The sequence below is a fragment of the Camellia sinensis genome, chromosome 1 (genome assembly GCF_055761805.1).
Source record: "Camellia sinensis isolate YWXY chromosome 1, ASM5576180v1, whole genome shotgun sequence".
Lineage (NCBI taxonomy): Eukaryota > Viridiplantae > Streptophyta > Magnoliopsida > Ericales > Theaceae > Camellia > Camellia sinensis.
This window is the reverse complement of record NC_138961.1, coordinates 199650587-199722675: the sequence shown is the minus strand read 5'-3', so window position 1 is coordinate 199722675 and position 72089 is coordinate 199650587. Positions and strand designations below refer to the sequence as shown.

General features: G+C 33.9%; 4 protein-coding genes and 1 long non-coding RNA gene across 6 annotated transcripts in view; 2 read left to right on the top strand and 3 right to left on the bottom strand.

Moving 5' to 3' along the window:
- The window catches only part of LOC114322970 (uncharacterized), an 11418-nt gene extending 8381 nt beyond the window's left edge, over nucleotides 1-3037 (top strand). Inside the window, exons 4-11 of the mRNA XM_082918806.1 lie at nucleotides 920-1300; nucleotides 1491-1500; nucleotides 1589-1839; nucleotides 1920-2126; nucleotides 2206-2295; nucleotides 2391-2477; nucleotides 2579-2912; nucleotides 3030-3037. Of these exons, the coding sequence (XP_082774932.1) occupies nucleotides 920-1300; nucleotides 1491-1500; nucleotides 1589-1839; nucleotides 1920-2126; nucleotides 2206-2295; nucleotides 2391-2477; nucleotides 2579-2912; nucleotides 3030-3037 (1368 nt within the window). The remainder of the gene's footprint in view (nucleotides 1-919; nucleotides 1301-1490; nucleotides 1501-1588; nucleotides 1840-1919; nucleotides 2127-2205; nucleotides 2296-2390; nucleotides 2478-2578; nucleotides 2913-3029) is intronic.
- A 12700-nt stretch (nucleotides 3038-15737) lies between these two features.
- On the top strand, nucleotides 15738-32865 carry LOC114305438 (uncharacterized). Of its 2 annotated transcripts, none has more exons than XM_028250515.2 (4): nucleotides 15738-16113; nucleotides 30530-30611; nucleotides 30785-30909; nucleotides 31011-32865. In XM_028250515.2, the coding sequence occupies exons 2-4, from the start codon at nucleotides 30549-30551 to the stop codon at nucleotides 32626-32628; spliced, it is 1806 nt and encodes a 601-aa protein (XP_028106316.2). In that variant the 5' UTR covers nucleotides 15738-16113; nucleotides 30530-30548; the 3' UTR covers nucleotides 32629-32865. The 2 variants fall into 2 exon arrangements, with proteins under 2 accessions (XP_028106316.2, XP_028106314.2); XM_028250513.2 differs by having other exon boundaries at nucleotides 30429-30611.
- A 13656-nt stretch (nucleotides 32866-46521) lies between these two features.
- Nucleotides 46522-48204, bottom strand: LOC145790501 (uncharacterized). The gene is made up of 2 exons (XR_014329259.1): nucleotides 48025-48204; nucleotides 46522-46885 (listed from the first exon to the last, which is right to left on the bottom strand). It is a non-coding gene; the product is annotated as an uncharacterized LOC145790501 (long non-coding RNA).
- A 3328-nt stretch (nucleotides 48205-51532) lies between these two features.
- LOC145822198 (uncharacterized) lies at nucleotides 51533-56447 on the bottom strand. The gene is made up of 2 exons (XM_082918800.1): nucleotides 55618-56447; nucleotides 51533-51563 (listed from the first exon to the last, which is right to left on the bottom strand). The coding sequence occupies exons 1-2, from the start codon at nucleotides 56445-56447 to the stop codon at nucleotides 51533-51535; spliced, it is 861 nt and encodes a 286-aa protein (XP_082774926.1).
- Nucleotides 56448-67155: 10708 nt separating this feature from the next.
- Nucleotides 67156-71391, bottom strand: LOC114305439 (peptidyl-prolyl cis-trans isomerase Pin1). Its single transcript, XM_028250516.2, has 2 exons — nucleotides 70880-71391; nucleotides 67156-67585 (listed from the first exon to the last, which is right to left on the bottom strand). Exons 1-2 carry the CDS (start codon nucleotides 71109-71111, stop codon nucleotides 67461-67463), a joined length of 357 nt encoding a protein of 118 aa, XP_028106317.1. The 5' UTR covers nucleotides 71112-71391; the 3' UTR covers nucleotides 67156-67460.
- Between the last annotated feature and the right edge of the window lie 698 nt (nucleotides 71392-72089).

Sequence of the window (72089 nt, the reverse complement as noted above, 5' to 3'; positions counted from 1 at the left end):
CTTTTCACATTTGGTTCAAGGAACATGTATGTATTTAAATTTACAGATTCTATTTACCTAAGTCGAACTATATTTTAAACTTTACAATTTTTATTATTTAAAATAGGTTCAAACTTTGCGAAGGACTAGTGATGTCACATTTTCTGAAGAGATTATTGTATTGGCAAATGGTCCTCATAACCTGGCAAGGAGGTTCAACGGGTATATAATGGATGGGTTTCGGTATCGAGTAAAGGCCATGGATGACCGTCGAGCCACACAAAATTGTGGTGTAGCTTTGAAGGCAGATACCATAAGTTATGCTAGTCGGAAAGACAAGAATCCTCGTGTGGGGTCTGTGTACTATTATGGACAATTGACAGATATTGTTGAGATTCGATATTCCAATGAGAATAAGCATGTGTTGTTTAAGTGTGATTGGATTGACAACATTCACGGGAATATACAAGATGTCTTCAATTTCACGTTAGTCAACTTCAATCATTTGTTGTATCGAGATGATCGAATTACTAATGAACCTTTCATCTTGGCATCCCAAGCAGAGCAAGTTTGGTATGTTGCAGACCCGTTACAACCAGACTGGCAAGTGGCGGTGAAGATGTCTCAAAGAGGTTTATTTGATATGAGTTCGACTGATCCACAAATTGAGCCATATATGAGCCAACAATTGGAAGAAAATATAATGCTTCGTGATGAAGAAGTTGGTTGGGTGAGGGAAGCCGCAGAAGGGGAAACAGTTGATGTTCAAATAGGTTGATATTTAATCAACATCAGTAATTCACTTAAGGCCAAGGTTGTAGTTAATCATCAGTTTCTTAATTTACTTTGTCTTTGTAATTGTATTAGTTCAATTAATGTCATATTATAGTTGATGACAAACCATTATCTATGTTTCTAATTAATGTTATATTGCTTGCAGATTATTATGGGAAGGAAGAGGAAACCTGATCATCCCCGGCGCATGATGTCCGATGTGGTACGTAAGAGGACATCAGCGGCACCACCATCAGAGGAGGCATCACATCGACCACCATCAGAAGGGCCATTAGTGCTACCATTAGAGGAGGCATCACAGCGAGCACCATTAGTGCCACCGCATCGACCACCATTAGTGGCACCACAGCAGCTATCATCTACTCAGCCACCACGCCTACCATTGGTGCGTCCACCATCAGTGGCACCACCATTAGAGGAGGCATCACAGCGAGCACCATCAGAGGGGCCATTAGTGCCATCGCATCGACCCCCATCAGTGGCACCACACCAGCTATCATCTACTCAACCTCTAGGCCTACCATCGGTGCGTCCACCATCAGTGGCACCGCAATAGCTATCATCCCGACTAGAGTCATCGACTTATGAGCCATCCGCAGGTATATAAATTTGCTTTGATTTGTATGAAAATTATTTAAATATATATTTATTTGTTCTCATTACATATAACTTGTTTATTTTCATTGTATTTTTCAAATCCTTCGACTTCTTCACAGCCTCACTCAGGTATAAGAAATTGATTTGTATTGACATTATTTAAATTTGCATTTGTTTATTATCATTGCATATTGTTTATTCTTATTGTATCTCACAGGTCATGTTAGTTTTTCATCAACCTCGAGTAGGCGTGGTAGTGGATGTGCCAAGGGCATTAGGGAGTGGGGTACCGGTACCAAATTGGACATACAATTTGATGAAAATTACTGTCCAATAGGGGATAACGTGTCTAAGTTAACTACTCAACTTGGCATTATTGTGCGAAATGGTAACATTGTTCCTCTTACTTTTCTTGACTGGAACACTGTGCCTGATGATATTCTTGATGCTATCTGGAAGGATGTGAAGGTAAAAGTATATTTTTGTCCAAAAATTTAAATTCCAAAATTGTGTTATTATTATTTAAACCTTGAAATTGTGTTTTATAGGACAATTTGAATATATGTCCAGAGAAGTACAAGCCAATCTGCATGAAAAACTGTAACAGCATATGGAAGGATCACAAGAATAAGATTAAGTGTAAGTATTTCAAGCCTAGAAGTGAAGATCCTAATCTGAAGGATGATGTTCCTTTGCACATTGTGCCAAGCCAGTGGGAAGAACTTGTGGAGTATTGGCGTACTTCCGATGCTGAGGTATACAAATAAGTTATATGTATGATATGTAAACATACAAATCATATTTATATACTTACATTTGTTGAACCTATTATAGAAAATTGCAACTAGGAACGCTAAAAATCGGCGAGCTCACGGCATAGCTCATACCACAGGGCGTACTACTTTCGCTCAGATACGGCATGAGGTTTATATTTTACTGTTTTATTTTTGTATATAAATAAACATTGTATATTTACAAATTATTTGGATTCTAATTTTCATATTTCTAAAAAAATATAGATGACCAATAAGGGGGAGTCTACTGATAAGATGAATGTTTGGCTTATGACACGTAGAGCAGATGACCCAGAGGTTATCCAGACCTTGGTAGTTTCCAAACACCTTTGATTGTATTTAAAGTTTATTTTTTATATTTTTGTGTTAACTATCTTAATTTGGCATATACTTGTATTTCTTATTCAATACAGGATGAGTTTAATGGCCAACTCTCTATGCTACCTGAGGATTGTCGGACTTTGGAGGCTAGGAATGCCATTTTCCATGAGTTGATAGGTCATGACAATCATGGATATTGTTGCACATACGGGAGAACTGTGCCTCGGAGAGCAGTGCATAAAGATGGTGCAGGGCCATCACAGTCAGCACCCCAGCCATCGACTATTGTTCAGATCACCCAGCAGGTTCATGCGGAGCTAAGGGATGAGTTAAGGGAGGAGCTGAGGGAGGAGATGAGAGCAGAGTTCTCTACACATTTACAGCAGCTGAGAGCTGAGATGATGGCCTTTGTGTCACAGGGGGCAAGTGTGGATCCTAACAGACAGGTTCGATATAAATTAAATTTTTTGATAGTTAAATTGTCACACAACATTATGTATAAAATTCAAATATGATTAACACATTATGCATTGACTATCATAGGTTCCTGATGCATCGAGTGACCACCAAGCATTTAGGGAATCTGCAGAAGACGAGAATCCATATACACCACCACCAGAAGATCAGGTATAAAATGTAACTTTACATTCTAAGCTAAAATGCATATTTGCATTCTTTGCATTCTAAGCTAATAGAGTTGTGGGAGAAGACGGGACTCAAATTGGGTTCCCGGATTAGGAGTTAGAGATGGATTTCACTCTAGGCAAACTATTTCTTTAAAAAATTTGAATTCGAGGTGTTAACGCCCCAAAATCACCAAAAGGGGTCGGATTGGCACGAAACTTGGCACACACGACTACCTAGGCACGAAAGACTTGTGGGAGAAGACAGGACTCCAATCGGGTTCTCGGATTAGGAGTTAGAGACGGATTTCACTCTAGGCAAACTAGTTCTTTAAGAAACTTGAATTCGAAGTGTTAACGTCCCAAAATCACCAAAAGGGGTCGGTTTAGCACAGAACTTGGCACACACGACCGCCTAGGCACGAGAGACTTGTGGGAGAAGACGGAACTCCAATCGGGTTCCCGGTTTGGGAGTTAGAGCCGTATTTCGGTTTAGGCAAACTAGTTCCTTAAGAAACTTAAATTCGAGGTGTTGACGCCCCAAAATCACCAAACGGGGTCGGATTGGCACGAAACTTGGCACACACGACCGCCTAGGCACGAGAGACTTGTGGGAGAAGACGGGACTCCAATCGAGTTCCCGGATTAGGAGTTAGAGACGAATTTCACTCTAGGCAAACTAGTTCTTTAAGAAATTTGAATTCGAGGTGCTAACGCCTCAAAATCACCAAAAGGGATCGGTTTAGCACGAAACTTGGCACACACGAACGCCTAGGCACGAGAGACTTGTGGGAGAAGACGAAACTCCAATCGGGTTCTCGGTTTGGGAGTTAGAGCCGTATTTCGGTTTAGGCAAACTAGTTCTTTAAGAAACTTAAATTCGAGGTGTTGATGCCCCAAAATCACCCAACGGGGTCGGATTGGCACAAAACTTGGCACACACGACCGCCTAGGCACAAGAGACTTGTGGGAGAAGACGGGACTCCAATCGGGTTCCCGGATTAGGAGTTAGAGATGGATTTCACTTTAGGCAAACTAGTTCTTTAAGAAACTTGAATTCGAAGTGTTAACATCCCAAAATCACCAAAAGGGGTCGGTTTAGCACGGAACTTGGCACACACGACTGCCTAGGCACGAGAGACTTGTGGGAGAAGACGAAACTCCAATCGGGTTCCCGGTTTGGGAGTTAGAGCCGTATTTCGGTTTAGGCAAACTAGTTCCTTAAGAAACTTAAATTCGAGGTGTTGACGCCCCAAAATCACCAAACGGGGTCGGATTGGCACGAAACTTGGCACACACGACCGCCTAGGCACGAGAGACTTGCGGGAGAAGACGGGACTCTAATCGGGTTCCTGGTTTGGGAGTTAGAGCCATATTTCGATTTAGACAAACTAGTTCCTTAAGAAACTTGAATTCGAGGTGTTGACGGCCCAAAATCACCAAACGGGGTTGGATTGATACGAAACTTGGCACACACGACCGCCTAGGCACGAGAGACTTGTGGGAGAAGACGGGACTCGAATCGGGTTCCCGGTTTGGGAGTTAGAGCCATATTTCGGTTTAGGCAAACTAATTCCTTAAGAAACTTAAATTCGAGGTGTTGACGCCCCAAAATCACCAAACGAGGTCGGATTGGCACGAAATTTGGCACACACGACCGCCTAGGCACGAGAGACTTGTGGGAGAAGACGGGACTCCAATCGGTTTCCCGATTTGGGAGTTAGAGCCGTATTTCGATCTAGGCAAACTAGTTCCTTAAGAAACTTGAATTCGAGGTGTTGACGCTCCAAAATCACCAAAAGGGATCGGTTTAGCACGAAACTTGGCACACATGATCGCCTAGGCACGAGAGATTTGTGGGAGAAGACGAGACTCGAATCGGGTTTCCGGTTTGGGAGTTAGGGTCGGATTTCTATCTTGCCAAAGTTATTTACTTAACTATCTTTGTGATTATATAGTAATTAATTTTTTATGTTTTTTTGTAATTAAAATATTAACACATAATTATATTGTCATTAATTATTTTTATTTTTTATTTTCAGATATTTCCTGAGTAGCAGTTTGCTTCTTGTGGAATGCAGCCGTGTGAAGATTGCGACGAACTTTTGTTTTTTTAACCCACGGAAGAATTATGAAGAAAACTTTTATTTTTGATTTACGTTATTTAGATTTGTGAACAATATTATGTATGTATTATGCAAAATTATGTGGTTGGATAATTTTGATGATGTGTTGTTATGAATGGAAGAGTACTTTAATTATGGATGGAATTTTATTTATATACAGGAATTTTTATATTATTATATAATTATCGATTTTTTTTAGCTATTTTTATTTAATATAGGTAATTTGCATATTTTTAATAATTTTATTGCAGCATTTTTGTTAGAACCAGGTTTTTGTGACGGTAGCGTAGCTGTCGCCAATGATATTGGCAATATTAACAAAAGGCCTTTACCAACGGTATTTTTACCGTCGCAAATAATATTTTTAGAGAAGGCACATTTTTCTGTTGCAAATAACAGTATTAACGACGGTATTAAACCCGTCACAAATAACCATTTTAGCGACGGTATTTTTACCGTCTCAAATAAACCCTTTTGCGACGGTATTTTACCGTCGCAAATAACCATATTAGCGACGGTATTTTAGTGCCGTCTCAAAAACTTCAGATTTTTACACATTAATTGCGACAGTATTTTGCCGTCGCTAAAATGCATTTTTGCCGTCACCAATATTTTGCGACGGCGTCTTACCGTCGCTAAAGACCTTTAGCTACCCCTTTTTTTGCGACCCGCCTATTACCGTCGCTAAAAGCTATTTACCGTCGCAAAATAGCTTTTGAGATGGCTTTTTGGGTATTGGCGACGGTATTTTACCGTCGCAAAAAAGCGAATTTTTTGTAGTGTTATTCCTATTTTTTTTTAATTTAATAGGAAATAGATGTTTATTTAGCCCCATTTTTAATTGAATATATTTTAAAAGTACATAAATAGACTTGTATGTCTCCACTTTTAATTTTAAAATGAACAAATCATACATACTCTAATCCACTAAACAAAAAATAATCTAAAATTAATTGTAAAAAGATGAAAGAGTCATTTTTTGATAAATCCTCTTTGTAAGTGTTTTATTCTATCAAACTTATATTTTTTTTTAGTATTTCATTAAGTACTATTTAATGTAATATGACCAAATCATCATTTCTAATTTTTTACACATGTTTTTATTTTGAAACTAATACATAACAATAGTCTCTCATTTTATGAAGAAAATCTCTCCCTCATTCTAAAAAAAAATCTTTTCCTTATTCCATGGAGAAAATCTCTCTCCTATTTTAATGAGAAAATCTCTCCCGCATCTATGGAGAAAATATCAAATTATAAATTTTAAAAATTTTTATAATTTTAAAATTTTAAAAATAACGCAACAAAAAATCTAAATGAAAATCAAAATACAATGTGAATATTCATAGTAAACAACAAACATACAACTAACTTTTGAAAAAACAAAACACATATTAATGTACAATGTGAATGTTCACAATAAACAACAAACATACAACTATAACCTTCGAAAAAATAAAATTTATACAAAAATGCAATGTGAATGTTTACAATTTATAATTAACGTACACCTAGCCTTAAAAAAATAACCCATACCAATGTAAATATTTACATTGTAACGTGAAAACATAAAAAAAAAAAATTGAAAAAAGTAAAAATTGACTATTTGAATTGTTCAATGGTAAAAAAAATGATTGTTCAACTAACAAGTATAATAACAAAAACAACAAATATACAAATAAATTTTAAAAAAATAAAACTTATACCAAAATATAATGTGAATGTTTACAGTTTACAGTTTACAATTAATATACAACTAGTTCAAAAATAAATAAATAAATTCATACCAATGTGAACATTCACACTACAATATGAAAACATAAAATAAAATTGAAAAAGGTGAAAATCAATTATTTCGATTGTTCAATGGTAACAAAAATGATTGTTCAACTAACAAGTATGGTAAAAAAAAAATACAACTAACTTTCGAAAAAACTTTAAAAAAAACTTATACCAAAATACAATGTGAATGTTCATAATTTACAATTAACATACAACTGACATTAAAAAAATCAAAATCATACCAATGTGAATAATCACAGTGCAACATGAAACAAAATTGAAAGAAAAAAAATTACTATTTCAATTGTTTAATGGTAACAAAAAATGATTGTTCAAACAAAAAGTATAGTAACAAATAATTAATAATATGTGAACATTCACATCTTGCAAAAAAAATATATATATATATATATATATATATTATAAGGAAAATGAGGTTTTTAATCCATAAGCCTTGTGGAAGTTCCAATATCCCAATCTTAATTTTTTAATTTTTTAACTTAAAAAAAAAATTCAGCATTTATTGACTTCTCTCAACTCATAAGCCTTTCTGACTTCTCTCATGCCTACTGTCACACCATTTTCAACTTCTTCCATACACTATAGTTAGTGATGGGATTGTTAAATTATTTTTATAAAATTTTTTTTAAAAAAATTATGTTAAAAAAAATCTAAAACAAATATAAATTCTTACTAAAAAATATCATGTTGCAATTGTGAAAAAAAAGAGAAAAAAAAATTACACTATAAAAAAATAATTTGTATATTAAAAAATATCTAAAACAAATATACATTTTAAAAAAATAATAGGTTGCAATTGCGCGCGCGCGCACACACAGAGAATACATTGTGCATTTCAATAAAATCTAAAAAAAATAATTTATATATTAAAAAAATATCTAAAATAAATATAAATTCTTATTAAAAAATAACAACTTGCAATTGTGAAAAAAAATTACACTGTAAAAAATAATTTGTATATTAAAAAATAGGAAATGTTTGGGACCCCCTTTGGGGATAACCCCACACCTCCAAAGTGATCCTGGCCCTCCATGTATGTGTGGGGTCCACATCATGAGTGGTCTAGATTTGTGGAGGTCTTGTGAGCGTGGGGGTCTCAATCATCACTCTAAAAAAATATTTAAAACAAATATAAATTCTAATTAAAAAATAACAGATTGCAATTGCACAAAAAAATAAATAAAATTACATTGTGCATTTCATTAATAATGCTAAAAAAATATGCCAAGTATTTGTGTAAAGGCTTGACACGTGTCCACTCTCAAATTATCAAGTGAATATTGATGAATCCAAAGAACTCAACTTTAATGGTTAATAAATATTAGAAACCCAACCATTGAAGCCTAATAACTATTAATTAATAGAATCCATCAATTGAAAGGTCTTAAACCATATCTCTTTATTTTTTGAATGTTCTTTTTTTTTGGTTCATGCATTTATTCTAATATTGATAAAGAATTGGACGTGTGGAAGAATGAGAGACATTAAAATTATATATTAAGTTATGTAATTATTGTGATAAAAAATAAATGTTATCTTTCTCTTCTATGACGATTTATCTAGTTATACCTCCAATTAAAACGTCAAGTGTGTTTCTCCATCATCATTGAATATTGCTTTCATTTTTTTAGGAGTAATGTTAGAGACTCCAATTTTTTTACCAAATGTCTCACATAAGGGTGTGACCCACATGGTGTGAGTCCCACACCCATGTGAGACATTTGGTAAAATATTTGGGGTCTCTAACATTTTTCTTTTTTTAAATACTTTATCTCATAATTGTTTGTGTTTTGTATTATAAAATTTATTACATCCATGCTTACTAAAACTATTAGATGGACCTAATGCAAAAAGTGCAAATTATTTAAATGTCATTCTCAGGATTAAAAGTACAAAAAATATACACAAAAAGTTTATGAATAGACAAGATTTTATAAAATTTGTTTGTGAGTCTCCCTTCTTGAAAATTCTATAATTAATTTATTTTTGCATTATATTTTATGTTTAGTTTCTATACTTTTTTATATAGTTTTCTTTATTTTCTTTAAAAGTTTTATTTTTAAAAATTAATTAATAAATAAATAAATCATTTTATATTTCAAACGATTTCATTTTTGTTTTTATTTTTTATTTTTCTTAAAGTAGTTTTAGTTTTGAGCAATTACTTACTTTTTTTTTTCTATATATTGCAATTCTGTATATTTTAAGTGTATGATATTTTCACTAACATACTTGAAGATGCACTATGAAAGAAGTATCATGCGAAAATCAAGTAAGAAGAAGAAAAATAAATAAAATAATACAATAAATGTGGAGCAAAGATTAAAGGTCAAAACTCTCAAAGAAGCAAGCAAGCAAGCAAACAAACAAGCAAGTAGAATAGAGTGCTTAATAATAGACATTTGAAAATTTGTAACAAAATTTGGTAACTTTTCTTTTTGCTAAGAAAATTGTATTTGGTACTAGCTAAATAAAATGCTTTTAAAATAGTTTATTTTTAAAAAAATTGAAATTAAAATTATAGTAAATTTATGTAAGCATAATTACTAACCACATTTTTTTACCTAATGTATAATATTTACATTGATTATCTTTTTCAGATTTATTTTTTTAAAGTATTATATAGAAGTAAAAAAATGTAGTTAGGAATAAATTTTTTCTTAATTTAGTTATAAATTTTCCCCGTACATTATATTTAAAATTTGAATAAAAGAAAATATAAAATAATTGATTGAAAATATGCTACATTTGTTATATTCATTTTTCTATGTGCAAAAAATAAAAAAATAAAAATCGTTATTCACATATATACAAATAATTGGAAATACAACTCGTGCATAGCATAGGTGGAACCCTAGTATATAATTATGTTCATATGTATATTTCAACACTTATTTCTTAGACTTTCAAATAATGTGAAATGTGAACATTCACACTAATCGCCAAAAAAAATAAAAATAATGGCAACAATAGAATTAGAAATCTAAAAAAAACTTAATCACTCTAAAAATAAAAAAAATGTCACCCACATACACATCCTCATCTTCATTATCATTATCATCTTTATTATTATCACTATCATTAACAATCTATGCAATTTTACCGTTCCACCAATCCAAATCAAACTAAACCCATCTTTGAAGAAAATGTTTGTAAAAAAATTGACTGGACATAAACAGAGCTTCGACTAACAACAATGGTGAAACATAGACTTTCGAACACAGAGCAACAATGAATGAACACGGAATTTTGAACACAAAGTGACAATGGAAGAGCACAAAGTTTCACCTCAACAATGGAGGAACATAATATTATTTCACCACTATGTGTAAACTAGAGTTTATAAATCCTACCAAATAGAGAGTTTTGAAACCCTAGCACAATGAAACAATACTACAAATGTGAATAAAACTGATTAAAAAGAAAAACGTGAATAATAGTAACTACCAAAATAGAGATCGCAACAAAAAGGAAATGTGTATATCTTTTTTCTACGTAATACATATCAACAATAGACATAATGATATAATAGTCTAACAAACAATATAAATCAGGAAAAAAAGAATCTCATGGAATAAAAGTATAACTGCATAGGACTAACTACGTTATAATTTTTCCTAGTGGACATATTAGGTTAAAACACCTTTAAATGAAATTTATCAATAAACAATCCAAAGATGAAACTTCAAAAAGACACAATTTTTAGCTAAAAAGATAAAAATACTCATTCTTTCTATCTCTCTCCTTCTTTTTCTCTATTTTTTTAATTTAAAAGTGCTCAATAGACCTATCAGTTCTTTTTCTTTTTGCTTTTTATAAAAAAAGTGATTGTATTATAGTTGGGGGTATTTTATTTTATTTTTAATTTTAAAATTCATTAAGTTTAAAATCAAACCTAGATAATCCATTACTCGATTTGATAAGTTTATATATTATAAAAAATCGGGCTAGTAGAGTTTAACTTATATTTAACTCATTAAAAACTTGTATTAAATTAACAAATTAAACTTAAACAACTCAATACTCGCTTGATTTACTACTATAGCCACAATTGTAAAAAAAATTTATCATTCGATCCCTTTCTCCTCTCATTTGCACTCAACTAAAAACATCTCCAACGTTGTATCTTTTTTTTTTATATATCAAATTTGAGTAAAAACTCTATCTGATATCACACGTTCCAATGGAGGATTTTGAACTTTCATCAAAACACTGGTCGACTGGACGAATGTCCGACCGTTCGACCAGCCTGTGTAATTTTTTCAAAAATTTTTGCAAGGAGGTGGTCATCAAGGGGACAACCAGCCAGACATCCGATGGTAGAAATGACTTGCATCTTCAACGGCTATGAATAATGATTTGATGAAAAGCACATCCATCCTTAATTTGATAAAAGATTTGAGAAATTATAGATTTGATACTTATTTGGTGATAGGATTTGAGCAGAAATTTAAATTTGATGAAACAAAAGGTGCTGGGTTGGAGATGGTTTAAACAATTTGGAAGAAAAACATAACAGTCTAATATTTTTGAGAAAGATTGAAATGTTGTGTATCATATATACCTTATAACTAAAGAAGAAAATGAAATAATTTTATAATATTTGAGTAATAATTAAAAAATAAAAGAAGTCATAACCAACACAAATGAAACATAACTAAAGATCTCAAAATAATTTCATAATTAAAACAGAAAATTAATCATAACTAAAAAAAAAAATAACATAACTAAAAGTGTATATGACTTGAAGTTGTACATAATAAAATTCTCTAATATTTTTTTCTCTCTCTGTTAAACAAAGCAAAGCATTAAGGGAAGGTAGAGTAGGCAAGTTACCTCTTCTTCACTTTAGAATATTTTAATATATATTTAATATTTACAGTTATCCATACATTTCTTTTGACATTTAAAATTAAAAAATTCAAACTTTAGTGAATTAAAATAGTAAAGAAAATTCAATATGGGAATTACTTGCCGACAAGTTAAAGGAAAGGGGCATCAGAAGAAGAGGTGGCCAATCGCAACAGTACGCGCCAGAATCCAAAGGAATCAAAGCAAAGCCCGTTCCATGCACCGATCGGAAACTTGCAGCCTTCTCCTTCCTACATATATGTTGAGAACACGTTTAAAAGTTAATTTTTAATTTTTAATTTATTTTAGATAATATTTCTTTATTTTTTAAATTTTTTTTAAAAAATTAAAAAATCAAAATTTTACCAACTTCTCAAAATAATTAATTTTGTTTGAATTAAAAAAGTATATAAAATATTTAATATATAATTTAAATTTATTTAAAATATATATTTCATCACATATGGGTTATTGAAATTTATGAGACTGTTCACAACTTTTATTATTTTGAAATTATATATCAGAGTATGTAGCGTGCATTTTTTTAGGATAAATTACAAATACATTCCTGAGATTTGCTTAAAATAAATATTATTCCCTGTGATTTAAACAAATACCCCTTTGTCAAAAATTTATATTTAATAGAATCAACTAAAAAAAATAAAATTCAAAATTATTCTCTTATACAATAATCAAATTACCTAAATTGTTAATTGAAATATATTTCTAACAGTATTAAAAACTATTAATTGACTAGATAATTTATTAATAAAATAAGCAATTTGTTAAGAAATTATAAACCTCAGCGGGTGAAATGTAATTTTCAAAATCATATGAGATAATTTATATTTTAATTAAACATCAGGGAGTATATTTGCAATTTACCTTTATTTAATAATTTAAATGAAGAAATAACTTAAATAAATTTTAAAAATTGATTATTGAACCAAAAAATTGATGCTTTTAGCTCATACTATTTGATTATCAACTTTTAATTTACAAAAAAAATAAAATAAAAATAACTGCACCGAACAACACATTTTGGATTAGTTACTAACTCTGAGTCATTTTTAAAATATTATGTTTGAATTGAAAGTTGTTTTGAAATTATATTTTAAAAATTAAATTATTTTATAAAATTATATTTTTACAACACAAATTCAAAGAGCTTTATAATAAATCAGTTAAAACGCATTTAGGAAATAGTCAATAATAAATTTATTAGACCGTCTACAATGCTTACTCAAACCTTTCATCATGGCTTATTTTTCTACTCCAATAGTTTCATTAAATAGGTATCAAATCGAGAATTTTACTTCTTTTTTTTTTTTTTTTTTTCCATCAAACTGAGGATTAATATGCATTTCATCAAATTACTGTTCATTACCATTGTCGGATATTCTCCCAATCGTCCCTCCGGATGACCACCTGAAGGCAAAAATTTGTGAAAAAATTATACTAGCCAATCGTCCGCCCAATTGACCGGTAGTTTGACGAAACTCCAAAACCCTCTGTTGAATCACTTGATATCAAAGGAAGCTTTTATTCAAATTTTTATTTAAATTTAGTGAAAAAATTGATGCACCGTTAGAGATACTCTTAGCATTGCCCGCCTTTAATATCTTTTTTACAGGAACTTTTTTAAACTCGTTAAAAATAAGCTAAATTTTATTTTTTATTTTTTATAACCTCAACTTTTCTTTGAAAAATATATTGACAGATTTTACATAAGTGTGTCAAATAATGATATATTTAATTTTAATTTTTTTAATTCTTATTTTTAGTTTTAAGTTACAATGTTACAACAAATTGGCAGACAAGACATTCACTTCTCATTCGTTCGGGGCAACCTTTCCTATAGCCGGTCATTTTGAGACAAACAAAAATTGCTAGCAATAAATTCCCAGGGCTTAAAAACTCTTTACATGATCAAATCACAAAGAATAGGAAGCCTTCTCGCACTAATTCTCCATGTAAGTGTGTTTTTGAGTACGTAAATGAGAGAGTTACTACATTTTTCTTTTAACTAAGGTAATAAATTACTTCAATACCAACTCTCAAAGGAAGTACAAAAAGGAGAGGATTCGATGTGTATTTACATCATTTACATTACAAGGTTATAATGAATATTTTCATTTGAATGGATAGGATTGCAACATATAATTTAGGCCTATTTTGGAAAGTAAGAAAAAAAAAAATGAAAAAATGTATAAAAAAATATAGAGATGATATGATTCGAATAAGTCAATAAATCAATAAATTAACTTTTTTCTTAGTTGTCAAAATATCTTAAAATCAATGGTCTACAATCTTAAATTTAATTTTAAAAAAACAATGATATCTTTCCTAATTTTGGAGCTTTAATTGAACTATAATGATATGACAGGAAAAAAAATTAAAACTAAAACATTGCATCATAATAAAATCCATTTAATTAGAACTCCCTAAAACTCTTTTATTAGAGTTCTCGGTCTTTTTTTATTTTAAAATCCACCTGAACTTGTTTTGATTGGGGAATAAAGATATGACAATTTGAGTCTCACTATTATTAATTATAAAATGTACGGTTCTACTTTATCCATATAACAAAGACTATCCAAGTCATAAGAAATTAAATTAACTTCTTAATTCAATAAAATAAAACATCACATTCAAATAATAATTATTTTATTTTTTATTCCACAAAAGTTAAAAAAGTTAAAAAAATCTATTCCAAACGAGACTTTTTAACCTCAGATTAAATAACCAAAAAGTCAACCAACATCCCAAACAAAGGCTTATGATAAGCTAATAACTAGTTCCAATTAAAAAAAAAAAAAACACACGTAAGGTAATAACTATAATACATCAATAAAGATACCATTCAAAAAAATGTACGCAAATAATGTATAATTTTGATTTATTAAATGCAGACTTCATCATTCAAAAGTTAAATTCAAATTAAATTGCACATTATTTTTTGATTAATTTATAAACACAAATTCTTTAATTGTTTATAGTTTTTATATTTTTGAGAGTCTGTATTAGTTTGTTTTGTCAACTTTTACTTATAATTTATTAAATAAAAATATTTAAATAAATTAAAAAAATTAATTGTTTAAAAAATTGATAAAATATATTTTTTCAGTACAACTGACAACGAACCAAGTATATTAATGAGTTTAAAATTATGTTTAAATTTGATTTATTTACATAACGAGTCAACTTTAAAAGAATTTTTAACGAGCAAAATATGAATTAAGTTTGAATAATTTAATTGTTTATAATGCAATAAGCTCATCTAGTAGAGTAATAAGTTATTCAAACTTGATTTATTTATATAACGAGTCGCTCTTAAACGGATTTTTATTGAGTTGAACAGGAGGTAAGGCTTTGTTTGGCATGATTTAAAAAAGTCAAAAAGTTAAAAAGTTACTATCATCATCTTATTTAAATCATATCACCTCTCTAACACATCACTTCAAACCCAACCCATACCCAACTCATATTTCATAAAAAGTCAAAAAGTACACTTATTTACATCATCCCAAACTCCTCCTAAATTTAAATAACTTGGTTTGTTTTTAGTGATTTAAAAAAAAAATTTGAAAAAACTTTGGATTTCTAAATTATATTTGACGAGACAAATCAAAAAATTGTTTTGAAAAAAAACTTTAAAATGACAAAAATAAGTTAAGAAAATACTTAAATATTTGTTGAAAATTTAGATTTTTTTTTAACACAAAACAGATTGAAAGAATTAAAAATTTTTAAAAAAAAAAATCACTAGAAAAAAAAGAGAAAATCAGTTTAAAAAAAAAAAAGGCATTTTTGCTAATATATTTTGTTTTCTTCTAATAATCGCTAGCAGCCATTTAACAACGTAATGCGTTGTTAAGCGCTCAAACTCTTTAAATGACGCGTAGAAAGGCATCTCCCTCATTGAAAGCCAGCACAGCTCCTCAACAGCAATGGATGCTTCTAGGGTTTCTTGAGAGATTGAGTGAGCATCGTTTACATTCATCCCCAATCGACAACAACTTTGAACTAGTACTGAGAGACTAGCCTCCTAATTAGGGTTTCAAAATCTATGAATCATACACTTTAAATCGCATTCATTCATTGAGTGGGACTAATTGAAGCAGAGCGTTATATAAAAATGCTTCAATCAATTGACAGCTCATGAAGAAGGGACTGAAGGAATCGAAAAGTGTTTCTTGGGCTTCAGGGGCTAAGCTTTGTCAGGTAACAACACTCACATTATCTTCCATGGTTCGTGATTTTGATTTGTTCATTGCGAGGTCGTAATGGTTCACTGAAACTTGAGAGTAAAAAAAGTTCTCTCTCTCTTTCTCTCTCTACTTGGAGATTTGTTCACTCACCACTAGTGTTTGCCTTTTGGTTAGAGAGTAAACTAAATTCAATTAGTTCTTTCTGGCCTCTCTCTGTTTTTTTTTGTATATACCTGAATTGATCGATTTGTTGTTTTGCCTTATCATTCTTCGTGATTTTTATATAATTCAACATTGTTTGGCTGCCAGGAAATGCATGGAAACGAAACTAGTTGATTCATATGTTTGTGTCTTTTTTACTAATTAAAAAAAAAAAAAAAAAAATTGAATAAATTGTACCTTAATTTGCTTTAGATTCGAACCATTCTGTTTTTTTATGTTGTATCTGGATTAGGTTGAGTTGGAAGGAGGTTTCCTTTTTTTATTTTTTTATTTTTTTTATTCCCCTTTCTTGTGCAAATGGGGAGTTTTGTGAATCAAAGTAGCTTTTCTTTTTAATTTAAAATTCCTTTTTATCTTTTAAAGTTTGGTTTCTATCAATAGTTACTCAGAAGCAACTTAAAATGAGAGCACAATTTTGGGTTCAAAATAGAACTCTAAAATTGAAATCTCATATGATTTTAGTTAAAGCCCTCAATGTTAAACAGAATGAACATCTGGAATACCAGAAACTTTATGAAGAATGCTTCTTCTTTCTAACATTTCTTGAATTGAATGACAAGGGCATGATACTAGGGATCGCTTTTGGTGGTAGTCTCTACCTATCTATGTAAGGGTCCAGATTCTCTCCAGTTGGAAGAAAGAATGGACCAAACAGTTTGATTCGGTGGGCCACTGGAGATCTCATGTCGATGATCTGAGTCATTCATTTTCTAAGTGTTTGTGTGTAGATTATCCATGAAAAAAATAAGATTGATATGATAATCATAGCCACATGATTTCATCAAATTTGTGTTACAAAAATAAACAACAAATATGATTTGAAAACAGACCATTGGATACAAATTTGATGAAATTGGCTACGATTACTGGATCAATTTGTTTTTTATTTTTTATTTTTATGGATGATCTACGCATAAACCGCTCATGTTATCAACGTGGACCATGTGTGGTGAGAGAGTACTGGACCCCAACAGTTTGCTTCGGTCAGCCCCACATAGAGCCCGCATTGATGATTTCAGCCATTCATTTTTTTGGTGTCTATGTATAGATCATTCATGAAAAAAGATTGATTGGCGAGGCTGTTGATTTGCATTAATCTGAATTTTATTGTCTATTGTGTTATCTAACATTGACCATCCACAAAATTATCAAAAGATAATTCACTTTGTTTGGTTGTTTTTTACACTCAGTTTTTTGAAAGTTTTAGAGTACTTGTTTGGTTATTCAAAAAACTAAACACACTTTTCAAAATAATATGCTGAGGCGAGAGACAATTTAAGGAGAGAGACACTATTCAAAATTCAAGTTTCCCTCCAATTTAAGGAGAGAATTTTTTTTAAGAAAAAAATTGTCACATCAAAAAATACTCTCATCTTAGTGTTATATATATATGTACATGCTATAGATGTATGAAAACATAATTTGATATGTAGCCATTTATGGGTACATATCTTACTATTAAATGTGTGACTTTATCATAAAATTTGCACTAATTTCAAAATCAAAAAACGTAATTTTTTTACAAATTGCCATTAAAAAAATCATAAGTAACTTACAACTTTTGCAACATGAAGTACAAAAAATTGAGACATTTTGTTATGCCAAGTTCAGACGATGTTACATATGTTTGTGTTAATGTTACGATATTGTGTGATAAAATAAATTTTCTGCATAACATTTATGAAAATTTAATTCTATGTAAGAATTTTTTAATGCCAATTTGGAATTTTTTTTTTACATTTTCTGTGGTTGAAATGAGTGGAATTTTATGATAAAGTCACACAGCTAATGGTACGATATGTACCCATAAATGACTACATACCAAATTATGTTTTTATACATATATAGCATGTACATATATATATATATATATATATATATATAAAAAACTAACATGGGAGTATTTTTTGATGTGACAAATTTTTTTTTTTCAAAGTTGTCTCTCTCCTTAAATTGGAGGGAAACTTGAAATTGCAATGATGCATTTTTTTGAAAACCAAATAAAGATCCATTTTCAAAATAGAGTTTTCAAATCACTTTTTGGAAAAATAATTCAAAAAAATGGAACCAAACATAGTGATTAATACTATTAATGTGCAAATTTTAAGGTTGTATAATGCTCATCAAGAGTTTAATTTTAAAAACTGATAATATGTAACGGTTCTTAAGGTTGCCGAAATAAACTTCAATAATGCCATATATATGTTAAGTGCCATTAAAACTTGGGACTATGGGAGTCCTTGACTTTGGAATGAAGTTGTGCACTTCTCCGTATCAGAGAGAACAATTAGAAAAAGAAAGCTATTAAATGGTTATTTAATTGAAAAAAAAAGGAAGATTAAATGACTCTGTAGATGTTAATTTGCTATTGTGGTATATGACAACGACTGCAAACTGAAGTGTAAAGAATTATGACATAATTCATCCTAATTTTTCTTATGAGATTAACAATTACTGCCTATCTCATGATTATTTGAAACTCTTGTTTAATTTCAAATTTTAACATTTAATTTTCTCCTTCTTCTAATTTTAACAGCATATATTTTTAAATTCCTAGAATAGATTAGACCTCACTACTAGAAAAATAGAAATTCATTCATTTGAATAATTGAATAATACCACATAATAAAAGGTATAAGATGTTAAAAAATTGCTTCACACTTATAATGTCTACATTTGCAGCTAGAAAGTTGAAAGTGCTCATGAGTCATACGTGAAGCTTTGTCGGATAGTAATTAATTGAAGATTAAGATATTTGGTTTGATAAGTTTGGTTGAAGATTAAGATACAAGATAGAGGTTTCAGAAAATCAATTTGTTTTTGTTAAAATTTACCATCACCTACCACCAATTTACCATCACCTACCACCACCTACTCCTCACCTACTCCTCACCTACTACACTCACCCTCTCCTATATAATGAGCCACTCACCATTTGTAATAGACACAACAACATATCAATCAATCAATAATACAATTCTCTATTTCTCTTTATACATTAAATTTCTACATGGTATCAGAGCAAGGTTAAGAAGCTAGTAATTCTGCTTCACCGGCGGGCGGCAGCCTCGCCTTGGCCGCCCGCCGGACCTCTACACACCCACCAAGTTTGTTCCACTCTTTCCAATCACAAGAACAACCCTTTTTCTTCAAGCTTCAATTCACACTTTCCCTCTGCATACTGAACTCTCTCAGTCACTCTCTTCTTCTTCTCTCTCTCAAATCCATTGCTGAGAGAGAGAGAAACCCAGAAAAATGCGTTTCCTCCTCCTCTTCCTCCTACTCCAGTTCCATCTCCACAGCTCCGCCGCCGCCAAACCAGTTTTATTCCGGTGAATTGCTGGAGCCCATTTCCAGCTGTTTATGGGACAACTTGGATGTTGAGGAGAAGCTAAATGAGCTGCATCCTTATGTCGAGCTTTGTTGGCTTGCTGAATTTTGGCTGTTAGGAGATGTTCATGAACACTGCACTAGAATGGTGATATCCTGTTTGGACTCCGCCAGAAATTTGTCTATAAAAATACGTCAAATCGCTGCCAATCTCTCTCAATGGAAATTATCTTAAGCCGCGGCAAATTACATGGCACCTTCGTATCATCATCTGCGCAACTCTGGTAAACTCGAAGAACTGGACGAAGAGCTTGTTGATATGGTCCGGGCTGCCTCTGTTAGACTTTCACAGGAGGGTGGTGGTCATCATCCTCATAGTTGATGTGATTATTATATGCTGTTTACAAAACACACACCCATCACCCACAGAAAAGACCAGCTACCCACGTGATCCCACTAACCAATGCCCTTTACTCTCTCTCTCTTTGAGCAGTGATTGATTCTGTTTTTATTTTTTCTTCTTTTTTTTTAAAACAAACATCATCATCTCCTTTTACACACTCTCTCTTCACTTTGCATCCACCGCCCCAAAATTTTTTTTTATCCTAAAGCTTAATTGGTGCACTCCTTGTTCCCCACTTTCCTTATTTTATATATATATATATATATATATCTCTTTTTATTATATATTAAATAACCAAAAAAAAAAAAACATCATCTCTCCTCCGTTTGATTTCCAACTCCATTATTTTTCTTTCTTTTCTCCAAACCACTTTCCTTATTTCCCCCATCTTTCCTTTTTGATTTCAAATATATTTTTATTATTTTTTTTCTTTATTTTTCTTTCACATTATTTTTAATCTTTTTCCAATTCCATTCATACCATATAGATTTGCACACCAACCATATTTTATTCCTCTCCGGAATCATCCCCGATCATCATTTTACACCACAAAAAAAAAAAAAAAAAAAAACACAAACAAACAAACAACAACAAAAAAAAAAACAACCAACCACAAAACACACAGAACAACCACACCCACAGTGGGACTTTTCTTCTCTATTCTGTCGCCGGTCTCTTCTTTTTGCCTTCGTCCTGGGCAGTCCTTGACGGTGTTGCCTCCGTGTTTCCCATGCCACCGAGCACATTCAATCCCCCCTGCTCCTCCCCTGCCGCATATGGAGGCCCTCCAAATCGGAACATCACGGTGGCCTTCCGCTTCAGCTCCTTGTTTTCTGTCTTTAGCACACTTATCTCTGCTCGCGCATCCTTATACATGCGTTGGAGCAGAGCCAGCTGGGAGTTTAACTGTTGCACCTCATTTGTCTTGCTCTGCAGCCGGTGCGACAAGTTTGTGACCGCAGTCATGGTTTCCACACATGACTTCAGAGTGTACTGATTGGCCTCAATATCAGTTTGCACCGCCATTTTTTGCTCCACCGACCGCATCGGAAAGTTCAACGGAGCAAAACCAGAGGTGTTTGGTTGAGGTTCACTGGCCACCGCACCAGTTATTTCTCTTGTGGACTCGTTCAGTTCTGGAAAGAGCGTGAGCAGACCACGGGAAGAGGAGGCCATGTTCTGGGTAGCTGGACGGGAAGAAGAGGCCATGTTGCTGAGTGTTTCAGAGACGGGTTGGTTACAGAGTATTACAGAGTTTCTCTCTCAGCAAAGGAAGAGTTTTTTTCAGAGGATTTTCAGAAGTTTTTTGTCAGCCTCAGCCTCAGCATCAACCTTGGTTAAATAGCGAGGCAGCCACGCGTATCGCGCGTCACTTGACGCCAGACGACAAACGGACACGCCAGCCGAGGCACTCACGTGCCTCGCCATCATATCTGGCACGCCTTTTTATGGATTGGGCACGCCTTTTGATGGCATGCCTTTTGAAAGATTGGGCACACCTTTTGAGGGTGCGACTTTTTAGGGGTCCGACAAGACTCTGTAAACTGTCCCGACATTGATTCCGGTTAGCTCCTTTATGGGTCCGACAAGACTCTGTAAACTGTCCCGACATAGATTCCGGTTAGTTTCTACAAGGGTCCGACAAGACTTTGTAAACTGTCCCGACATTGATTCCGGTTAGTTTCTACAAGGGTCCGACAAGACTCTGTAAACAGTCCCGACATTGATTCCGGTTAGCTCCTTCATGGGTCCGACAAGACTTTGTAAACTGTCCCGACATTGATTCCGGTTAGTTTTTACAAGGGTCCAGCAAGACTCCGTAAACTGTCACAACAACTGTCACAACATTGTCTGCTACAACGGTCCGACATGACCCCATAAACTGTCTTCTACAACGGTCCGACATGACCCCATAAACTGTCCTCTACAACGTTATGACACCACCATCCAGTGTCTTCACCAATGGTCTGACACGACCATACAGTGTCTCCTATCCTCTTTTATTTTTATGTATTTTCTTGTTTTGTTACTCTCTCCAAACTCAAGTTGGTTAGTTTCTATCCTCCTTGAGTTTGCGGGGGGCTGTTAAAATTTACCATCACCTACCACCAATTTACCATCACCTACCACCACCTACTCCTCACCTACTCCTCACCTACTACACTCACCCTCTCCTATATAATGAGCCACTCACCATTTGTAATATACACAACAACATATCAATCAATCAATAATACAATTCTCTATTTCTCTTTATACATTAAATTTCTACAGTTTTTATGTACTAGAAATCTATCATGGCAGTTGCTTATCAAAAGAAAAAAAATAAATCATTCTTTAGTGATTGATTAAAAAATGTAAGAAAATGAAAAAAGACCTCCATATGGTATTTATTTGCCTTAGTGAATTTTCACACAACCATATACTTACATTAAGAATCAAAATAAAATACTTCGTTATCTTTTTGCATTAGTTGTGGATTTATTTACTAGGCATAATCAAGAGGATCTGCCGTGGTGTACTTATTGGGAAAAAAAAGATGTCCCTTGGTTTGTGTTATTTATTGATGACATAGTTTTAATTGACAAAATTAGAATGGGAGGAAATTAATGTTCCTTTGTCAGTTTTGACGCTGTCCATTGACTGCTCGTTAGAAAAGGGAACTAGGGAAGAAGCAAACTTTCTGGTAATGTTTTAAAATCAGACTGGATCGGGTGGTTTGTCTAGTTGACCCATTGATCGGTCTAGGTTTCATTCCAGATAAACCACCAAACCCGTTTTACATTGAAAACCAGTTTATGTTTGGAAATTAGTGATAACAACGGTTAAACTAGTTAACCGCTAACCACATCTGGTTTTTTTGAACGCAAACCTCAAATGTGCAAAGACTACTTGGATTTGCCTGCCAAGCATTGGAAAACTAAAAGTCACAGGGCTCGAACTAGCAACCCCAAGTATGGTAGTCTTGTGGAGCAAGCAGTCAAATCTAAATTGAACTTCGTCGCTCTTCTTTCTTTCCTTGCGAGCAGGAAGCACACCAGCAACATGCATTGCATGAGTCTACTATATTTTTTACTCTTGACTGGGTGGACAGTTGATTGGAAGAGAACATCGATTTGCCTGGCTAGCAAATTGGCAGCGCGCTTATCTTGTATGACAACACTATAGAGTGAGTGGCTCTTCTGGCGGGCAGATGTGTGACAACACTCCAGAGAAAGTGGCGCTTTCATGTAACATGCTATGGTCCGAACGCCCTTTATAACCACCATACCACGATCACATTTCATAAATATTTGGTATACATATTTTATTTATTACATTAATACATTATCTTTTAAACATTTAATTAATTTTTTTATAAACAATAAATATAAATATATATTTGTATTTTAAAATATAAAAATAATTTAAATCAATGTATCTTAATATTTATTTTTTATTTAACTCTAATTGTAATATATTTATGAGGTAATTAAAATGTCATGGGTCGATTAATGCTTACATTAATATTTACATTAATGTCATGGGTCGATTTCAGTTGATTCAACGGTTGAATCAATGACACTTAACCCAGTCCCTTCTCTGATTCAGTCAACGCTCCAGGTTTCAGATTATTGTTTTCAAGTAATGACTGTGCTCGTCATTATGGTGGGGGTCCTTTCTCTGATTTAGTCAACAGTCCGAGTTTCAGAACATTGCTTTCAAGTAATGATTGTGCTCGTCATAATGGTGGGATTGACGTGGTTGTTGGGTGCAATGGGCGCAGTGGAACTGTTATGGCAACTAGAGTCGTGGTTTTTCCAAAGCTTACGAATATGCATATTTTTTTGTAATATTTTAGAATCACATTTATTACGGGTTTAAAATGATTTTTGGCTGATTTTCTATATTTATTTAAACATGATCAAAGTATGTATTAAATTTTATACTATGTTTTTATAAGTAAAATTTTATTTATGAAAATTGCTTTACAGGGGGACACAACTTTGTATACACGAAGTATATATTGGGCTTGTTTGGTGCAGTTTATTGTAAGTTAAAAGTTGATAATTAAAAAGTAGAAGCTGAAAGCATTCCTCTCCCAACTTCTAGATAATTAGCTTATTCTAGCTTATTTAAGTTATTTATGTCTAATAAGCTGCATCAAACAGTTTGACACAGACTCCTAAAATAAATAGAAAAAAAGCTATAAGCAACTCATATAAGCTGCACCACACAGAGGGGTGTGCACGGGTCGATTGGCTCGAGTTCATTGTTGGAATTGTCACTCGAACCTATCCCTTTGGTTTGAAGCTCTCATCAACCGATTTTGACCGTGATCATCGTTGAAATCGACTATTCTTTGATTCAGTTTCGTTTGGATGGTTTTGGGCGATTTTGCAAAATATCATTAACAAAGGCAAAACTCGTTCGAAGTGTTGAAACCAAAGAAAACTCTGGTAGATTCAAAAGAGAAGAGATACGAGAGAATGAAAGGACTCACACAAGCAAAATAGATTTGAGAGAAACAAATATGAGTAAGTGAAGTATCTCGTCGTTGCCATTATAGTCGTCACCACCATCGATTACAACCACCACCACCGTTCATGAACCAGCGCATCACCAACAATTTGAAAGAGAATGAGGGATAAGTTTGCCAAAAAGGCCACCAACGCTCCAATCGAGAGAGAGAGAGAGAGAGAGAGAGAGAGAGATGGTTGGGTCTGCTATGCCGTTTGTGAGAGAGAGAGATTAGAGTTTCATCCTTAAGATTGACTGTTTGTGTTCTCTAGGTTTTTTGAAGAGAGAGAAAGGCATGAGTGAGTTTGTTAGCCGTTTGTGGGAGAAAGAGAAAGTGCTTTTTTTTATTTATGAAAAAAAGTGAGATTATTAGGCTTTCATGTTTAGAGGTTGACTGTTTATGTTCCCTAAGCCTTTTTAAATGATAGAATAAAAGGGATTGTTTAAGTTCTCTAGACTTTCAGCCTTGCAGGGACCAATAAACCACACACGCAACTAATAAAATATATATCAGGGACCCATAAACCACGCACACAACTAATAAAATATATATTATCTAATATAATAAATCGGTCGGATCAGATTAATTACTTCTCAATACCTTGAACCGCAATCGATCACCCACCCGTGAAAATTGGAACTAAACAACTGCAGCTGACTGTATCACTACGGGGTTGGTTCGGGTTGAGTAGGTTGATTGGGTTTCTGGGTTGTGCGCACAACCCTATGAGGCAGTAAGGAACAAAATCCCAAGCCTTATGAAAAACTATCCTTAGATAACCCCTATGCCAAGAAGCAAGTAATTCCCGTTCCAAGACAAGCCTCACTCACTTAACCTTAAAAGCCGAAAATATCATGCTCCACACGTCCCTAGCTACTAAACAACGAAGCAAGAGATGATTTACACTCTTCCCCCCTCTTGCACGTGCAACACCAATACGCCAAGAAATTTTCTTTGTTTTTCAAATTGTATATATATTTGATTGGCACCGGAGTGTCTTGATCCAAGCCTAATTAATCCTTAGGGATGCATAGGCCCTCGGTAAGGAGTTTTCCGCAAGTGCACCATGGTTAATTCAAGGGTTTTTCAAATTATATTTGGTTAGAATTGCTTGGCCTTTTTTGGAAATAGACTATTTTAGTAACTTTTTGATTTTTTGGTTAAAATATGATGTAAAAAAAAATTAGTATATTTGGAATAATTTTTTTAGTTTTTTACGAAAAGATGTGCAAAAAGTAGAGAGAAAATGAAATTTTTGACTTTTTGGTATATGTTGGTTTTTTAGTTTTTAGTAACTTTTTGACTTTTAGGCTAAAATATTGAGTTGCCAAATTAGGCATTAGTTTCTGTCCAAGCCAATAGAGAAACCTTGAGAGGAGCTTTCACCTTTCAAATGCCTTTCGACGGAAAATCATCATTCCGTCTTTCAATTAGGGGTGTTCGAAAAACCGAATTACCCATTGAGACTGACCAATCCGATCCGAATTGAGTGACTATGGTCACTTTTTAAAAAGGCTTCATGCTCAACTCAATTCTAATATAGATGATTTATTTATTTTTCAGTTGGTGGACGATTTTGTACTTATTAAAATTGATATTTTTTAACCGACCGAGAAAGATGTTTGGTAGAAAACAAAGTGCCTTCACACGTGATAACAATCGTTAAAACTCGGTTTGCATAAAAAATTATATAATAACATACATATAAAGAGAGTAGCACATGGCTCAAAGAAAGAAGTGTCAAAGCTTTTATGTCACCTTTAAACCATCTCGAATTTCAAATGCAAAAAAAGGAAACCAATATATGCCTAACCTATAGTACATAGTAGTATGGGTGACTAGTTAGATATTTTCCATACATATACATGATCATAGTCACATCGCCATCAATACATAATGTCATGTTATTAAATATATTTATTCATATATAGAGGTATATGTAAGTATGTGCTCTCTCTCTCTCTCTCTCGCAAATTGAGATTACCCTCATCCCCTCATCCTTTCCCTGAAACCCTTTATCCCCCATTCTTTTTCTTCCTCTCTCTCTCTCTCTCTCTCTCTCTAATCTGGATGGTTAGTGGTCTTTTCACTTTTTTCATCTCACTTAGATCTATATGTTTGTTTGTGTGAGAAAGGAGGATAAGCTCAGTCATTGATGCAAGAATCATCTGAGAACTTGATTGAATTCGACTGGCAAACAGTATGGCCTGATGTCTTCGGCTTTGAACAGTTCCTCAGTCAAAATCAGATGTCCAATTCTCCATCATTGGTTGTCGGTTTAGGTGATGAGTTAATAGTGAAACCGATCTAAACCGACCCATGAACACTCCCACTTTCATTCAAATTTTGATAGAAAGAAGTAACTGAGAACAAGCCATTCTTATTACCCTTCAACACATCCTCCAACCTTGGTCTGACCTTGTAACTGAGAACAAGCCATTCTTAGTACCCCTCAACACATCCTCCAACCTTGGTCCAACCTCCCAATCTTGGAACATCCCAAGACAAGCCCCAACCAACTCAACTTTCCAATCCTATAAAGTTCTTCAAAAAAAAGGTGACCAGACAACCCGAGAGGAGGGATTTCAAAACTCTCCCACCGATCTTGAACTAGACCTCATCGCATGAAAATCTGGAAAGATCTCCCTTGAAGGCTTCTATCCATACCAAGGGTCATGACAAAATTACACTTTATGTTTATGCCTATACTTTGGAGCATATCAAGCTCCCTTATCCACAAATTCCCCTTTCTCAAGAAAATCTCCACAACCACTTATCCAACAAGGCCTTATTAGAAAACTCAAGTTCCATCTTGTCGATTAGGAAAGTGTATGCTAACTTTTTAGGTGAGTGGGTTAGTATCCACAATCTTGAGTTTTAAATTGAGTTTTATACGGGAATGGTGAAAATAGAAATTGACATGGTGAAACGAGAAAAAAATTTGAGTTTTAAACATAGCAGGCACTGACTACCGTAGTTACATAATGGTGTTGTAATGGGTGTTACTTAACTATGGCCACCACTATGGTGGCTGAAATGCCCGGGAGCCACTGATACTGTTACATAATCGTGGTGGCCAGTTTTTGGAAACACTAGGAGGATGTGGCTTGTAGATTATAAATAGTATGGATGAAGCAACTATGTTCTTTATGAGTATTGTTTAGTTGAGTCAAGTGACATACTTTTTAGGGTTGAATTATTAGAGAAAAGGCATTTAATATCAGGAAGAAGGCTTTAAGGTTCAAGAGTAAATGGAATTAGTAATAGCTCGTGATTGAATTAGATACTAGTGAAAAATTAGAGAAGAAGAAAAAGGTTAGCTTAGGTATTATTCCAATAGTTCCTCATCTTATGTATTTGCTACTAAGTACTCAGGTAAAATTACATCACATTGTCCCAAAAAGCGCCTAAAGCTACTAAAACTTCTCTAAATTTCTTCTATAATGGATTGCAAGTTTCTTTTTAAACTTGTAAATAATATAGACTCTAATTTGACTTGGATTCTTTATTTTGAAACTTACAATAGTAATGGATAAAACCTATACAAACCTAAATCTCATACATAGAGATCCTTTAGCATAATTATGCAAGTCCCCAAGTAGGTGTTGCATTGAAGTAGATTAATTCCACCTCTTTCTCTTTTTAAATTTTATTTTTCTCTTGAGCTTCTTATGGCTTGGATTTAGTAGCAAACTATATTGAAAACGGTAATAAAAAATGTTATTTGTGTTTCAAAGTATCTGTCATCTGTGATTTTCTTGTCTATAGATATAAATGTTGCTGCATTGAGGTTGATTAATTTCCACCTCTTCCTCTTTTTAAATTTATTTGTTCTCTTCAGCTTCTTATGGCCTGGATTTAGTAGCAAACTAAATTGAAAAGGTAATAAAAAAAATGTTATTTGTGTTTCAAGGTAAGTATCCGCTATCTGCGATTTTCTTGTCTATAGATATACTAAATGTGGAAGTTTTCTTTGATGTTATTTGAGTATACATAATGGAGATCAATGAAGATGATTTCTGAGTGGTAAAATAGGAAAATGTGTAAATTATTTAACTGGACTATGATTGGTAAATGTGAAGAAATTAATGGAAAATACTGAAGAATGCATTTTTTTAGCTTAATATGTCAAATGTTGCTGATACGTCTGATATCTCAATCAGGATTATTGAATCTAGTTGCACAAAATTTTGGTTTGGCTTCAAAAAGTTTCTGTGAATAGATCTATTATAAATTTTGCAGGGGTGATGTGTTTGATACGTTGAGATCTTTGTTGATGAACTGGGATTTAGATTTTATCTTGAGATTCATCAAGTTTCAATATATCATTTTAAGTCTAGGATGCCTAATTTTGCCTGAACTTGTGGTAGTATTTGTGCAATTTGGGAATTGGGGCATTTTCATTAAATTTTCAGTTCACTAATGTCTTGTTGGAAGGGAATTTACTGGAGGAAAATTCTATAACTAACCGGCAAGAACCAATACTTTGTTAACTTTTATATTAAGTAGCTAGTCAGCTATGTCCATGAATTTTTCATAAAAAAATATGCGTTGATGAATTTTACCTTCTATTAATATCATGGGTATCATAGTGTTGTAGACATAGACAAGTCCTATGAAAGTGGATGACAAGTTTGGATACTCAAACCTTTTTCTGTTGTCAAAAGAAAGATAGGGAAAATAATAAATCTTTATCTTCTTTTTTTTTTTTTTTGGAAAAAGGAAAAACAAGCAAGATGTTAACCAGAAATATAAATATCAATAAATTTGTACCATTTTTAAAGATACATTACATATCTGTCATATTTTAAAGTAGTTTAATTGCCATGAGCTGTTGACATTGCTGTTTGTTATCTCTTATTTTCTTCAAGGATCAGAGGAACACAATAATGACAGTAACAGAGAATATCATTGCTTTTTTTTCCGTGTAAAATTGCTGCTGATCTTGTATATTGGTCATTTTGTCCTTATGCATTCATGCATCTAAATTTTACTGTCTTCTTTTAGGATGGATTTTCTATGAATAGAACAGTTTGTACCTTCTGTCATATTTTCAGAGCTAGTGACCATAAAAGAACAGAAATTGCTTAAAAATGCTTGAGGAAAGCATTTATGGGAGGATAGCATTAGATAACATATTGTTTCTATGCTCAATGATCTTTCCAAGTTAAACTGAGGTTAATTCCCCTTCTGAACTTAAAAATGATTTTTGTCATGGCTTGGCTGTAAATTTTGTCTTCTGCTTGTATGTATTCTGAGCCTTCCTATTCTTATTATTTGATTAATTTTGTTTGTAACAGAAGGTTTTTCTATAATTATCTTGTGAAAGAAATGGAAGTGCTTCTATGGTTTCTCTTGTAGACTATTACGCATATAGATATATGCTTGTCTCAAGTTCCTGCAATCTGTTTAGAAAGAAAGATGTTACATCTTTGCTTGATTTAAGAACTGTTTAGATTCTTATGTAGCCAAAGGTGCTGCAAACTTTTTTCAGCCTTCGAGGGAATTCTTATTATCTTTAAATATTATCTTTGTAGCTAGCTGGGAATTATTTTCCTTCTCTTATTTCCATGTTTTGAGAAGAAGGGAGGTGTTGGAGTAAAAAATGATAATAGTATAGCATTTATCAGTTTGTGGCTGGAAATAATTGTGGATTGTTTCATCAGTTTTAATTTGCTTTGGAATCTGTTTCTTGCCTTTTTGGTTTGTAATTTATGGTCTCAGTACCATACATTAGTTTGCGAGGTTCTTTTCCTTTTTCAGTTTTTTGACGTGGCTCAGAAATTATGTTTCATTGGGGTCATTGTACTTGAATCCATAATTCCATGAATGGTGACTAGTTTAACTAAGATAAATCGTGGCTATTCAACAGGTAAAGTTGTTTTTATCCGAGGATTGCCCTTCGAAAGTTGGTCTGCACACTCAAGATCATCTGCAGACTAACAGTGTGTACTCTGACAACCATTCCTCCAGGTTTGAAGGCAGACATTCTATGGACCCACTAAAGAAGAAACTCACCCACATACCTCAGATTGAATGGAAATGCCCTCCTGAAGTGAGCAATCATCAAACACTTTCACAATGCCTGTATTGGATCTTGATGTTACAAAAAATATTATTACTTTTAGACAGTTCGATTTTATTTCTGCTCATAGAATTTGTGTTGATTAACCAGGTTGTTTTCACAATGCCTGTATTAAATGGTTTTCTGCTCTCTTAATTAACCAGGTTGTTTTGAATCCTGATTGGCATGTGGCTGCTGGTGAGGAAAGCAAAGAGGCAGAAACTCAAAAGAATAGGGAAAGGAAAGTATTCAGATCAGCTTATACTCGTGTTTCTGACATCCATCGCAGGTAAATCTCTTGCTCGAGTCTCTTTTTGGTTCCTCATCTTGCTTTATACTGAACCGTTATTTTCTTTTCTTTTCTTTTTTTGGTATCAATCTTCCATGTAGCTTCTTCCGGCCGTTGGATGTGCAAGATCATCTTGATGATAGCCACATCCCTGTCATCCCCATCACTCCCATTGAAGATGTGGCAGTAGATCTGCCATCTGAGACGGTAGTACCACAAAACATGTCTTTCAACTCGCAGCCACTAGCCCTGCCCCGAGGTGTGTTATCTGGAAATCCCGAATCTGACCCTGCTGCTTCTCTAAAGCCTTCTGCCAATGAAAAACCAGCACTTGAGATTCTACCTGGTTTTCAAGCTGATGCAGTTGTTGCTGCTGTGGCTGCAGTAACTGCAATCACGAAGAGCAAAGAACATGCAAGCTTGATTGACCCTGATTTGCTCATTAAATTCCTCAGCGACCCAAAAATGGTCGAGAAATTGATCCGTGAGCAAGGATCTACTGCCGGTACTAGAACTGAACCTGTGTCTGAATCAAAGTCTTTGACAACATCAGTGCCTTTGCCCATCACAAAGCCAGGTCTGGTTGAGAAAGTGATTAATGAAAATGAGGCAGTAATGAAGACAGCAAGTACATCCATACCTGGCCCAAATCTAGTTTCACCCTCGGTTGCTATACCTGGTCCAAATCTAGTTCCACCCTCGGCTGCCATACCAGGCCCAACTCTAGTTCCACCCTTGGCTGCTATACCTGGCCCAAAACCCAATCCAGTGATTAAACAATTGAATAATGAACAGGACCCAATTTCTGGGTCAAAGCTGGTGACACTGACAACCTCAGTGGCACTACCTGGCCCAAAATCTGAGCCAGTGATTGAAAAACTGATCCATAAACACAGAGCACACACTGAAACACGAGCTGCACCTGTTTCTGGACATAAGCCAGCGACATCCCGGGTTGCTTTTTGCAGTCCGAGACCTGGTCCAGTGGTTAAAAAATTGATCAATGAAAACCAAGTGCCCACTGAAGCAGGAAGTGTACTTTTTGCTGTAGGGAAGCTAGCAACACCGCTAGCTTCCTTGCCCAGCTCGAAACCACATTTGGCAAAGATTAAGATGATGATTAATGAATATGGAACAGAAAATGAACCCATTTCTGGGTCTATGCCATCGACTCTGAAGGTTCCAATTTCGAGTCCGAAACTGGATATGGTTTTGCCAGATGTTACAGGGCCAAACTTGATAGCATTACAGAATATGATTCAACCAGATTTGCGACTTAAGGCACCGTCAGTGGACACAACAGGGCTGAACTTGCACCCATTGGTAAATATGGTGCAGCGCAGTTTACAAATGCAAGCACTCTCACCAGATACTGTTCCAACATCTACATTTTTGGGCCCTCCGGTAAAGGACATCAATTACATTAAGAACCTTATCAGGCAACATGGAAAAAACGATGAAACTGAGGAATATAATCTTTCACAATCTGGAAAATCTCATGTTCAGGACCTGAAATTGGTTCCAAATCTAAAACCAAATGAATTGACACCAAAGTTTCAGAAAGATTGCATCTTCTTTAATAGCCCGAGGGGATGCCGATATGGGTCTAACTGCCTTTTCCGCCATGATAGGGTTAAAAAGTTGCAGCCTGGCAGTGTTTTGGAGGGTCCAAGTGCAAAGAGAATGAAACTGGGTGGGGAAATCACTGGAAGCACTTAAAATGGAGGGTGATTTAATTGATGAAATTTTCACCTTTGTTACATAGTTTTTACAGTTTTTCTTTCTCCGTCATCAGGAAGTTTTTACAGATGAACTTTTTATGCTTTGGTTTTTTCACCTCTGGTACACAGTTTTTCTCCTTTGTGCATAGCATAGCAGTTTCTTCAGATTTATAAGTGTGGCACAATGGCCCAAGAAATTTGCAAATTTGTGAATAGATTTGAGCAGTTATTTTTCTGGGTTTTCTGGGTTTGGTAGATTGATGCATATAAGTCGAAAGTCTCACATCTGCTGAAGTAAAATACAAAACAAAGGTGAAAGAATTAACATTAGAAAAGTGGGTGTTAATATGTAACAATAATTGTAATGGACATAATAATGACTAGTGCATAGAAAAGGTTGAATATGTGGTTGAATTGAATAATAATGAGAACTTGTGAGGGCACATGTGGAACCCAGAGAATGCTAAAATACCAACATTAATTTTATGTTTTGGCGACCGTTTCCTTGAACCTTGCTTGGAAGTTGGAATGGGATTGATGGGCAAAGACTTTGTATGGTTGAGCCAAGTTGAATTTTGAGAACATTGAGCCCCCTTTAAGTGTAACATTGTATTTCTTTTGCCCCCACCAGAGTGGATTTTTGTAAATTTTTTAGAGTAAATTTACACTTTTTTTTTTTTTTTTTTATCAGCAAAGAAATTTTTTATTAAAAACATGAAATTAAAGGTACATGAAGATGACATGCATCGAGAGAGATTCGGAAAGTACAAAATACTCCTACTACTGTTACTCGCATCCATACAACCAACTCCTTGGCCTCACGATTTTTTTTTTTTAAACAAAAAAGAGATAAGAAGGATTTAACTAGAAAATAAAATACATGAATTCCCACAAAATCAGCCCACACAACCAAAAACCAAAAACCAAAAACCAAAATCAAAACACTCAAGCTGCTCATGCATTCTTCTTTTCAACAAATTAAAATTTTTTGTTTAACACCCAGGCAACTGCACTCCTCTTTTAACAAACCACACTACTATGCAATCCAAAAATTTTATTCATCTATGCTGCTGCACTCCCAATGCCACACCACCCAAACTAAGTCTTTTCAACAGCCCACACCACCAATTCCAAGATCCACGCCTGACAGTTCCATAGCCGACAGCTCCAAAAAAGAAAGCTTTCACTTGAAAATTAAGACAGCTCCATTCACACTTCTGCCTCCGTAGACAGCTCCATTCCCAATCCCACCTCTGCCACTTTAGCAGCATGCTCAACCACACCATCGTTACAATTTCCCATACCTGCCACATCTCATTGCTACGGTCGAGAACCCTGCCACATCTCACTGCTACGGTCTACCTCATCACCTTTCTTCTCCCCCACACTCTCCACGCTCCATGGTAAGAATTCTGAGCAACCTCTGTGTATGCCGGACCAACACCAACCTGCTGGTAGCTGTGCTTGTAATAACTCAGTTCGAAAACAACCATGGCTGAAGCTACCTTGGCCAAAGCCAGACACACCGATGGAAGCAAGACCCACTGCCACAGCTGAACAAAACCAACTGTCACCTCCACTCCTATGGTCGAAACGGCTTCTTTTTCAACCCAAACATCGAAAACACACCCACTATTGGAACTAATGCACCGCCCCTATATTGTCGACCCAACGCCGACCTCCTCTTAATCAAAACAACCTCTGAGCCACCACCACATATCTGGACGGAGTTCACCCCTCAAACTTCCACACGCATAGGAGCGCTCGAATGAAATCCTACACAAATTTGGATCATCTTCGACACTAATGCTTGATTAGTAAATTTACACCTTTAAAATATTAGTTCTAAGTTTATCCTTTTTTGATTGATTTTTAAACAAATCAGTAACATGTAATGGTTCTCATTACTGGAGTAAATTTAAGAGTGATATTTTTGAAGTTTTAAACAATTTTTGATTTAACTCCTATCATCAAAATTATCGATAAATTATATTGGATTTATAAAATTCTGAAAGAAAATTTTAGTGAAAATCAATTAAAATTATGGCAACGTAGTCTACGTTATTGTAATTTGAAAATAAAAGACCCTAATGTTATCATCAGAGTAAGACCAATGATCTGTACTAGACAAGATATAGATGAATTTGATATTCAACTTTAAGAACTTTTAGACAAAAAGTTAATTGAAGAAACTAGAAACCCTCACTCTAGTCCAACTTTTATGGTAAGAAACAATGTTGAAATTAATAGAGGAATTGCCCGAATGGTAGTCAACTAAAAACGACTAAATAAAAATTTAGAATTTAATGGATATTTTATTTTAAGAAAAGATGTTTTGATTAACTTAACCAAAGGATCAAAAATCTTTAACAAATTCGATTGTAAAAGTGGATTTTGGCAAATTCAATTGACTGAAGAATCAAACAAATTTGACAGCTTTTAGTACACCTAGAGGACATTACCACTGGAATGTTATGCTTTTGGGGTTAGATATAGCACAGGTATTTTAACGGTGGATGGATACAAATTTTAAAGATCTTAAAGATTGTTGTGTAGTTTATATTGATGATATACTTATCTTCTCTAAAACCCGGGAGGAGCATAAGCAACATTTAAAATTACTTTGTAAAAAATTCCAAAACACATGGAATTATGTTATCATCAGTAAAGATTGAACTAGAAAGAGAATTAATTTAATTTTTAGGAATAATTTTAGACCAAAAAGGTTTAAAATTACAAGAACATATTTTGTCCAAAGTACGAGATTTTCCTAATACCGTTGAAAATATAACACAATTACAGAGTTTATTAGGTATTCTAAATTATGGACGAAATTTTATAAAAAATCTTTCAAAAATAGAAATTCCTTGGTTAACCAAATTAAGGAAAAATGTTATTTTTGAATGGACAGCATAAGATGTTTCTTTAATTAAACAAGTTAAAGAAAATGTTAAAACTTTACCAGATGTTTATCTTCTTAAAACGGGTGATAAATTAATTTTAAAAACAGATGCCTCAGAAGCATGCTTGGGATGTGTTCTTAAAGTAATACCAAGTAACTTATGGTATGATAAAGAGATACCTTTATCAGAAAATAGAATTAGACAAAGAAAAAATCGAATACCCATAAAATTGCAAAAAGAAGAACTAATTTGTGGATATAATTCTGGAACATTTAAACCAAATGCACAGAAATATATTATTTTTGAAAAAGAATTACTTGTAATAAAATTGTCAATAAAAAGTTTCCGTATTTATTTAGCCCTTGAAAATTTTATTGTACGCACTGATAATAAAGCAGTAAGAGATTTCTTGATCAACAAAAAACTTGTTGAATAATGAAGAAGATTAGCCTAATATAATAAAATTTGTGAATATACTTTTGAGGTAGAACAACTTAAAGGTACTAACAATTTTCTTACAGATTTTCTTAGTAGAAATTGTTTTAGAAAATTAAATTACTAAACAAGTAATTTTAATTTTTGCAAAAGACCTCTAGACCAAAAGGAAAAAATGGACAAGGGTAAACAAGCAATTTAAGAAGATTGGGTGACAATTGCTAAAAAAGCAACCCCAGAGAATAAAAAGTTTATGTTGTGTTTGCAGAAAGACAACCTGAAGTTTACACAGAATGAAATGAGTGCAATAAGCATGTTTGCAGATTTTCAGGAACAAGTTTTAAATCCTATGATAGCATGACTAAAGCTAAAAAAGCTTTTTACAGTGCACCAGCTATGTCTGCATATCAAAATATTTTTTGTCAAATAAGAACTAACCTAGTTCCAACCCATATTCAAACATCTAAACCAGATGAATTTGAAATAAAAGATTTTTTCAAACCTGGTATATCCAGAGAAATTTATATAGAACTTAATGCAATTTGGAAATCTCACATTGTAGACAATAAAGTGAAATTTCGAAAACACATGGGAGTTCTGGCCAACAAATTAGCTAAGCAAACAGTTAAATTAAAAGATTTGTAAAATCTTTGTTTCAATATCCTTAAACAAATGAATTGGAATGAAGATTTTAATTTTGAAAAGATAAATAATTTTCTTCAGCTATTATACCTCATATCAAATGAGTTTTCTGACCCAATTTTTTAACAAATAAAAAGAATGTCTTTTGAAAAAGCAAGAACTTTGCTTCCAAGAGAAATTTTTCTGTTAATCAAAAATCGAGTTGAGGATCATCGTGATAAGATTAGACAAATCTTAGAATGATCTTATGATAAATTAAATTTTAAATATAGAATTCCTAAAATAACCATCATGGCAAATCATGACATGTGGTATTTTGAAGATATAGATAAGGGAATAATTAATCAAGTTATTTTCCAAATTTTAGATCCAATCCAGTTGATAGAATATCCAATGATCATAAAAACAATGCTTTCATGGGTAGTAAAAGGCTTCCGATGGAGTAAATATTAATTTTTGGATCTCTAGCACAATTGGTTGGTAGGAATGAGAACATTTTTTCCAACCCTACCAAATTTGGTATCTCAAAGAAACTGGAGATTTTGAATTTGAAGATGATTATTTGGATGAAGATCGCAGGAGGGAGCGATTGGAAACTATTCAAAAACTTCCTTTGATAGCATATTGGATAGACAGTCTAATAACTATTTTACAAGCAATTTCTAATATCCATGGCTCGGCAAAATTGCCATTCATGGTCACATATGGTAGAATACTATTTGTAACTCATTTTTCCATAACATATCAAAGGCCTCCTACACAAATGAATGAGGCTCTTGACATGTTATTAAATATAGCGATCCCGATTTTTCCTTCCTTATTTACTATATTCCGGACTCGGTTCCGTTGATAGTTGTTGTCGTTTGTATTTCAATTCCGTCCTTTAATGCTTTGGATTGGAGTTTAGAAATGTCTTGGGCGTGTTTCGAACAGGTTGGTTGAGCTTTAGTCCCATTTCTTGTTGCCCAGATTTTTGGCGGTCCGCTCAAGCGGATCCCTTCTCGCTCGAGCGGAGTTTGCACATTTTCAGCATCTTGTGCGTCTGCAAAAGTATTGCAGGTTTGTTTTTCACGCTTGAGCAAAGTTCCTTACGCTCGAGCGGGCCGCGCTCGAGCGGGTATCCTTGCGCTCGAGCGGGTGTTCGATGTCTGTAAAAGTACTAGAAGAGTATAATCTACGCTCGAGCGGGTTCCTTTTTGCGCTTGAGCGGGTGGTGTCTTGTTTTGTGCGTTGGCGCTCGAGTGGGTATTTTTGTGCTCGAGCGGCTTAAGTGCTTGTGTTTGACGCTCGAGCGTCCTATTCTCCGCTCGAGCGGGTCATACGTATATCAGATCTGGACTGTGTTATTTTAAATCACTTTTTACACTCTCTCTCTCTCTTACTTTTCAAACTCTATTTTGAGAGCCTCTCTCTCTAGAATACAACTTCTCTCTAAGGTTTGATCTAGTTTGAGTGATCTTCCATCCTTGTCCCTTTGTAAAAAGTGTAGAGCTTGGCTTGGGCTACAATCAATCCGAAAATCTTGGGATTTGGAGCACTTTCGATTTTCTTCACCTTCTCTTTTGGGCTCCGAATCTGAGGTAGGGATAACTACTCATATTTATGGTCTTTGACATAAACTTGTTGTCTTTTTGATGTAATGTTGAAGTTGGGAAATTGTGCGTGTTAGGGTTTCAAATATGAAAAGAGGGGTTTTGTTCTTTTGGCCAATACATGTGTATTTGGGTCCTAAAATGAGATTGTGGATGTTTAGTGATAATATTTGGACCTTTGGGTCAATATTGGAAAAGGGAAAAAATACCATAGTTGGGTATGGTTGGGTCATTTGTGTAATTAATGTCATTTGTTATGTGAATAGGATATTGAGTTGGGAATAATGAAATTGAGAAGTTATGAGAATGAATGGTGGAGTTGGATTGATTAATCACTCACCCTTGAAAATATTGGTAATTTATCTGTTGATGCATTTATTATCTGTTTAGAAATAATTGCTTTGGGCTATTGGTGGAGGATAGTCTTGATTGTTGTAGATACTGCATGATGATTAGGTGAATTAAAACTAATCGGTTAATTATGTCATTGAAAATGGCGGTTGGAATAATACATCAAATTTGTGTATTGATTGAACATGTATATGATAAACGTTTATATACATAGTATTGTGTGGGAGGAGATAGGGGATATACTCCACGGTTTAGGAGGAGATAGGGGATGGACTCCTAAACCGAATATTATTTGGGAGGAGATAGGGGATGGACACCATTGATACAGCGAATCTGTGTATCATTTGTGAAGTATGGAAGTGTTTTATTATGAGTTGTTATCTCATGTGAATTGTGAAGTATGGAAGTGTTTGTTATGAATTTTAATTCATTTGAATTGTTGATATTGGAAAGGTTTTTAATATGAGCTGTAGTCTCATGTGAATTGTTTGGCCAGGTTCTGAGCCATGTTTATAAATCAAAATTTGTTAAGTAAAGGAGAGTAAAATGAACATGGACATGTTTGTCATGGGATTGGATGGTGTTGTAAGTTGGTTGACCAGTGTTAACATTTATCGAATGCTCATGTTTTAGTCATGTTCATACTATGTTTAGCATATCTCTACTGGGCGTTGGCTCACCCTATATGGGATATCATTTTCAGGTGCAGATGATATGCCGCCTCCAAGGACTTAGTTTGGGAGGTTTTAGAAACTGAAGGCTTTCTTTTGTAATTATTTTGTGTATTACATGTAATTCAAGCCAAGGGCTTATTTTGTGTTTTAAGTTAGTACTCTACTTTTTGTAAACAAGTGTTGGCTTGGAAAGTTGTAAGCCTGTAGGGCATTTACTTTTGTTGTCAACATGTAATACTTTTGGATTAAATACTCTGATGAATGGAAATATGTTTATTTCTCTTATGCTTATGGATGTCACGAATGTATGATTTATGGGTTTATTTTGAGGGCATTACATTAAATCTCGAAAAGAAAAATAATTTGGATTTTCTGTTGGAACTAGCAATGACCATGAATGATGTTGAATAATTTCGGAATGAGCGATACAATCAGGATCCTGATTGCCCTCCATCAATGACTGATGAAGAGTATCACAATCTTATCAACAAGATGGAAGCATAGTGGACCCCACTATCACATGCAGTTGTCTCTTAATTGACTCCAACCTTATCTAGGACACCTGGAGCAACCTGCATTATTAGGTAGAAAATGGTCGACAAATCCTTTTAGCCGACGCTACACGACAAATAAGATCAGCCAAATCTTATCTATATCAGTCTATCTCTTTGAACAACGAGGAGGGTAGACAGTGTATATAATTGTAGAGGTTATTAGAGGATATGGAATAGAAAGTCATTATAATTATTATTGTTTAAACTTTTTTTTTATTACATTGTATTTATTATGTTAGGACTTTTTTGATTTCTAGCCTTTGGAAAAACAAAAAAGCCTACGGTTAGGCTTAATGACTTTTGTTTGTATCTACAAAGTTGTAGTCTATAAATTGGCTTTGATGCCAACATAATAAGGCAATGTAAATTCTCTCCATCTTCATTGCTTAAACTTTTCCCTTTCCTGTTTTTGTTGCTTAACTTGATAAAAAATTATAGAATAGAAATAGTAAAAAGCTCCTTTCATTTATTATTGTAATTGGTATTAGAAGATATGGAATAGAAAGTTATTATAATTATTATTGTTTAGACCTTTTGTATTCCATTGTATTTATTATGTTAGGACTTTTTTGATTTCTAGCCTTTGAAAAAATAAAAAAGTCTACGGTTAGGCTTAATGACTTTTGTGTAGTCTATAAATTGGCTTTGATGCCAACATAATAAGGCAATGTAAATTATCTCCATCTTCGTTGCTTAAACTTTTCCTTGTTTTGTTTTTGTTGCTTAACTTGATAAAAAATTGTAGAATAGAAATAGTAAAAAACTCCGTTGCTTTGTTATTGTAATTGGTATAAGAGCTTGGTGAAGAGTTTTTGAAAGCAAGATCAAGCTATGTAAGTATTTCTATCTACGTATACATTTTGATATATATAAGTGTGTATGGTGTGCTTTAAGATATTAAAAAAAATTATGAAAAATATTATTAATTAAGTTTAGTCTTTAATTGTGTGTCATTTGTATTTTATATCTTCGTAATTATTTGTTTCATTTATAGTTATTGTAAAACCTATATGTTTAGTGTATGTCGAAACCTATATACTCATTAAGATCTTTTGACTATTAGCCATAATTAGGCATTTTTTAAGTCTTTAAGATCATAAAGAGAGGTTTTAGGCACCAAATAAATACACTAGGAAGGTCTTAGGTACCAACAACAATCTATAATGACAATTAATCCTGAAGATATAATATGCTTTGGAAATACAAAAAATAATTCTAATAATAAATATGACCATAGTTTGCATATTATTAAAGAATCTACAAATATAAATAGTGTGTGCTCTAGTTTAAATAATATTACTGATATTATGTGCTCTTGGCTTTCTAAATTAGATAAAAATCAAAAAATAAATCAAAATTATCTAGGATCCAAAGTGGAGTCTATAGAATCTAAAATAGACTATTTAGGTTCTATAATAAATATTAACTTAAATAAAGAAGCAAAAACTCAAATAAATAATTTGGTAACAAAATTAGAAACTATATCCTTTATAAACAATAATGGAATGAATAGTCCAGGAGATAACTGTAGGAACCCACATTTTATGTCCTCATCATGTTCATGAGCATCGGTATGATTATGACTTGTTAAGCTTGCATGTGTATGTTTGTGACTTGTTTCGCTTGAGCGGATGTGATCCATGCCTTGTTTTGAAGCCTTGTGATTTGTCTAAGTGTAGTATGCTTGTCTTGTTCCTTCCTTGATGTGAAACTTAGGTCACGCCTTGCCTGAGTTATGCTAGCCGATGTTATTCCAAGCCGAGGTCATCCTCAGTCTAGAAGTATCTTGGAACCCCTTGTTGACCTCCGTCCTTGCCTTGACACATTAGCCGAGATGTTACCTTGCACCCAAGTGATCTCGTCCTGGAGTGGTATGACCTAGGCCGAGGTGTGGCGCATCTAGGCCAAGATGTGGCACAGCTTAGTCAAGTGTTGTCCTTCCTAGCCGGGGTCATTGTCACCTTAGTTGCCGAAGTCCTTTTGTTAGCCGATGTCACCCATTGCCGGAGTGCCATTCCGTGTAGCTTGTTGAATACGCCTTGTTACTAGCCGATGTCATTGCCTCGTCAGAGAGCCCATACCGCTTTACTTGTTGAACACCCTTCCACCATGCCTTGTCTGGTCTGTCAGTCACCTTTTCAGGGAAACCCAACCAGTCGCCGCCACGTGTCTCAGCAGAGGGTTAACCCCAGAACCGGGTAAAGAAAACTATCATTTGGTATCATAACCTTGCCTTGTAGAGAGAGAAGCTCTAGGAGGAGGAAGGAGTTTTAGAGTGAGGAAGTAGACCTTCAAGCTTGATTCCTAGAGATCGAACCGTTAGATCCGTGTTCTAAGGTTAGATTCTTGATCTGCTCATGATGTTCTCTATGTTCATGTTATTGCATTGCATGATCGGAAATGATTTGTAAGCCATGCATTGTTTTGAAGTCCGATTTTAGAAAGAGAAAATGACATTCATGTGTTCTTCAAGAAAGTCTTGTTTTGATCCGAAAGCTTGCATAAAGAATCATGTTTTTGTGTTTATTTCCGCGAGAATTCCAAGTACGGGTACCCAGGTCCATGTTTTCAAACTCATAGCATGAAAATCCCAGATTTGTGATGACAGGTTATGATTGAACATTCATATTTTTCATGCTTTCACACTCATGTTCTTCATGTTCATCAGCAGAGGGAAACCCAGAGTTTCCGACCTCTTTTCCTTGCATGTGGCCCTCGGGAACACACCTCGGCGAGGAGGTGTGGAACCTCGGCCTAGACCTGGTTGGTGCCCAGCATGTTTTCCGAAATCATTTGTGTACATACGAAACTTGTTGAAGGTGCATTCAATAGGCTTTGCCATGTGTTTGTAGGACTTGGGCTTGTCTCGACCCCGACGTGTGAAGAACTAAGTGAGTGGTATTTTTAATAAAGCTATGTTATACTGTTTTGATAAATCTCGTTTTGCTTGGTTTTGACAGAAAGTATTTGATTTTAGCATAAATGACCATCCCTATTTGTATATCAAGCACTATCTTGTTTTGATGACATTTCTTGAAAGTCCTTAGCTGCAGGGGACTATAATGCAACTGCACTCTTGTCTTGAAAGTCCTTAGCTGTAGGGGACTATAATGCAACTGCACTCTTGTCTTGAAAGTCCTTAGCTGCAGGGGACTATAATGCAACTGCACTCTTGTCTTGGAATTGTCATCACCCCCTTGTATTAAGTAGATGTAATAACATCCAAGGAACTTGAAAGGCCGGCAATGAACTTGATTTCCCCCTTGATTGTAAAGGATACTATATATTGTTTTGAAAGAATCTTGGATATCAATCATGCAAAAACCTTTATTTCTAATATCATTCACTGAGTATCCAAGCTCACCCTCTCTATATATATGTAGGTGATGAACAAGAAGGCAATGAGGCCTAGACGTGTAGCCGATGTGTTTTTGGGTGCATTGCCGACGTGTTTTGGATTAGCATTTTGTACCATCTTGAAGATTATGCTTCTTAGCTTATATTTCATGTGCAATTGTATATGTCGGCTTGAGAAGCCTTTTGGTCAAGATGTATTTTGTATCTCATTTCCTTATTGTATCTAAGTTGTAAGACTTTGTAAAAATGTATGTCATTTCATTGGACTTAAGCACGGCTCTCATGGACTGTTTAGATTCTGTATGTATATATATTGCTTCCGCACTTGTAAGCCCCATATTTCATACTCTGATTGTGTGTGATTCTTGTAAGTCGGCCTTCGGTAATCTCGGATTACTGGCCATCACGGCACCAAACTACTAGGGGCGGTTTGGGGGCGTGACAATAACTCCATTCCTAGGCTATTTTATGGTACATAAGATATTCTGGTACTTTAAACCAATACCTATAATAGGACTAAATATGAAAATATTGTTGAAATATTGGATTATTGGAGAAAATTATATAAAGATTCAAATTTAGGTATTGATGAAAAAAATAGGCTACTAGATCAGATAAGAGAAACTTATCTAGAATATGAAGCCCTTTTGCAACACTTTAATTATGATATTAATATGTCAACTAATGACGATGATAATCAAGCCCTTTTGCAACACTTATTATGATATTAATATGTCAACTAATGACGATGATAATCAATCACCCTCATCTGAAGAAGCATTAGATCAAGATGTTTCACTAGAAATAATTAAGGGAGAAAAAAAGAGACAAGAGCCAATTGATCCCGAATTGTTTGGCACATAGGGAGATGGAGAAAATTTTGACTTTATTCAAACAAATGATGTCATGCCCCGTATTTTATTACTCGGATAACATTACCAATATTTATTAGTTAAGTCCGTTTACAACGGATGAAATGATGAATAATTAAATATACATATTCTCTCTCGTTATACAACAATGGCATTTACATACAAATAAAAAAAAGTCCTGAGGCTTACAATAAAAGAGAGGACACTATTCTTTATAAAAAAATAACACTCAGCCAAACAACAAATGAAGTAGTATAATCCCTCACTACATTACACTTATGAAATGGTAAAACCCATTGTTTGATCTTCAAATCCGAAAAGCATTCCCTGTATATATGTACAGGCAGGGAGTGAGCAACCACTAGCTCACCAAACAATCTCATATTAAAACATTAGAAGATATACAGGTACTAAAATACTCATACATATACGTGAAATCATAACATGTCAAAACCATATGATTTTATTACATAATCTCTTAAATCCAATTTATTTAATTAACCACAACAAGTTAACTTAAATAAATAAACATGTTTCAATAGCAACAAGACATCATTTTCAATTCATTCAATTATTTCATTATCAATTGAATCAAATAATTAAATAATTCATCAAATCTATTTTATACAGTCTTATGAGATGAATGCATATGTCATGTCATATTCAAAATATTTTTCTCATCTTTTGAAAATCTTACGCACAATGCCAATTTGAAAACACATTAATCCAACAATTTTAATAAAATTCCAAGATGGTAAATACGACTCAGGTAATCCCTAGGCTGGTGTTTGCAAGTAGACTATACAAGTACTACCTATCCGCGCTGGTTTCTGGTCTTTCACCATGGACACTCAGGCCAACTTAACCAATACCAACTACACCCCCTATCCAGTCTTACCAACGTATTTACCAAAAACAAAACAATAGATCTTGTTTCACAAAACAATTTCTCTTTTAAAACCATTACCTTCCAATGCACGATTAAAAATCAATTTCAATAGTGGTTTGATAAAATGATAATGCAAAATGTACAATCCTTCATATGATTCCATTTCCAATTTCCTCCACACAATTCTCTATTGTAATCAATTTCCATATCCCTATCAATGTAATATCATGATACAATCCCAAGAGATAATATAACAATGCCAATGTTCATGTATTTATCGCATGTAAATCAACAACTTCCAACTTAGTCTTTTCAAGACAATTCAACAATATTCCTTATATAAAACAAACTTCCAAAGTCAAACAATTTTCTTACCTTTCCAAAAATCTCCTCATTTAAATACCAACATGGCAATCCCCTACCCGTTATCAAAACTAAAACTTCTAAGCAATAGGTTCATCAATAGCAATAACATATGACACCAAATTGGGTTCAAGTTTTCATCGATTTCTAACTCACATACTTTATCAATGAAATGTAATTACAATCTTTTCAAAACTCATTCCCATTCCAAACATTAAATAGAATCAAATTTTCATTTTTCTCATACAAGTGAAATCTCGAGATCTTCAAGTTCAATTATAATCCTCAATAAGCATAAGTGAATATTCTAACATTTAATCAATTATATCAAAATCTTCTCTTGACTATAAATATAAAATATAACATCAGTGTTCACTTTCCGATTATCAACATCAACCGCATCAAATTAAACCAAGGAAAAATAAATAAATAAATAAAAATTTTGATAACTCATTCTTGTTTTAATCCAATTCATCCATTTGCTCCAAACGAGCTAAAATCATATTCTTTTCTTTTATTCTCAAAATCCACCAAAACAATTCGAATATCTCATATATAAATTTTAGGTATTATTATGATAACATAACTCAACTAGTAAAACTATGGACCAAATACCATATTACATCAACTTAATCTCACTTATTTCCCCAAATCTCATTCTTGGTCAACATCATCACTTTTAATCTCATAATATTAAAAGTTAGGAATTTAAACCCAATAACACCGTTTTAATTACGAAAGATTTTAAATATTAACCAAACTAATTTAATTCATCAAATTAGTAAATCCATTAAGTTCACCATCTTCCAAATTAATAACACCAAACATAAATTCACATGTCTCACCTCTCAAATACACCCACATTTCATGCCTATTCAATTTTTCCTAAATCTCTATAATCATCAATTTCACAACCTTTCTAAAATTAATAAATCAACATGATATTTACATAAGGATTATTAAATATGCCCAATAGTAACATTTTCAAGGTTGTAAGGCCCCGTTTGTTTTCCTCTTTCACAGTCCGGAGTGGACTGTGAATGATGAACAGTGCACATACCTCCTGTTTGTTTTGATAATGTTGCACCGGATTCATAGTCCGAACGGACTATGAATCCCCTCAAACCAACAGATTAACAATCCCTCATGGGACTCGGTATTGAAAAAAGAAGCCGTTGGGATTATACTGTAAATGACCATATTATCCACCATATCATCAGATAGAAAAATAGATCTCTCCCCAAAATTTTTAAGCACACTTAGAAACAATCAATAATTTTCAAATTTGGTTTTCTCACTAACCAAACAAAAGTGTAGACAAATTACAAATTAGATCAGTAAAATTGAAGATGATGCTCCGATCTTTGACTAAATCAGACAAAAGAGATACAAATCAAAGACATATATGATATACAAAATTGAAATTTGCAAGAAAAACAAACTCGCATTCACGGTGAAGATCGGCGTCATCGTCATCGTTAACGGTGATGATCGGCGTCGTTGCAGTGAATGACGGTGATGATCGGCGTCATTGCGTCGTCGTTGTTGACGGTGAAGATCGGCGTCATCGTCGTCATTGCGGTACTGATGGATGAAGGCAAAACGAAGCTCTGTTTTTTTTTTCTTTTAACAGAGTAGGCAAAGTGACGATGAATGAACCAATAAGTGAATTAAAGCACTTCAATACACACTGTTTAAAACCATGAACTGGTTTGGAAAACCATGGGCTGGATTTGTTTTCTTTTGATTATCTAATTATTACATAAATATGTTTTATAAAAATAATTTAATATAATAATATTTTTATAAAAATAATTTCCCCCAATAATATTTTTATAAGGCATAATTTTTAATATTAAAATATATCATAATAAATGTCAAAATAAAATTATTATAATTTAATGTAATAATATAATAATAATATAATTTAATATAATAATTTAATAATTTAATTTATTAAAATATATCATAAATAATTCTTTTGATTCTCTATTATTATCCAAATTTCATAATAATGTAACAAGGGTATTTATGGAATTTTACTAGTTAATCCTACTCCTATATCTCAAAACAAACAGGAATTATTGCTAGTCCACTAGTTATCAAACAAACACAAATTTTCTAGTCCCCTCACTAATAATCCCCTCACTAATAATCCTACTGAATCTACCTCTGAAAACAAACGGACACTAAGTTCAAAAGTCTATGTCTCACATTTTCATCTTCGCAAAAATAAACACAACTAAATTATCAACATATCCTTTCCATAAAATATCATGAATATAACACTTTTAGAGTTTTTAATCTCAAAACAACTCTATAATCCCAACTTAGGCATTTATTCAATATTCATCAACATTAATTTATTTTTCTCAAAAATAAATTCCAAATCAAAGATGAAAAAAGAATTATTTCAACTATTACTTTATATTTCTCGAAATAAATTATTTAATCATAATATGATGTAGATACAATCCATACAACTATTAATATTAAATTTTCAGATTTTTAGCAACAAAATTTTAACACAATGTGATTTTCCCAAATCAACATCAAAATACCAATTTTCTTAACATTTCAACATAATTTTTCTTCCAAAAATTATCAAACAAAATCTAAAAATAAATAAATAAATATATATGCAATACCTCTTAAAATGACACATTTTCTCAAAATAACCCTAATATAGCTTTAATGTAAAAATATGAAGAAAGTCCCTACCTCAAATATGAAGAAAAACAATTCGAAAATGCAAACATTACCTGATCATGAATCCGAGAACACCATTGCGAAGATCAAGGCGAGCTCTCCAACTTTCACTTACAACACTTCTGCAAAATCTCACTCTAAAGACTCCCATTTCAAGCTCAAAGATTGAGCTTCTATGGAATACAAGAGAGAGAAAGAGAGGAACAGAGCCTTTGCTCAACGAAAATAAAAAAAGAAATGAAGAAAGATGGAAGTAAAGGAGATGAGGAAAAGAGGGAAAAGAAAGAGATAGCCCACATGGGCTCTGCCACAACACACGTCCTAGGACACATATTTCCCAAAATTTTATTTATTTTTGTATTATTCAACCCATTAACTAGTACAATATATATTGTAATAATATTTCAAAATTTTGTAACATAAATTATAAAATGATATAAATTTTCTCACTACAAAATATAATATTTTGTACACCACAAAATATAATATTTTGCTCACCACGAAATATACACCCATTTTATTCACTATAAAAGTATATAATTTTTCACCATATGGTGCACACTATAAAATCAACTATCAAATATTCATTATAATCTTATATAATAAATAATAACAACTCCTAATATGGTTACTACCAATCACCTAATTAAAAAGGACCAAACAGTTAAACACGAGTCATAAACAAGTTCAAATTAAATTAAATCTAAGTCATAGGCCTCACCTATAAGTCAAACATGGTTCAATTATATACCAAAATAGATCTAACAAATTTATCTCAAATCCTGGTCCAAACACCCAAAACTAAATTTCAAATCCTGTTATAAATGAAACTGAACACCAATCAGTCCGTGAATTTTCATAAAATAAATACTCATTATTTAATTCTGAAATTTTTTTCCAACGTGCTAGACTCATATGAGAACAACATATAAAAATTTCATAATTTTCTGAGATCGGAAACTATTTTTAAAAAATAAAAAACCGAACTATTTTCACACAGAATTTACACAATAATCAAATTCTAAAAATTGCTCAATTAAATTATAAACTGGCTATTTAAAAAAAAAAATTATAGGTCATTACAAATGAAGTTAAAAATGATACTAATATTAGAAGCACCTCCAATCCTACACCTGAGCTAATAATATCTAGAAAATATGATAATCATAAGTATCCAATAACTCAAAATGGTACTTATTTAGACTTGTCTCATATTCCATTTAAGGACTAGCCACAAGCAATTGATGAGTGGGCACAATCATTGTCCATCATTATTACCAATTATAAAAATCGTTGGTCAAAGGAAAAATTCCTTGATTATATTGCAACAACTCTCCAAGAAGATGTGTTGCAATGGTTAAGACAATGGTAAAAATTTGAAATTGAAAAAAGTCAAAAAACAACTTTGTTGGCAAATTTTCTCACACTTGATACAATATTAGCTCAGTTTGCAAAAATCATAAAAGAAAATTTATGTGTTTTTGCAGGAGATACTAATTTGCAAGTAGATGCAAATTATATTTTGACTAAATTAAAATTATGTAATATTTATATTTTTGAAGACTATGTTCAAATTTTAAAAAATATTATTATCTTATTAATCCACCAATAAATCAACGCTGGTTAGATCAACTTTTCCATAAACTCCCTAATCCATGGGATGAGCTATGTGTTGGGAAAAACTACTCACATTACATAAAGCTCGGCTAGTTATCAAAGGATACAGACAACGAGAAGGCCTGGATTACTTTGATACGTATTCACCTGTGACAAGGATTACATCCATTCACATGGTGATTGCAATAGCAGCTTTACGTGGTTTAGAAATACATCAAATGGATGTAAAGACAACTTTCTTAAATGGAGATTTAGATGAAGAAATCTACATGGAGCAACCCGAGGGGTTTTTAGCTCCAGGACAAAGTAAGAAAGTCTGTAAGCTTGTCAAGTTATTGTATGGTTTGAGAAGTTTGACAATGCTATGTTGTCAAATGGGTTTCGAATCAATGAGTGTGATAAGTGCGTATATGTTAAAGACACTAACAAAGGTTATGTCATTTTGTGTCTATACGTTGATAACATACTCATTGTTGGTAACAATGATGAAATGATTAAAGCTACCAAAAGATTGTTAAACTCTAAGTTTGACATGAAGGATATGGGCCTTGCAGATGTCATTCTGGGTGTTAAGATCACCAGAACATCTGGTGGTATTGTACTTTCCTAAGCTCATTATGTTAATAAGATACTTGAGAAATTTGGAAAGTCAGATACAAGTATGTTTAGGATACCGGTAGACTTAAGTCTATATTTGACCAAGAATAATGGTGAGAGTGTCTCTCAACTAGAATATTCTTGGGTTATTGGGAGTTTGATGTATCTGATGAGTTGTACAAGGTCGGATATCGCCTACGCTGTTAGTAGGCTGAGTAGATACACGAGTAATCCTAATGCTACTCATTGGAAGGGCATTATGCGGGTGTTGGGGTATATCCGTTACACCCTGGATTACGGGCTGCATTATACCAGATATCCAGCGGTACTAGAAGGGTATAGTGACGCAAATTGGATATCTGATATAAAAGATTCCAAATCCACTAGTGGTTATGTGTTTACCCTCGGAGGGGCAGCCGTGTCTTGGAAATCTGCTAAGCAAACGTGTATCTCGAGATCAACGATGGAATCTGAGTTTATTGCTTTAGATAAAGCAACTGAAGAAGCTGAATGGCTTCGCCAGTTTGTTAAGGATATTCCACGTTGGCCGAAACCTGTGCCAGCTATCAGTATTCATTGTGATAGCCAATCAGCGATTGGTCAGGCACAGAGTAATATGTATAATGGAAAGTCTAGACATATCCGTCGTAGACATAATTCCATACGACAACTACTCTCAAATGGAGTTGTCTCTCTAGACTATGTCAAGTCTAAGGACAACATTGCGGATCCATTAACCAAAGGGTTAACTCGAGAGTTAGTAGAAAAGTCATCAAGCGGAATGGGGTGAAGGCCTTTAGTAAAGGTTACCAGAACGGAAAACCCAACCTAGTTGACTGGAGATCTAGGTTCAAAGGAACAACCTAACTTCGTGTAACGGGTGAGTCATTGAAGAGGTAAAATCCTCTTGCCCATTTCTTTATACAGTGATGCCCTGTGGGGGTGGAAGGTTAAGCTAATGCTTTTAATGACCTTAGTCATGTGGTATAATGAAATACTGTATCTAGGTCACCTATGTAAGTGCGAAGTGGGGCCGCTTCTTTAAGAATTGCCAAGGCCGAATTCTTTAAAAACACTCACAGAACGTCACACCGGTCCCACTTAAAACCTAGTTAACCTTAGACAAAACTTTTAAGAGCATGTTGACTCCTAGTCCATGGGAAACAACTTTAAGAATTAAATTTTCCAAGGGATGAACTAGGTTAAACACACCAAGTTCCAAACTGTACAAGCAATTACAACAAAATTGCTACAATAATTACAAGCAAATAAAATGTGCTTTACATATTGGTGAATAACCACAAATGAACACTCAAGCAAACAATTGCTTCAAATATTTAGTCCAAATTAATCCTTTTTCCCTTTTCCATAGGTATTCCTGCAATAAAGAGTTAACAGGAAAATACAACAAAACCTCCCTCAGCTTTTCTTTGCTTTTGGCAAAGTAGTGATTGAAGGGGAGGGTACTAGCAAACAAAATAATAAATAACTGTAAGTAAAGATTAAAATCAACCCTTAAGTTACACATCTAGAATTTTAAAAAAAAAAAAAAAACTATAAAAAATTAATTACATAATAAACATGTAATTAACTATACAAGTTACAAACCCAAAATTAAATATAAGTAAACCATATTTTAAATTGGTAAAGGTTACATATGAACTTATGGTACACTAAACATGTAATTAATTGAGGCAAGTTACAAACATTTTATAACTCCTAAACACTTAAATCACATTACTAGGCAAGAATTGCAAATGACATGATTAACATGCAAATAATTCTAGAGAAATTAACATGAATTTAAATATAGGCAAGTTATAAACTTTACAACTCCACACCTAAATTAAAGATTAATAGGTACAAGTTACATGAAAACTTACTACCTAATAAACATGCTAGAAATGTAAATTACACTAAAAATTAAACCCGAATGAACATGTAATTTATATTGTAAACTAGAAGCATGTGAACTAGAAGCATGTATATCTAGAAATACAAGGCAAGAACCGGTACACCATAAATTAATAAATTAATTAGAAAATACAGTGAATTAACGTTGCACCAATGGAACTCTTCTTCCCTATTGATAACAGTGGCCTATTCCATGCCATGGGAAGACCAAACAATAGCATACACAAAATGGCAAAATCAAAAACTTAACCCTATGTACATGCATCTAATAAACCAATTAACTCACTAGTACTACTAGTGGCCAATTACATGCAAAATTATTACACACACCTATGAATCTATTAATCTAATTCTATGATAAACGTCGAATCTATTTTAAGCTTGTTGGGAAAAACTACTCACATTACATAATTTCACATTGCATATCGTAAAATTATGAGATGAACAAAACAAACCTTCAATCCCAGGAAAATAACATGCTAAATAAAATACAGATAAAATATAAAATGGTTAAAGGAAGCAAACCGAAGCCTGTGTGATACCACAGTCTCCTTAAAATAGATTCGCCGCCTCACCGTTGGGTGCTGGAGGTACGCCGGCGTCTACTTCCCAAGATACGACGGTTTTTACCAGCTACAACAGAAGCACCTTCTAATTAGCTTAGCGAACGGACAACGGCAGCACTCTCTCTCAGAAAGAAAATTATAGGAGAAGTAGACTGACAGTGTATGGATGTCAAGGAAAAATTCTATATCTGTTTTCAAGGAATAGGGCCTCCTTTTATACACCATGGGGGAGAGGGGAGGAGCCTCTAGCCATCAAGGCTGGCAACTAATGCTAGTAAAATTGCCCAATCAATTTTGTAAAACTGATGAGCCTTAAATGTATGAGTTATATACATATTTATGAGGCAATTTCTTATTCAACCATTTTTCTCCAACAATTACCTGACATATATCCCTTCCCCACATAGACCCCGCCCTTGGTCAACACGACCTTGTCTGATTCAAACACCATGCGGAAGCCATGCTTGCTTAGGAGAGACCCCGAGACAAGGTTCTTACGAATGTCCGGCATATAAAGGACATTGTTCAAAGTTAGTTCTTTTCTTGAAGTCATCTTCAGGATCACTTTGCCTTTACCCTCAACAGCTGAGGTTGCAGAGTTTCCCATAAACAATTCTCCCCTTTTAAAACTGGTTCGAAAGTTGTGAACATTCTCTTCTCTGCACAAATATGGCGAGTGGCCCCAGTGTCCACCCACCACTGTAACGCCCTCAATAAATAATAACATTTAAAACCCAACAACATATACATGCATTGGTGTAAAAGATAAATATTCTTCTATTCATCAGAGTAGTTCCTTACAAAAGTATTACATGTTAACAACAAAAGCAACTGCCCTACGGGCTTACAGCTTTCCAAGTTAACACTTGGTTACAAAAGAAGAGTGCTAACTCAATACACATTAAGCCCTTGGCTTGAATTTACATGTAATACATCAAAAGAAAGTAAACAAAACAGTCTGCCTGCCTCTAGCCTCCCAAGCTATGTCCTTGGAGGTGGCATGCTACCTGTACCTGAAAATGATGTCCCATATAAGGTAAGCCACAGCCCAGTAGAAATACACTAAACCAGCCATGAACAATGACTAAAAGATTAGCAGTTGATAGATGGTCAACACAGATACATCCACATATATCACATTTCGATTTCATGACATTAAGTCTATGTTACATTTCATTTCTCATATCTTTTCCAACTTTGAGTTTGAAACCAAGGCTCGACACCTAGCCAAATAACTTAATGAGATTTAAACTCATCTTAAAAACACTTTCAAAATTTCTGAGAGATACACATTTTAATGCTGTATCAATAACACTTAAACCATTCCTGCACTTTGCGAAAGATACACATTTCGGTGCTGTATCAACATAACATAGAATCACTTCTATACTTTACAATTGATAACGATATACATTTTAGTGCTATATCAAATCAATTCAAACACTTCCATAATCAACAATTGATACACATTGTAGTGCTGTATCAATGTCACACGAAAACCGGTTTAGAGGTCCATCCCCTATCTTCCCCTAAACCGTGGAGTACATCTCCTATCTCCTCCCACACAACACATGTATATAAACATAGGTCATATACATTCAATCAATACATAGAATTAATGTATTATTCCAGTTGCTATATTCAATAGCATACTCAATCGATTAGTTTTAGTTTGCCTAATCATCATGCAGTGTCTACAACAATCAAGACTATCCTCCACCGATAGCCCAAAGCAGTTATTTCTATACTGAAAATAAATGCACCAAATGGATATATAATCAATATTTCAACTAGGTGAGCTATGAACAAATCAAACTACCCCCTTTAATCCCATACACATCCAATTCCAACATTTTCGATTTAATTCTTCTTTTCTTCAAATTAATTATCCCAATTAATTTATCAATGTAATTAGAGCATTTCTCATAATTAACATCACAACCCCAAGGTTCCAATTTTACCAATAAAACAATATTGATCTCATTTCTCTATGCCAAACATGCATACAAGTTCATATAAACAAAACCCCAACTTTTGTAAAATTACACAAAGGCCTAAACTTTCTCAAGATTACCCAACAACCCCCAACTCATCAAAATACTAAAACTCAAAGACAAAACTCATGAGAAGGAGTAGGATATTCCTACCTCGAAGTTAGAGCTCAAACAGAGAAGTTGAAGAAAATCAAAATGCTCTAAACTCAAAGATCCACGGATCAAAATGGAGCCCTCGACGATCCACACACTTTTTACAAAGGCCAGAGGATAGAGAGACACTCTAACTAGATCGAACCCTAGAGAGAAGGGAGTTTCTAGAGAGAGGAGCTCTCAAAATAGCTTTTTAGAAAGTAAGAGAGAGAGAGAGAATGTAAAAAGTGATTTTAAAATGCCCAGCTGCCAACTGATATACGACATTCCCGCTCGAGCAGAGAACACAACGCTTGAGCGTCAAGAACAAAAACTGGGTACACTCGAGCATAATAAGGCCCGCTCGAGCGCCAAGACATAAGAATAAAGTACATCCGCTCGAGCGCGAAAGCCAGTCCGCTCGAGCGTAGATTTTCCCCTCCTAGAACTTACACCAAAAAGTACTACCCGCTCGAGTGTAAAGAAACCTGCTCGAGCGCAAAAATCACATCTGCAGAAGTTTTGCAGGGACACGAAAAACTGGGAGTGTGCAATCTCTGCTCGAGCGCAACAAGACCCGCTCGAGCGGAACGATCAAAAACCTGGCAACAAGATTTTAGACCAAGGTTCAACCCACCTGTTCAAAACATGCCCAACACATCCTAGAATTCAAACAAATGGAATTAACGAATGACGACAAGATAGATACAACTACCAACTCCACGGAGCCGAGTCCGGAATACAACATAATAGTAAAGGGACAACCGGGATCGCTATAATCCCTCGGGTTTGACCCCACCAAGTCACTTCTAACATGACGGCTGACAGATGCATGTCGTCCATATCGTGTGACAATTTCTCCATTTCAGCCATATGTGCCCGGTTTTTGTGTTGCAGAGGGTTTTTCCTGTAGGGCTTCTTCTTTAGACAATCAACTGCCCGATGCCCATCACTTCCACAGTTGAAGCATTTGCCATTGAACCTAAAAGTAGGCTTCTTTGGCTTGTAGGCTGGCCTTTTGGAGATTCCTCCTCTAGCCCCCAACTTTGAGCTTTTGCCTGTCGGTGGTTTTTTCCTCACCCCCGAGGACTCGCCATGCTCAACCATGTTGGCTTTGACAGTGGAGATACTCCCTCCTTTCTTCCTGTTGTCCTCTTCAATCCGAAGCCTAACAACAAGCTCTTCGACTGTCATCTCCTTTCGTTTGTGCTTCAAGTAGTTCTTGAAGTCTTTCCAGCCGTTAGGCAGCTTCTCAATCAAAGCAACTGCCTGGAATGACTCACTTAGGACCATCCCTTTTGTATGTATCTTGTGTAGAATCACTTGGAACTCTTGGACTTGATTCATGACAGTTTTGGAGTCCACCATCTTGAAGTTCAGGAACCGGCCGACGATAAATTTCTTTACCCCAGCATCCTCGGTCTTGTACTTTTTGTCCAAGGCATCCCACAACTCCTTAGCCGATTTCTTGGCATAGAATACGTTGAAAAGCGGGTCCGCCAAGCCGTTCAGAATGTAATTCCGGCATAAGAAGTCTGCTTGTTTCCAAGCGTCCAGAGCCATGAGCTTTTGTTTGTCTTGCTCATTCTCCTCTATGGTTGATACATCTTCACTCATAAACCTCGCAAGGCTTAGAGTAGTCAAATAAAACAGCATCTTCTACTGCCATCTCTTGAAATTCACTCCCGTAAACTTCTCCGGGCGGTCGTGATGATTGAGCGGTCCTCCCGGAATAGCCGGAGTAACAACAGGAGGATTGACCACAGAGGTCATAGCAGGGGTTGGCAAGCCAGTCGCCCCGGGGTTCGGATCCCCACCAACATTAGCAGCAGCAGCAGCATTAGAGACAGTTGCCATTTCGAAAAAATTACAGCAGAATTTTCACTATTCTGTATTTCCAGAAATCAAACTTAACACTGGAAAATCCCACAATTGGAAATTTAATTCAAAACTAGTCTCACCACGCAACCTAGAATCGAACATGGTCAGGAAAGTTTCCAGGAAGACTGGAGGGGTCACACCGGTCCCACTTAAAACCCAGTTAACCTTAGACAAAACTTTCAAGAGCATGTTGACTCCTAGTCCATGGGAAACAACTTTAAGAATTAAATTTTCCAATGAATGAACTAGGTTAAACACACCAAGTTCCAAACGGTACAAGCAATTACAATTGTATCACTTTATAAGCAATTACAACAAAATTGCTACAATAATTATAAGCAAATAAAAAGTGCTTTACATATTTAATACAAATTAATCCTTTTTCCCATTCCCATAGGTATTCCTACAATAAAGAGTTAACAGGAAAATACAACAAAACCTCCCTCAGCTTTTCTTTACTTTTGGCAAAGTAGTGATTGAAGGAGAGGGTACTAGCAAACAAAATAATAAATAACTGTAAGTAAAGATTAAAATCAACCCTTAAGTTACACATCTAGAATTTAAACAAAAAAAAAAACTATAAAAAATTAATTACATAATAAACATGTAATTAACTATACAAGTTACAAACCCAAAATTAAATATAATTAAATCATGTTTTAAATTGGTAAAGGTTACATATGAACTTATGGTACACTAAACATGTAATTAATTGAGGCAAGTTACAAACATTTTATAACTCCTAAACACTTAAATCACATTACTAGGCAATAATTGCAAATGACATGATTAACATGCAAATAATTCTAGAGAAATTAACATGAATTTAAATATAGGCCAGTTATAAACTTTAAAACTCCATACCTAAATTAAAAATTAAGAGGTACAAGTTACATGTAAATTTACTACCTAATAAACATGCTAGAAATGTAAATTACACTAAAAATTAAACCCGAATGAACATGTAATTTATATTGTACACTAGAAGCATGTGAACTAGAAGCATGTAAATCTAAAAATACAAGGCATGAACTGGTACACCATAAATTAATAAATTAATTAGAAAATACAGTGAATTAACGTTGCACCAATGGAACTCTTCTTCCCTATTGATAACAGTGGCCTATTACATGCAAAATTATTACACACACCTATGAATCTATAAATCTAATTCTATGATAAACGTCGAATCTATTTTAAGCTTGTTGGGAAAAACTACTCACATTACATAATTTCACATTGCATATCACAAAATTATGAGATGAACAAAACAAACCTCCAATCTCAGAAAATATAACATGCTGAATAAAATACAGATAAAATATAAAATGGTTAAAGGAAGCAAACCGAAGCCTGTGTGATACCACAGTCTCCTTAAAATAGATTCGCCGCCTCACCGTTGGGTACGCCGGCATCTACTTCCCAGGATACGACGGTTTTTACTAGCTACAACAGAAGCACCTTCTGATTAGCTTAGCGAACTGACAACGGCAGCACTCTCTCTCAGGAAGAAAATTATAGGAGAAGTAGACTGACAAGGTATGGATGCCAAGAAAAAATTCTATCTATTTTTTTTTCAAGGAATAGGGCCTCCTTTTATACACCATGGGAGAGAGGGGAGGAGCCTCTAGCCATCAAGGCTAGCAACCAATGCTAGCAAAACTGCCCAATCAATTTTGTAAAACTGATGAGCCTTAAATGTGTGAGTTATATACACATTTATGAGGCAATTTCTTATTCAACCATTTTTCTCCAACACTATGTATTAAAACATATCCTTACTTTCTCAAAAAAATGGGAAAAGAAGAATATGATAATCTTGGTTTTTGCATTAATTATGTTCTAAGACTGATAGCAGAGCGGTGACTAGAAGCAAAAGCGAAAAAACAAATAAAAAATCAAATTTCCAACTCACAATATGGTCAAAAATGTTGTGATAAAATTTTGAAAGAAAATTGAAAAATTAGTTGCAATACATTTCCCATGCGAAAAGGATTTTCCAAAAAATGCAAAAAATATAAATGGAAACCTTGGAAAAAAAATAAAACTTTTCAAAAAAGAAAAAGTATATTCGAAAAAGAAACCAACAAATGTTTCAAACAAGGAAACTTGTAAATGTTACATTTGTAACGAAGATGGTTACTATGCACCCAAATGCCCAAAAAGGGCAAAAAGTGCAAAGAAAATTATTAAAGTTGTTGAAGAATAAGATTTTGAAATAATATATGGCGAAGAAATTTCTGATGAAAAAGAAATCATGTACGCAATTTCTAGTGATGAAAAAAGTTCAGATGAAGAATTAATCTTTATGATGACTAATATAGATAGTCAAGAAATATCTCAAGAAGCAGATAATATATCTTAAGAAGAATTACAAGCAATTCGACTTGGAAATGTAATCGAAGAAGAAAAAACTTTTACCAAAGAAGAATTAGCAAAATTCGAAAAAACGTAAGAAGTTGCTTTGCCAGAAATTTACAAACTTTCAAAATTCAATTTCTTTTCAACAAGAGTGTTTGAACAATACAATGGTAACACTCAAGCAAAATGGTCAAAAGAAGGAAATATTGATATTCTTTTTTTTTTTTTGATAAGAAAAAAGGTTGCAAGATGGGAAAAGAAATATCCTAAGATTCAATATATTCATATTGGATTAATACAAGTAACCATAACAGCCTTATTCCGCCAAGGGATAGATACTCCTATTTTGGTAGTAATTTTTTATAAAAGATTTTCCGACCCCATGAAAGCAATCATTGGAGGAATTCAATCTAATTTGATTAATGGAATAGTTTGGTTTAATGTTAGACCAAATTTCTTTATTTCCATAAATGATCCTAATCTTAAAGACACAGTCAAAATAAGAATTAAAATACAAGGAACAGGAATGAAATCTAATTCCCATGATTTGGCTATTCGTTGGAAAACAATTCACGAATTGACCAAATTTCCTGAAACAAAAACAAGATCAAACGATAATAAAATCGTTGAAATCTTTGAACCAAGACCATTTGTCATGGTAATCCAACTGCGTCTAATGAATTGGAGCGATTTCGAAGTCCCTCGACGATGGTTAATCCATGACCTAGTGGAATAAGGTGAATCATCTAAAACAAAAAATCTTACACAAATACAAATGTAAGAATTAGGAAAAAAATTTATATATTCAAAATACAGTTCCAAAAATTAAAAGATCAACCTTTGTATTTAAAAAAGATTTTCCTAATAAAGTATTTTCAAAATTAAGCATTGGTGAATCGAGTAATAATTCCAATCAAGAATCTATTACTTCAACAAATGTTCAGATTCTTATTTTTCCAGGAACAAGAAGACAATTTGAACATATTAAATCTGCATATATGTATCTGTTTCAAACAAAAAATGATGATATTATTTTTTCTCCTAGCCAAGGAAAAAGAAGATACACATATATATTGGGAACATTTAATTTTGCAGGTTATAAATCCTATAGCCTCATTGTTCTCATAGATACAGGAGCTACAATCAGTTCATATAAATGGAATGCCATACCAAAAGAAAAATAGACATTAATGAAATATCCAATTTTTGTTACTGGAATTAATGGAAAGCATACTTCCATACAATTCAAGGCTAAAAATATAGCTATTTGGTTAAATGATAACAAGTTCATTATACCAAAAATTTTACGTTTTCCTTATATGCATGGAGATTTCCTTCTTGGAAACAATTTTATATATAAATACATTCCAATGAAAATATAGGAAAAAGCCATTTCATTAAGCATAAACAATGTCTTAATTCATATTCCATTGTTAGAAAAACATAAATATATTTGTGATAAAGAGTTTGTGCCTGTTCCGCGTGGTGATTTATGTAACGCCCTCAAAATAATAACATTAAACCCATCAAATAAGACATGCATTGAGATGCAAAAGTTCCACATTCTTCCATTTATCCGAGTTCTATTACATAAGTATTACATGTTAACAACAAAAGCAAAATGCCCTACGGGCTTACAGCTTTCCAAGTTAACACTTGGTTACAACAAAAGAGTACTAACTCATATACGTTAAGCCCTTGGCTTGAGTTTACATGTAATACATCCAAAAGTAAATCAACAAAAGTCCGCCTGCCTCTAGCCTCCCAAGCTACGTCCTTGGAGGTGGCATGCTACCTGTACCTGAAAATGATATTCCCATATAGGGTGAGCCACAGCCCAGTAGAAATATACTAAACCAACCATGAACAATGACTAAAAGATTAGCAATTGATAGATGGCCAACACAGATACATTCACATAAATCACATATTTATGTCATACGACTTATGAGTCCAAGTTACCTTTCATTTTCCCTTTTTCAACAGATAGGCATATGAGCACTACCCACATTCTCAACAGATATGTATAACAACAACATCCACATTCTCAGATAAGCAAATAAGCTATATCCACATTCTACAACATATATGTATAACCACAATATCCACAGATAAGCATATAAGCTATATCCACACTTCACAAAGATAAGCATATAAGCTCTATCTTCACTTCTTTAGACAAGCATATGAGCTGTATCTACGGAGTTCATCCCCTATCTTCTCCTAACACTATCCAGTTTAGAGGTACATCCCCTATCTTCCCCTAAACCGCGGAGTACATCCCCCATCTCCTCCTCTACACATAACGTATACAAACACATTGGTTCTATATACAATCACTCAATACATACAGTTAATGTATTCTATCAACCGTCAAATTCCATGACACATTCCATTGATTAGTTTCCGTTTGCCTAATCATCATGCATTGTCTACAACAATCACGACTATCCTCCACCGATAGCCCAAAGCAGTTATTTCTAAACAGAAAATAAATGCACAATGGATATTCAATCAACATTTGATTTCCTCATTTCTCACAATTAATTATCCCAATTAATTAAACAATGTAATTAGGTTGTCATCCATAATTACCATTTCAACCCTTAGGTCCCATTTTCATCAATGATTCAACATTTGTTCCATTTCTCTACTCCAATCATACATCTAGGTTTATTATGAATAAAACCCCAACTTTTGTAAAATTACACAAAAGCCCCAAATTTTTACCAAATTACCAAACCAACCCCAACATCTCAAAATGCTAAAATTTAAAGACAAAATCCATAGAGAGGAGTAGGATATCCCTACCTCGAAGTTTGAGCCAAAAAAGGAGATGAAGACTCGAAGATCAACGTGCTCCAAATCCAAACTTTTTCAGATTAAAACAAAGCTCTCAACGCCCTCTATCTTTTTAACAAAGGCCCTAGGCTAGATTCACACTCTAGGGAGATCAATTCTTAGAGAGAGTGTAAGTTTAGAGAGAGAGTGTCTCGGATCAAGGGTTTGAAAGAAAAATAAAGTGAAAAAGTGATGTTTCAAAACGGTACTGTCCGCTGATATAAAACACTCTCGCTCGAGCGAAGACTTGGTCGCTCGAGCGACCAGACACAGAAACTCTCGCTCGAGCCAAGGAACTCTTGCTCGAGCCAAAAACTCAGAAGTGCGCTCGAGCTAAGGAATGCTCGCTCGAGCCAACAACTCAAACCCTCAGGTCTGTAACCAGAAGCACGCTCGAGCGACAGACCTCTCGCTCGAGCGAAGAACAAACCAGACTGCTCGAGCCAAGAAAAGCTCGCTCGAGCCAAGAAACACAACTCTCAGGTCCAGAACCAGACGCCATCACTCGCTCGAGCGAAGCCACTCTGGTTCGACCCACCAGACACAAATTCAACTCTCGCTCGAGCGACCAACTCCTCGCTCGAGCGAAGGTCCAAAAATCTGGGCAGCAACACTAGGCTCCCAAACACAACCAACCTGAAACAAACCTGCCCAACACATCCCATAACTCAATATACAAAGTAAAGAGGATGCAAACAAGATAATAAACAGCTACCAACATCCACGGACACATGCCCGGATCACTGTACAACAAGGGTAAACCCGGGATCGCTATAATTTAACTCTTATCATCAAAACTATCGATGAATCGTATTGGATTTACAAAATTTTGAAAGAAAATTTTAATGAAAATCCATTAAAACTATGGCAACGTAGTCCGCGTTATTGTAATTTAAAATTAAAAGACTCTAATGTTATCATTAGAGTAAGACCAATGATCTATACTAGACAAAATATAGATAAATTTGATATTCAACTTCAGGAACTTTTAGACAAAAAGTTAATTTAAGAAACTAGAAGCCCTCACTCTAGTCCAACTTTTATGGTAAGAAACAATGCTGAAATTAATAGAGGAAATGCCTGAATGGTAGTCAACTATAAACGATTAAATGAAAATTTAGAATTTGATGGATATTTTATTTTAAGAAAAGATGTTTTGATTAACTTAACCAAAGGATAAAAAATCTTTAACAAATTCGATTGTAAAAGTGGATTTTGGCAAATTCAATTGACTGAAGAATCAAAAAAATTTGACAACTTTTAGTACACTTAGAGGACATTACTACTAGAATGTTATGCCTTTGGGGTTAAATATAGCACCACATATATTTCAACGGTGGATGGATACAATTTTTAAAGATCTTAAAGATTATTGTGTAGTTTATATTGATGATATACTTATCTTCTCTAAAACCCGGGAGGAGCATAAGCAACATTTAAAATTACTTTGTAAAAAATTCCAAAACACATGGAATTATGTTATCATTAGAAAAGATTGAACTAGAAAGAGAATCAATTTAATTTTTAGGAATAATTTTAGACCAAAAAGGTTTAAAATTACAAGAACATATTTTGTCCAAAGTACGAGATTTTCCTGATACTCTTGAAAATATAACACAATTACAAAGTTTATTAGGTATTCTAAATTATGGACGAAATTTTATCAAAAATCTTTCAAAAATAGAAATTCCTTAGTTAACCAAATTAAGGAAAAATGTTATTTTTGAATGGACAGCATAAGATGTTGCTTTAATTAAACAAGTTAAAGAAAATGTTAAAACTTTACCAGATGTTTATCTTCCTAAAACAGGTGATAAATTAATTTTAGAAACAGATACCTCAGAAGCATGCTGGGGATATGTTGTTAAAGTAATACCAAGTAACTTATGTTATGATAAAGAGATACCTTTATCAAAAAATGGGATTAGACCAACAAAAAAATCCAATACCCATAAAATTACAAAAAGAAGAACTAATTTGTGGATATAATTCTGGAATATTTAAACTAAATGAACATAAATATATTATTTTTGAAAAAGAATTACTTGCAATACAATTGTCAATAAAAAGTTTCCATATTTATTTAGTCCCAGAAAATTTTATTGTACGCACTGATAATAAAGCAATAAGAGATTTCTTGATCAATAAAAAACTTATTGAACAAGGAAGACGATTAGCCTGGTCTAATAAAATTTGTGAATATACTTTTGAGGTAGAACACCTTAAAGATTTTAACAATTTTCTAACAATTGTGAATATACTAACAGTTTTCTTGCAGATTTTCTTAGTAGGAATTGTTTTAGAAAATTAAATTACTAAACAAGTAATTTTAATTTTTGCAGAAGACTTCTAGACCAAGAGGAAAAAATGGACAAGGGTAAACAACCCGCTCAAGGAGATTGGGTGACAATTACTAAAAAAATAATTCCCAGACAAGAAAAAGTTTATGTTGTGTTTGCAGGAAGACAACCTGGAATTTACACAGAATGGAATAAGTGCAATAAGCAAGTTTGTAGATTTCCAGGAGCAAGTTTTAAATCATATGATAGCATGACCAAAGCCAAAAAAGTTTTTTACAGTGCACTGGCTATGCCTGTTTATCAAAATAATTTTTGTCAAATAAGACCTAACCCAGTTCCAACCCATATTCAGACATCTAAACCAGATGAATCTGAAATAAAAGATTTTTTCAACCTTGGTATATCCAGAGAAATTTATACAGAACTCAATGGAGTTTGAAAAGCTCACATTTTAGACAACAAAGTGAAATTTCGAAAACATATGGGAGTTCTGACCAACAAATTAGCTGAGCAAATAGCTAAATTAAGAGATTTGCAAAATCTTTGTTTCAATATCCTTAAACAAATGAATTGGAATGAAGATTTTAATTTCGAAAAAATAAATAATTTTCTTTAGCTATCAGACCTCATATTAGATAAGTTTTCTCACCCAGTTTTTGAACAAATAAAATGAATTTGTCTTTTTGAAAAAAGCAATAACTTTGCTTTCAAAAGAAATTTTTCTGTTAATCAAAAATCGAGTTGAGGATTATCATGATAAGATTAGACAAATCTTAAAATGATCTTATGATAAATTAAATTTTAAATAGGGAATTCCCATAATAACCATCATGACAAATCATGAGATGTGGTATTTTGAAGATATAGATTGGGGAATAACTAATCAAGTTATTTTTCAAATTTTAGATCAAATCCAGTGGATAGAATATCCAATGATCATAAAAGCAATGCTCTCAGGGGTAGTAAAAGGCTTCTGATGGAGTAAATATTTTATGTTTTGGATCGCTAGCACAATTGGTTGGCGAGAACGAAAACATTTTTTCCAACCCTACCAAATGTATCTCAAAGAAACTGAAGATTTTGAATTTGAAGATGGTTATTTAGATGAAGATCGTAGGAGAAAGCGATTGGAAACTATTCAAAAACTTCTTTTGACAGAATATTGAATAGACAGTCTAATAACTGTTTCACAGGCAACTTCTAATGTTCATAGCTCAGCAAAATTGCCATTCATGGTCACAGATAGTAGAATACTATTTGTAACTCATTTTTTCATAACATATCAAAGGTCTCCTACACAAATTAATGAGACTCTTGACATGTTATTAAATCTCGAAACGAAAAATAATTTGAATCTTCTGTTGGAACTAGCAACTACGCGGATGATGTATAACAATTTCGGAATGAGCGATATAGCCAGGATCCTGATTCCCCTCCATCAGAGACTGATGAATAGTATCAAAATCTTATCAACAGGATGGAAGCATAGTAGACCTCACTATCAAATGCAGCTGTCTCTTGATCGACCCCAACCTTATCTAGGACATGTGGAGCAGCCTGCATTATTAGGCGGAAAGTGGTCAGACAAATCCTTCCAGCCGACACTACACGACAAATAAGATCAGCCAAATCTTATCTATATCAGTTTATCTCTTTGAACAATGGAGAGGGTAAACAGTGTATATAATTGTAGAGATTATCAGAAGATAGGGAATGGAAAGTCATTATAATTATTATTGTTTAGACTTTTTGTATTCTATTATATTTATTATGTTAGGACTTTTTTGATTTCTAGCCTTTGGAAAAACAAAAAAGCCTTCAGTCAGGCTTAATGACTTCAGTTTGTATTTACAAAATTTTAGTCTATAAATTAGCATTGATGCCAACATAATAAGACATTGTAAATTCTCTCCATCTTTGTTGCTTAAACTTTTCCTTATTCTGTTTTTGTTGCTTAACTTGATAAAAAATTGTAAAATAGAAATAGTTAAGGAATTCAAAGATATGATTTTATAGTTGATGTGCTTTAAGTAACATACAGTGTTGATTGAGGGGTTGTTCTGTATTTTGAAAAAGGGTATGGCTTCTGTCCAGTTCGGGATCGGACTGGACCGTGCTGTTGGACCCGTGAGGGCTCACCACAGGTCCCGTTTTGATAATCTGAACCGTTCAATATGTAGAAATCGTCGAATATTATATGCCTGTAAAAAATCACGTTGATCGGATATCGATAGCTATGTGATCAAAACAGTTTTTTGTCAACCGTTAATTTGTTCACTGTCTAATTTTTTTAATACGAAACTGATTTGATCATATAGTTATCGATATCCGATCAACGTAATTTTTTACAGGCATATAGTACTCGACAAGTTCTACACATTGAATGGTTCAGATTATCAAAACGGGACCCATGGTAAACTCCCAGAAGCCCAACAACACAGTCCAGTTTGATCCCGGACTGGACAGAAGCCATACCCTTTGAAAAAAGGGTGTTGTCCACATGAAAGTTTCACGGGCTAAGGTGGTTAAATCTTGACATTTTAAAAAGCTCGGTACCCACTTGCCTCGTGGAAATGACTTTGAGCTTGCTTATTGAAATTTTTTTTCGAAGTCGGGATTAATTACATTTTGCTCTCATATTGGCTGATTCTTACTTTGTTCTTAAGCTGATTTTTGTTTTTGGTTTTTTTTTAAAACGTTTTTTAATTGCTAAATTTTGTCCCATTATTTGACAAAAAATATCATGTGACAATACCCAATCTAACACGCATCATCAATTGACATTTTAATCCGTAATTGGGCCATATTGAGAAAAATCAAACAGTTTATGAACCAAATTGTAAAAAAAAACTCAGTTTAAGAAACTAAAGTGAAAAAATAATCATATATTAGAGGGCAAAACATAATTTACCCTTTAAATTATAGCTTAAAAAATTTTCAATTTTCAATTTGAGAGAGAGAGAGAGAGAGAGAGAGAGAGGTTATATTCATTTTCCAACCATACATCAAATCACAAACCATAAAGAAAAAATCCCAAACATCCCAACTCAATGCCAATCAAGACAAATTCAGTAATTTTCAAAACCACTGAATCATCCAAAAGCACAGATTGTGTCCAAAGTAGATATATAGCACTCACACACTGAACATAGGCACCATAGATATCAAGATTGTATTGCCCTAATCAGAAGAGAAATTGTATTTCCATATTCGGCTTCCGTTTGCTTGCACGGTGCACATCAAACCAGTGCTTGAGCACACCCACAAGGTTCACTGGAAGGTTAAATCAACCGGTTCTCATGATGATGTGCACCCCGCTATCAGTATCAACAATGTCACTAATCTCACCAACCTTCAGTGCATACGTTGCTTCTTCAAAAGGTTTTTGCATCTGACCCCTGCCAAATGGACCTGCATGAACATTTACTATTAGTTACAGTTTGTTTCCACACATGAAAGAACATTCAAATTCAAAATACAATTGCCTTCTGACAAAAAATTCAGGCAATGCCACAATTATCATCCCCCTAAAAACAGATCAAATTCCAGCAAGGTCCAAAAGAGGTAAAAAAAAATCTTATCAACTGCATTAAATAACAACTTCTTAATATAAAATTCATAGCCTGGGCCTCCGCCGCTTAAAAGCCCCAGCCAGAGCAGACAGATGTGTCACATGCCACAGGCTCAATGAGGATTAAGAGGTTCCTAGGCCTGGATACAACAATCAATCAACCCAGGCAGATCTTAAGCAACTTATTTAGGTTATCTTCAATAAATATGCCATTGGAATGAGTTTAAATATCCCAACTGTCAGTTCATCACCACCCTGGTGCTTCATCAACCATAAAATAAGTCAGGGACACCATATTACACACTTTTAATTAAGGCCACGTTTGTTTGGAAGTGTTTTAAAAGGCACGCCGATGCGCAAGGATACGCATCAAACTGGTCGAGAAGAGGCAACATACGCGAGGCGCAGGTGAGGCGACGAGGCAATCGCTTTTTGGCAAGGCACGAGGCGATGGGCTTCTGCGCTTCACTTGTTTTTCTACTCCAACGGTTGATTACATGGTTTTCTATGTGCATACCCACATGGAATCAAATCTCTTCATTATAAAAAGACCAAAACGTGGTCAAAAAGAGTAGAAATTGATTAAAAAAACCCTAGTGGGTGGAGAAGATCAGAAAGTGAAGAGACAACACACGACAAGCTTCTCTGGCTTTGGGTTTGGCCCCTCATGTTCTTCTCTTCGCCTCTTCTTCTCTAGTTCTTCGATGGTTTGATGAGTTCTCTAATTTCTCTCTTTGGTTCTCTTCTACTCTTCTTCTTCTTCTCTCTTCTGCCTCTGTTTTTTTCTTTTTTTTTTCTTTTTCTTCTTCGTTTTTATTTTGCTTTGCTCCCCCCCCCCCCCCTCTCTCTCTCTCTCTCCTGGTTCTTTGCCTCTGTTTATTTTCATGGCACTTTAAATCTTTGGTTAGATATTATGATTTTAGGTTTTTGGTGGATGTGAATGTCATACTTTAAATCTTTTGTTAGTTATTATGATTTTAGTTTCTAGAAAATTGAATGTTATGTTTGAAATGGTAAAACTTGCTTTACGATTTTTTGAATCTATATATATATTTGTTATATTAAAAAGTTTGCCTATTTTATAATTTTGTTTTTACTTCGTGCGCCTCGCTTTGATGAGGCAGGCACGCGCCTTGCGCTTAGGCTATAGGAGACCTTATCGCCTTGGTGAGCCAAGGGCCTTTTAAAACACTGGTTTGGAGGGATGTGGCCTTGGGATTGGATTAATAAGTCAACAAAATACATTGTATCTTACATTCAGCTAAGAAAATTTAAGACTGGGCTAGTAGTCAATCCAGACATGGTATTCCTCATATGGGAAACTATTGACTCTGAAGAAGGTGATGGGATACGAAATGGGGGATTATGAAGAGGACTAACAGTAATAGGAGTACTAATCCCATCTACTCCAGTACATCCGAACAAATATGGCCTAAATGTGACAAGGTTTCAGTCCATTCAATGTGTTTTAAGGTTACAAGTACAGTTCTCAAAGAAAAGAATAAAAGTTCTCAAAGGCTGCCAAAGGCAAGGAAGCTGGTTTTAACAACAAATTTGTGGCATTTGGCATATATTCAATCCTTTCAATCGGCTTGCTTAGTGTTGTACACTTAGGCCCCGTTTGGGGACTTACCAAAGCCAAAAAGTTACCTTTTTAGCCCAAAAGCCAACAACTCATACCAAAAAGTCAAAGATTCTCTTTTCTCTCTACTTTTTGCACATCTTTTCGTAATTAGCCAAAAAGTCATCCCAAACATATAAGTTTTTTTTACCTACTTTTTTAGCCAAATAGCCAAAAAAGTTACTAAATTAGCCTGTTCCCAAACGAGGCCTTAGTTTGCAAATCATACACTATGTACGCCCCTACCTAGTAATTGACATGTGCAGATACTTTTCCAGTCAGAGAAAAAGATGGCAGAAATGCATACTTCAAGTACCATCAGAGATATACTAAATAAGGTTAGTATTGGCATGCTCTTGAAGAACACATGAAAGAATGGCCCCGCAGTGTGGATATTTTATTGGTGAAAGAGAGAGGTTCTAGAGAAACCAAAAAACAATAGTTTGTGAAAGATGCTAAGTCATGACACCAGCATGCAAAGAATTTGAGGGAAGGCAATTGTTCATCAAATTACACAGATAAAAGAATAAAGAGATATTGAAATATAAAGTGCCTTTCTCTGTTGATCTTTAGCCTTTCCTGAATAGGCAACAATTTTCAAATTTCTTCAGTGATAAAGGATCATTTAATGATATCCTTGAATCATAAATTTTTAATACCCCATGAAAAATAATGCAAGCTAAATTGTTCTAATTCAACCATTAATACATGCCGGATATGATTTAGAAGAATTACGTGTGAATACCTTCATTGCCTAACATGGTATTGATGATATTTGCAAGAAAATAAGACTTTCAGGGGAAATATTTTATTTTCCTTGGTCATGATTCCACTGAACACATTATTGATGGGATAATTTGGAAGAGTAATGATCTACTTTTTGTTCAGTCATTGGTTCCACTGATGTTGAGATTATTTTTATGTCTCTTTGTTTGAGCTGAGAGATCTCTCAAAATTATTACTAAGCATCCACCTCATGAGTTTGTTAATCATGTTGCTTTTCTTGATCTTACTAATTCTCTCCAGGTTGTTCTTGATTACTTTATGCATATAACCAACACCCCTTTGCATCATCCAAATATTTCTTGTTGACATCTAATGGAAACATATGTGCTAATCTTGAAAATGAACCAAGTGCATATTGTACTGATTTACCATTAAATTCAAGTATTGGTCGAATATTTCTTGTGGAGGGTACTTACATGCGCACAATTGTTTTCTAATACATGATCATTCTAAAACAACAGCAAACCCTTATTACTCCATGACATTCATCAAGCAAACAGAACAACATTTAAACAATTTAATTTCTGAGTCATAAAAAAATAAAAATTGTTATTAGGCATTCCAAAAACACTAATCTCCACTAGACCGAGCATAAGACAAACCACAACTTATTTACTTTGTTTTCCATTTAATTTTTGAAAACTCTAATTTCAATTTCCTTGTCTTTTTTCTCGGCAAACAAACAGAAGATATAAAGTATAAAACTGGGGGTAGGAGGAGGACTAACCGAGATCGCCGCCGCGTTTGGCGGAGCTGCAGTCGGAGTAACGAGCGGCGACGTCGTCGAACTTGAGTTTGCCGGAGGCGATGTCGTCGCGGAGGGATTTGAGCTGAGAGACGGCGCTTTCTCTGGTGGTGTTCATGATGACCTGACCTTCTGGATCTTTCCATGAAGCCTTCCTTCGAGAACCTTGGTGCTTGATCAGGATGTGCGAAGCCCTAACTTTGTCGGAAGACATTGTGGTCTTCTTCTTGTGCTTGTCGGTTCGATCTGTTGATGATGAGATCGAAGAAGAGTTCTTCCTCTTTCGATCGGACCCTATTTTTACAGACTAAAGAGAGAGAAGAGAGATAGATGAGCTTGTTCAACTGTTTGGGGATACAGATACAGATACAGATACAGAGCGAGAGAGAGCAAAATATGGGTGCTGTTGAGCTAGGAGTATTTTTGGATTGAGTACAAATTTATGGTGCGGACACGTGTATAACCTATTACGCCTCTTTGGTTAAAGTCTGTTTAGATCTTTCGGCGAATTAGGCCAAGTTTGACTAACAAAAAAAAAAAAAAAAAGTACACTTATTTCATCTTTTTATCTTTTTTGAGTTACATTAATCAACATCTTCTTTCTATTTTTTCTACAAATAATATAAAAAAAAATCAAAAAGTACACTTATTTAGTCTTCCCAAACTTGACCTTAATTTAGCCCGTCTTTTTAATTTTTTAATTAATTTAATTTGATTAAATTAACTTTGTTTGGAAATAACTTTTAACTTATTAGTTTGAATGTGATGGTGTGATAGAAAAATAAAATATTTATGATTTAAATATAATATAATATAATATAATATTTTATTTTATTAATTTCTTTTATTTTTTTGGTGTTTATTTAGATAATAAAATTGTTGGCAAACGGGAACTTAATTACAAGACACCTTCAAAATATGATTTTTTTTTTAAAATATTGTTTATTATAGTGATATGGTTTAGATGTATTTGATGTATTTATTTTTTATTTTGTATTAAATTATAAAATGTATTTGTGTTTTTATACAAGTGAGGGTTTAATATATGGGAAAGATTATGATATACATCGTATAATTACAGAAGAAAATATAATTATTTTATACTTTTTGAGTTTTAATTACGAAAAATAATAAAAAAATTCATAACTAAACATAAAAGAGGTCATAACTAAAATTTTAAATAATGCCATAA

Bases quoted from the DNA above. Each gene is read 5' to 3' on its own strand.
- LOC114305438 (XM_028250513.2), top strand. From the start codon at position 16,051: ATGAAGAAGGGACTGAAGGAATCGAAAAGTGTTTCTTGGGCTTCAGGG. The intron at 30,612-30,784 runs GTGAGCAATCAT...TTAATTAACCAG, and splicing joins AATGGAAATGCCCTCCTGAA to GTTGTTTTGAATCCTGATTG. The intron at 30,910-31,010 runs GTAAATCTCTTG...TCTTCCATGTAG, and splicing joins GTTTCTGACATCCATCGCAG to CTTCTTCCGGCCGTTGGATG.
- LOC145822198 (XM_082918800.1), bottom strand. From the start codon at position 56,447: ATGCTGTTTTATTTGACTACTCTAAGCCTTGCGAGGTTTATGAGTGAA. The intron at 51,564-55,617 runs GTCAGCCGTCAT...TCTTTATTGCAG, and splicing joins GATATGGACGACATGCATCT to GAATACCTATGGAAAAGGGA.
- LOC114305439 (XM_028250516.2), bottom strand. From the start codon at position 71,111: ATGTCTTCCGACAAAGTTAGGGCTTCGCACATCCTGATCAAGCACCAA. The intron at 67,586-70,879 runs GTTAGTCCTCCT...ATGTTCATGCAG, and splicing joins CAAACGCGGCGGCGATCTCG to GTCCATTTGGCAGGGGTCAG.